This window comes from Cupressus sempervirens, chromosome 4 (genome assembly GCF_028749045.1).
Source record: "Cupressus sempervirens isolate cs-2001-9-10 chromosome 4, ASM2874904v1, whole genome shotgun sequence".
Taxonomy (NCBI): Eukaryota; Viridiplantae; Streptophyta; class Pinopsida; order Cupressales; family Cupressaceae; genus Cupressus; species Cupressus sempervirens.
The window spans coordinates 669843363-669915451 of record NC_143121.1 but is presented as its reverse complement, the minus strand read 5'-3'; positions in this window follow the sequence as shown (position 1 = coordinate 669915451).

Here is a 72089-nt window from a genome sequence, read left to right as displayed (position 1 = left end):
AGAGAAAAGGTATAAGGGAAAGTTTAATTCTAGAAGAGAGATAGAATTAAATTGTTTGTATACAAATGAAGATGAAGAGTCTAATGAGAAAGGTCAAAGAGAAAGTGATGATGAATTAGGATTTGCAGTTATCAAGTAAGATGTTCTTGATAGAGAAATTGGAGAAGTAAGATCTCTAGTTACCCAAGTAGAAAATGATTCTAATTGGATAATTGATAGTGATTGTTCACATCACATGACTGGTGATATGAATAAATTTGTTAAGTTCAAGAATCATGATGGAGGTATTGTTAGATTTGGTAACAATGCAATATGTCATATAAAAGGGATTAGATCCATTAGTCTTGATGTAAAAACTAACACTTATGATGCCTATTTTGTTGATGGATTCAACCATAACTTGCTGAGTGTTGGATAGTTGGTGGACAAGGGTTATTGATTGTAGTTCACTAAGAAGAACTGCACTATCAAAGACAAAGATGGTAAGATGGTTGGAACTAGCACTAGATCCATAGGTAATATATTTTAGTTGAATCCTACTAAGATGACATGTTTTGTATCAAAAGTGGGTAATAGTTATTTGTGGCATATAAGATTTGGTCACATAAACTTTGATAATATTGTGAAGGTTAGTAGCATTTTTGCAATTAGAGACTTGCCTAAGATTTGTTAAGCCTACTAATGTTGTGTGTAAGGAATGAATTGTGGTTAAGTAGAAGAAAGTATCATTCCCTAGCAATAAGTTCACTACAACAAAGAAGTTGTAGATCATTCACGCAGATTTGAGTGGTACTACTAGAATAAGCAGATTCTATGGTGAAAGGTATTTTATGATTTTAGTTGATGATTTCACTATAATGATGTTGGTAGCATTTCTTATAGAGAAATATTAAGCTTTTGAGAATTTTAAGATATTTAAGAACAGAGTTGAGAATGAATCTGGTGTTACGATAAAGTGTTTGCGATCTAACAGAGGAGGAGAATTCACCTCTAAAGAGTTTAACATATTCTATGAAGAAAATGGAATCAAAAGATAACTATCTACACCCAGAAAACATGAGAAAAATTGGATTGCTAAAAGAAGAAATAAGTCCATAGCAGAAGCAACAAGAGCAATGTTGCTTGAAAATAATGTTTCTAACACATTTTGGAGAGAAGCAATGTAATACAATAGTATATACTCTAAAAAAAGTATAGATCAAAAAATGTATGGTCAAAACACTCTATGTACTATGGTTTGGATATTCACCATCAGTCAAGTATTTCAAAAATTATGAGAGTAAATGTTATATTAAGCAAGACAATGACATTGGTAAGTTTGATCCAAGAAGGGATGAAGATATTTTTCTTGGCTATCCATTGAAAAGAAAGGCTTATAAATGCTAAACTATAGAAATAAGACATTAGTTGAATGCACAAATGTAAGGATTGATGAAAAGTTTGGAACTAAATTAAAAAGGGTAGATTATAATTTAGATGAAGAAGAGAATAACTCTCGAATTGTTAGATAAAATGCTGAAGTTTTTTTTCAGCCTAACAATGACTTGAAAAATGATTTGCTGACTTTTGAGAATAGAGGAAAACATAGCTATGAACCTAGTGAAAATATAAGTGTTGAGATATCAACTCCTACCTCTAATAGGAATCTAACAAAGAATCACCCTCATGACTAGAGAATTGGAAGTAAAGATAAACGTGTGATGAAAAGGAACAAAGTAAATGAGGAGATATGTCTCATATCTCAAGTTGAGCCTAAAAGCATAGATGAAGGAGCTAAATATAATCATTGGATCCAAGCAATGAAGGAAGAATTGGATCAGATAGTGAAGAATAGTACATGGGTGTTCGTTCCTAGACCAAAAGACAAGAATGGGATAGAAACAAAGTAGGTATTTAGAAATAAGATGAATTGGCAAGGTGAATTTGTGAGGAATAAAGGGAAGTTGTAAATATATTGATACATATATAATAACTAGTTACAAGTTATCCAAAAAAGATGAGACACTTATGGTTGAGTAGAAGAAGTATAGATCCATGATTGGAGATTTGTAGTATCTAACTCACAATAGACCAGATAGAGAAAATGTAGTTGGGATTATAGCTATATTTCAAGTTGATTATAAGGAATATCATGTTGTAGTAGTTAAGAGAATATTTAGACATCTGAAAATGACATCTGACTATGGAATTTGGTATGAAAGGTTGAGTGATTTCACTCTATGTGCATGTATAAATTTGGATTGGGTAGGCTGTATGGATGATCAAAAGACCACTGGTGTTGGAGCATTCTTTCTTATATGAATATTGGTTTCATGGTTAAGCAAGAAGCAAGATTTTATTTTGTAGAGTGATACTGAGGTAGAGTATGTTACAACAAGAAATAATCGTAATCAAGTTATGTGGATGAAGTAGATATTAAAGGATGTTAGAATTGAGATTGAAGAACCTATTATCATTTACTATGATAACACAAGTACAGTAAGTATGTCTAAGAATCTTGCATTACATTCTAACACTAAGCATATATAGATATTAAGTATCATGTCGTGAGAGAGAAGGAAACAAAAAAAAAGATCAGATTGGAGTATGTAAGTACTAAAGATCAAATTGCATATATCTTTACAAAGTCTTTTCCTAAAGATACATTTGAGTACTTTAGAGGTATGCTTGGGGTCATGCCCCGGCCTACCTTTGAGTAGATGATGCATATAGTGCATCAATACAGTGGTACAGAGCACTATTGTTTGACTAGATTGAATGCTAATTCTTCTCATATGGAGGAGCATCTATTATGGACTGAGTCATTGAGGAATATTTATTTGGTTTTGAATAGTATCTTTGGATACTCAAGCTAATTGAAGAGTTTGTGCAACATATTAGCAATTGGTATTCTAACAATTGGCACATTGAGATTGAGGTCTTTGACATTGATGTCAATGGGGGAGAATATACATGAAAAACATCTCCTAAGGCATGGGGAGAGTATGTACGAGAAGAAGTCCTAAGTTATGTGGGAGTGATATCTCTTTAGAGGAACAAAAATAAGTAGCAACAAAGTAGTACTTGGTATTCTTGGAACTTAGATGTTTTCCATATATGTTTTCATAAATGCCAAAGGGGGAGATTTTTAGCATAATGTTGATGATACTAATTTGGGGAGTATCCTAAGGATTAGAGAGTATTGATATGTTGTATTAATGACTATCTTTGTAATTGATGTCAACATAGAATGGTTTTTGTAAAGATTAGTTGAGTAGCAAAGAAAGATCTTGATGGTATGGAGAATAGTTTGATTGTCTGGTCATGCACAATTATGGACATGTTTAATACAATGTCTTGATGATGTGGTCATGTGCATAGAGTCTAAGTCAAAGGTGTAAGATAATTGTAGCTAATTTACAGAGAGCAGTTTAGAGATAGAGTATTGGGAAAGCATTTCTTAGTGATTGGTGGTTATCTTACATCTAGGATGTGATGAAGAGATGTCCAGTCAACCACTGACAAAGGACAATCTACTGATGATGTTAGCAAGTGCACAAGCCTTAATATCACACGTGTGAAGTTTTTTATAGATTGTGAGCTGAAAATGCTATTATAATTTTAATTAATTAATTATCTTATTTTAATTAATTGTAAAAGACTCAAGGTCGACTCAAGGAATTATTGTGAAGATATGGTATAAAGGAAAGATTTTTTCCTTTATTGTAAAGTGTATGATGTATATTGAGATAGTTTTTGAAGTGCAAAGTGTGAAAAAGAGTAGAGTGCTTACTAAATTCATGCAAGTGATTTAAGGGATTATTGGATGTGAGATTTATTATCTAGTTACAAGATCAAAAGTAGTAGAGGTCTGGTTGTGAGGATAGAGAAAGTGGAAAGAAAAATACTGTACCATTCTATTATTATTCAAAGAACAATATAGAGATAATTTAGACAAAAAGTTCATTAGTATTTCCCTCGAAGCTATTTGAGTAGTGGGTCCAACTATCTTCCATAACTCCTAGTAGTGGTGACACAACTCTTAATAGGGTTGGAATCTACTAATAGGGGTTCAAAGTCTCCTAATAGGGACTCATATAAATTGAATGTTGTGAAAGACTCCTAATAGGGTCTTTCCTCTTACAAGGAATATTTGTATTAGTACATTATCTTGTGGGTACAATCCCCACCAAGGTTTTCCCTTTGATCAAGGGTTTCCCTAGTTAATATATCTGGTGTTATTATGTATAAGTATTGTGTTGTGGTTTTAATTTATATTACTCATATGGTTAAGATTGTTTAAGGTTGTTAATTGTGATATTGGCTAGATAAGTGATTCAGCCCCCAACTATCCCTCTCAATTATATCAGTGGACTATATATTCATACACCTTCTATTAGAAATGCAATATGTTTGGGAACCTAGTTATTGACTATAAACCTTCCCTCATTAATTAAAAGTGAAAGGAAAAATTATCCTCTTCTCGAGTGGTTGAAGTTGGCTGCTCAATAGAGACTATGATAAGGTGTCAAGATAATTTTGACTCACCTATGACCATTGGGAAGGTTTTACATATGGGTTTGAATTTCACTCAACCTATAGTAGCCTAGAAAGAGAGTTCGTAGAAATAGGAGGATGTGAAGGCTAAGGAAACTAAACTATATATGTTCGTTGATGCTTGAGTAAAGAACCACATTGATGATAAGGATAAATACTTAGATGTATCAGCTTTTATAGTCTTAAAGAACATTGAAACATGTGGAATAGGTCTTGAGGAAGGGGAGATTCCCTCAATGTAGACTAATATGGTTACATCTCAAGTCATGTGGGTATAAAATAGTTTCATGGGACTGTGGAAAAAGGTTGAGAAGACTCATCTGAATTTGGATCCTTTTTGAAACCCCTCTAGAATAGAAAACAATACACCTCAGTTGAATGGTACACTAGTGGTGTCCATCTTAGATATTGTTGAGGTTTACACACTATACCCTACCCCCCTATTCTCATAATAGGTGGTGTATACCTTGGATAGTTACACTGGATGGGCCATACCCAAGAGTAAATTGAGAGGTTTTATTAAGGTATGTGTTGGTCTAATTGTGAAAGCTAGGAGATCCTTGGCCAAAACCCTTCACCAGAAGGAGGAAGTGCTCAAAATATAGCATAGGGCAACAAGAAGACCCTAGGGGAGATACAAAATTAGAAAAAAAAAATTTATGGGAATGTAAGGGGGTTTAATAGCCCCAAGAAGCAATATGAAGTCAAACAAAAGATCTTAGAATTTAAAGTTGATTGGAGACCTTGAGGACTTCTCTGAAATCATGTATGATTTGGCAAATTTCTTGGGGAAAAATGACTTGCTTGATATTGATCTCCAGGGAATCCCCTTTACTTGGTAGCACAATAGGATGGGGAATAATCTTATCTAGGTTAGGTTAGACTGCACTATGATCTTTGCTAATTGGGAAATTCTCCTAGTTAGCCCCCTAATAGCTTATCCTAGGAGTTTCTTTGATCATTTTATGCTTCTTTTTTATTGGCATGTGACTCTAAAGCTCAAAAAAAAAGAAATAGATATGAAATAATGTGGTTGTCACATCTCGAGTTCAAAGATTGTATCTCCCAATGGTGGAATATCCCAGTTCATGGTTCAATAATGTTCCAAATTGATAGGAAGTTAGAAAGAAATGAGGTTAGAGAGTGGAGTAAATCATCTTTTGCTAACATTTTTAGGGAAAAGAAGGATACTGAAAGAAAACTAGAGAACCTATAAAGTTATATGGTTAGTGGAAATTTATATTATGAAGCTCAATAGGAAGATCTAGCCTATCATGCCTAATGGAAGATGATATTAGGGGAGCAAGAAATTTTTTAAAAATAATGCCAAGGGTTTAGTGGCTTGCTGAGGGTGATAGAAATACTTCTTTTTTCCATAGGATGACTTTAGAAAGATAAAGAGGAATACCATAAGAAAACTAGTCAATGACACTAGCCATGAGATGTTGAATAGGGAAGAGATGGAGGAATAAGTGTCAAGCTAATTTCATGAACTTATAGTCCTCCCCTATCCAACATAGATATCAATACTTAGGATTGACTATTATGACTTGTGAACTTAGTCATTGATGAAAAAAGGAACAAGAACCTAACTGGGAAGGCTATAGAGGAGGAAGTTAGAAAAGTTTTTTTGGTATGGGCTTGTATAAAGCTCTAAGACCAGATGGTTTTACCCCATCATTCTTCTAGGAGTTTTGGTAAATGATCATGCCCAAAAATTTTCGGTGTGTTTTTACCCTAAACTTTGGGCATAACACACTGGACCAAGGTTGGTGCTTCATGCCTTGAATTTGTTCTTCATTTTATTCTTGAAATGATTGTGTTGCAATTATGATCATGCAATAATGTGACTACAAATTTTATTTATTGTATTGTGTTTTAAATGAGTGTGACGATCTATTGTATTTTGTTTCCTTCTTGATTCTCTTTGGTTTTGGATATGAGTGTTATTTTTGGGTGTGAAGGTTTCACTCACCCTTAGGAGGGAGGAGATGCCTTGAGTAAGGGGGTTAGTTGGGCTTAACAATGTAGTTGAGAGCCTCTTCTATTCGAGAGAAGGGAGATTTCATTGAGTATGGGATTCATTGAAGCCATATCATTGATATTATGTTTTGGGGGTGATAAGAGAAGTTTTGTGGAAAGTAGAATATATTGTGAAAAAGAGAGATTTCATGAAGGGCTCCATTGAAGCCATAACATTGATACTATGTTTTAGGGGTAAAAAGGTAAGTTTTGTGGAGAGAAGAATGTATCATCAAAGCCTTGTAAAGAGATGGTAATATTCATGTTATGATATTTGTAATTTGTGGCATTTATCCTCTTGGAGTGTCCACCTTCAACCTATGTATATGGTCCCATTTGTGAATCAAATTGAAGCCATAGTTGGGAAAGTTTAATGTTGTATTTAATGTTGTCCATGTATTGTGGGTTTGCGTGGTTGTGACCCATTTGATTCTTGGTTCTCCTAGCTTGGTGGGTGGTCTCAATGAGGCCTAGGATGGGAGGGGATCCTCTATGGTTCTTTTTTTAAATGTAGTTGTAGATTCCTATTCTCAAGGGATCAATGGGATTAGCTTGGATTTGGTTATAATGTGAATGTAGCATGAAGGAGAAAACTTATTATTGTGCAATTATACTAGTAATGGAGAACTCTCCATTTGATTCATGTTGTTGTGATGCATGAATACATGGTAGAAATGAAGGGATTGCAAAAGAATCATAAGTAATTGCATTATTGTTTTAGTAATGTATATTCATATATAGTGAAGTAAAGATTTGAATATCATTGAAGATGCAGTTGAAATGTAGAAAATAATTATGCTAAATAGATAATCTATTATATTTTATGTTTATGAAAGTAATTAAGTAAATTATGTCCATTTTTTGGTAAAAGATTTCAAGAAAACACGCACGCACGCGTGCGCACGCGCGCGCCCACACACACACACACACACACACCCAAACCCACACACACATACACACACCTATAACTCATTCAATAATTAAAAGAAATTTATAAATTTATATTTAATAATATTGGGGTTGTGCATATCCAACCATAGTCCCTACCCTTCCTCACCTCAGCCTTCCAAACCACACAGAAAAAGAAGGGGTGAGATACATGCTAAGTAAGAAAACAAATTAATAAACAAGAATGATGTGGGGATGTAGGTCCCTTGGTGTCGGTGGCCCACTCCCAATCCACACCTCCACCTGCCTATCATGTTTGTACAAGTCATGAAAAGGAAAGGGAGACCACAGGTCTTTGCTTCATTCTATTGTCCATTCTTTTTCTATTTCTATCACCCTCCACACACGTACCCATAGTCATGAAACTAATGCTTATTTGTAAATATAAAATTAGAATTAGAATTCGTCTATCCTCATTTGACCCCAAAATGAGCATAGAGGAATTCATTAGAAAAGCTAGAATAAGAATAGCTTATTCTCATTCTAGTTTTTAATAAATCCAATTTTTTGGGTTGTTTGGTCCATGAATTTGGCACCTGATTGCATTTTATTGTCTGAATACAATTTTTCACTATTTCCTCTATTCATCATAAGAAAAAACTAGGTAAACATTACTTAAAGATTAGTATGTGTTTTTTTAAAAAAAATAACAAAAAACACTAATTTCATATTCGAAATATCTTTAGAAATTATATTTACAAATGAATCTTGTATTTGATCTTATGACTAAAACTATGTTGAAAGATCATTTAAATATTATATTAATGACCTCAAAGTTTATTTGTATTCTTAATTTTCTTTATATATTTTTAAATAGTTTTGATCTCATACTTAAATTTATACTTATATTTCAATGTTTAAATTTTTAGAAAATGCTATCAAATATTTATAATTAAAAATATTGACTTTTTCAATTTTTAAATAATAAACATAAATATTTAAAAATCTCACTTAGAATTTAAGTAGCTATAAAAAATATTGAATATGATCTTTAAATAATTTCATTTAGTTTACAATTAAAATTATAATTTACAATATAATATGTCCTTTGAATTTCAAAGAATATCAAATGTTGTGGCATAAATTTTAGTGATAAAAGGAAAACATAGTCTACTTGAAACAAATTAGCTTTTTAAAAAATTAATTAAATTTTTTTTTTTAATAAATAAAAAATCTTGTTTATTTAATGTATTGAAAAATTAAAATATTAATTATTAAAATGAAAGTTTATTATTAGCTTCACTACAATAATGAATAAATGAATTGTAACACCCCAAAATTGGCGCATTGCCATCTTAACCAATTCTGGTCTATTTCTAATCAATCCTAAGGTCTATTCTAATAGGCAATTCTCATTCTGCTACTCGCTACTTGACTGAATTGTCAAATGCAGAAAACCTAAATCTGCATTCATCATGCTTATTATTTAACTCCTATAGTATTTACTCATATTAGTCACATTAAACCTATTGATTAATATTTAACTTAATTACTAAGTATTTATACTTCAATTAAATTAAATTTTATCTTAAGGCTAATGTACTATAGAATTAAATTTATTTAATTTAATAAATACGCCTATCTTGATTAATTAAATAAAGTTATTTAATTAAATAAGAAGTGTCTCTAATTAATTAAAAGATTATTTAATTAAATAGAAAAGGTAATTATGAGAGCATATCTCATTTTATTAAATCAAATATTTCACCAAAATCTCTCTTCAGCTCAAAAAAAGAAATTTTCAATTCACTATTGATCAAAAATGAGTTAAATTAGTTAACTGATTTTTCTACTCAAATTGAATCAGTTAACTCCTTATTTTACTCAAATTAAATCAGTTAACTCCCTTTAATTTGGGAATCTTCTTTTATGACTGAACTTCACCTGTAATCCTGACCGTTGATTGAAATCGATCTCAACTGTTGATGGATTCTAGGAAAGTCTATTTAAGAGACCCTCATCTCTTCATTTTAAAGGAGGTTGAATGAGAATTTGCATCGAATTGCTGCTAGATTGTGCATTCATTTGAGCTCCCTACTTTCAAATTCATTTTCTAGTTTAATTCTCATCTAGATTTAATATGCATACATTTAGTATAATTTCTTTTACATGTTCTTAGATTAAACATGCATACTCCATTCTAGATTAATCTGCATAATCATATAGATTAATTTTATTTCAAATCCTTTGTTCTTAAAGGGTCTGGTAGCTTAAACACCTCGGATCTGAGGATATCTGATAAGCAATTCCCTTTAGATAGAAGGCAATAGGTCACTTTGCAGGCTGATTTTTAGATGAATAATCTAATGTTCATTCTGGTATGAATCCGCATACAATGACCGTGTTGAAGTGTGTGTGCTAGCAGAGGCCGCATATTCACGCATACATTTTTGGCGCCCACCGTGGAGCGTGAACCAAGTTTCTAGCTCCATCTTCTTTTCTTGCATTTTATCTTTAGTCTATTTTTTGACTTATTTTTTTTGCAGCAATTTACTGGTTCTAATCAAGTGGTTTTTTAGGTTCTTATTTTAGCTTTTAAGGCTAACCCTTGTGCAGGTTGAGTTGCAGGCAAAAAAAAAAAACCTTGAAGTTCTTGAAAGATTTGATCATATCCTTCAAACAGTTCATTATTTCAATAAAAAATTTTAATTGCATATTTACCATACAATTTATAGTTTACAGTCAAAATTTTGGATTTATTTGATCAAAACTGAATTTTTAATAATTTTTTAATGTATTTTCATAAACAAATTATTTCGCAATGAAAATCATTGAATTTAAATCTGAAAATTTTATTGTATATTTGGGACATGCTGCGCAGTTTACAGCAAAAATTTCTGATTTATTTGATCAAAAATAAATTTTGAGTAAGTTTTTTATGTATTTCCATAAACAAAATATTTTGCAACACCAATCACTGAATTCAAATCTGAAAATTTTATTGTAGATTTGAGAAATGTTTCGCATTTTACAGTAAAAATTTTGAATTTTTTTGAAAAAAAAATATATTTTAATAATTTTTTTATATAGTTTTATTAAAAAAGTAATTCTTGACATAAATCAAAGAATTTCAATCCAAAAATTTTAATGAATGTTTGGGAGGCTTTCTATAGACTACAGTAAAAATTTTAGATTTTTTGGATCATAATTCTATTTTTAATAGTTTTTTAATGTGTTTTCATAAAAAAAATTTATTAACTCGTGATGCAAATCTTGGAATTTTAATCCATAATTTTTATTGCAGGTTTTTTTTTGGGAAAATAGCAAGAAAGAAAGAAAGGCCATCCAAATATGACAAAAGAAAGCAAAAAATAGAAATAAAAATGCATCTCGCTTTTGCTAGCTTCAAAAACAACACAAGAATTGTTAAAAATTAGGTAAAATCTACTAAGCGCATTGCAAGGATCACCAGTTAACCTTCATCAGCTGATAACAATTCATTTGGAGCTAAAATGAACATCTCTTGTGTCAAGCTTGTGTGTATTTCCTTCCATGTTCTCATTTTACAACACACGCACAATTTGATACTAGGTTGTGATCTCTATTAGTTTTATCTAGCAGGCTTAGTTACTAGTGATAGATCTAATTAGCTATCTTGGGTTATTGGACTCACTAATCTGTCGGCCTCTCGTTCCACCCTATGGTTGCAAGATCAACACCATGTTAAAGGGGAGGGGTCTACAGGAAATAAACATTAAATGCTCCACAAGGCAACCCTTTTGTGCTTTCTAGAACTCACTAGTTTCTGAGTTGTGGACTCATTTTGGCTTGTGTGAGGGGTTAAATATTCCACATCTTTGGACTCACCTCACAATGGTTAAAGTGTTAAGTGTACCACATTGTGCTCTTTGATTGCTTTTGGATAGATTTTCTTTCGGAAATTGACATCTGTACACACATAGTAATTAGGCCCCCATGAACACTATTCGTGAATCTTGAGGGAGTGGGTTCCTAGTAAAATCCTCTCTAAGATGGATTCCTTGTAGGTGGGGAGGATACTTTGAGCTTCTCTCAGATAGATGAATCTTCAACTTTTTGATTTAGGCATCCTTTCTCTGGAGAGGTTGATAGATGACTGGGAGTTGATATCATAGATCTTTAAGAGATACTCTTAGTTTAGCGTGTTGAATTAATTTGTCTACTTTGATTGGGCTAAAAGTGAAAAGGTGTCAAGACCTTGAATCTGGAAGCTAAGTCCCCTTGTGGTACACTATTGTGATTTGGTCACCTTTATAGAGGGTTAACCGTAGCAAAAACTCCCTCTATAGGGAAAATTGCGTTGATGGAACCTCAAGTGGTAATAGCCATTTTTGACATGGTAGTGACAACCGCTATATAAATGTCCTTGTGGAAGAAATATCCATGGGTGTGGTTCATTGTGGGTTGTTAGATCTCCCCAGCAGCTCTTGAAGATTAAGTTCTCAGACTATGTTGAAACCTTGGTGCGCCGGGATTGGAGGTCACCCCTGTGAGTCATAAAAGTTGCAGAGTCAAAAAATTACTAAAAACCTTAGAGAGGCCAAACTTTTCACTTTTTAGGAATTTGTGCAATGATTACAAAACTTTTTGAAAACATACAAATAGCTCTCCTAGGGATTAGCACAAACTAAGTCACTTGATTGTTCATGCGCAAGGTTGCTTTTGCCCTTGCTCATTATTTTCAGACGTTCTTGAAATCACCTAATTGTTGTTCTACATGCCTGTTTATCTACCTGGTTACTGAAATAAATCAACAGTATCTCCAAAATTGTCTAAAATCTTCAAAGTGTTTTCAAAATATAGTTCAGTTGTCAGTCTGATTTCCATATTTGCATACAGTTTGAAAACTTTTGCGTGAATACTTGTTGTCCTACTACTTCTTCACGTAGCTTTGTCCAAGTTCATGTGCAAACACTTGCACATCTCCATGCGAGATCTTTATACTATCCAAGTTACGTTTGCACTACTTTGCGTGGCCTATAGCACATCCTTGTGTGAAATCTTTATGCTATCCTGAATCTTTGCATGGCCCTGTGTACTTTCTCATGCGCCTTTCGGAGGATCTTCACGTGAGATCTTGAGTCTGAACTATCAAGTTAGTTTCTTAGAGCTATCTGTGATCTGTACCAAGTTTGTTTCCTACATTGGTTTACTATTTCTCTGTCTAAAAATAGTCCTAAATAGTGGCATCCTACTTAGCTAATGACTTGCAATCCATACTTTAACTAGTCTTGTCTCTCAGTTATCTTGCTCTTGTCCTTTATGGCTTGTTGTACTATGTGTCATGATAGTCATAATCTTTTGCTGTTCTAGCCTTCAAATTAGACTATTCATACCTTAGTGTACTGCACTCTTATCTTGCTTTTCTGAGACTATGTTCTAGTGTGGTCCTTGTCTAAGCTTTTACTTTTTGTCATTGTCTATGACTGTGGCAACTTGACTTATGTTCTAAAACTTGGCTGTCACTACTTGAAACATAGTACATCAAAATGGCTAACAAAAAATGTGCTAAATCCAATATTCCTAGTGAGGAAGAAAAGGTACTTATTCCAAACATGACACAACAAATCCAATCAATGAGCGCTCAACTTCACAGACTAAAAGAAGAGGAAAATACATCATCAAAAAAATTCTCCTTGTGAGAAATTTTCCCTTCCTCTTATGATAACCAAAAATCAAATTTTTCTGATCATGAATCCAAGATATCTGAGAACACTTCACAAACACCTAAGAAATCTTGAAATATCTTTGAAAACAAACCTTGGGAACCTAAACCAAAGTGTGATTTCACCCCTTTGGGAAGATCTTATGAATCAGATTTGGAAGAACTTCTTGAAGAAAAACTTATTACTTTACCTACGCTCACTTTGGCAGGGGTTTCCTTTATGAGTAACTATTGTGTCTATCATAGACATAATTTACATAAAACTTCCCATTGTAAGGAGCTGAAATGCTATAATTCAAAAATCTAAGCTCTCAATTACTAAATATTCTACTCTCAAGAAGGATCAACCTCATGAAACCATGTCTAGTAATGGTTGAAACACAACTTTTGCTTCCTCCAACATACATCCACCTTCTAAATTGTCCAATCTTTCCAACACATATTCACCAAAAGAACTCACTGCTCCCCTAGTTGACTATGTGTACCCTCAAGGACTACCTTTAAAGGAAACTCAAGCTAATATTGACTTAGCTGCAAACCTCTCCCATACTACACAAAGAAAAGATCCAAAACCTCCATGTGTTGCTCCTCCTATTATTCCCAATCCAACTGTTCCTCCATTGTCCCTTCAAGAGCCTGTTATGGAGACTCTAGAAATATATCCGAATACAAATTTAGATACTCCCTCATCCTTGGATTTGGTTTCATGTCAAGAGGACCACTTAAATGATGAAGAAACAAGTGTTGATCAAGACCAAGATTCCTTCATCCCCTTTCAAGTCTTCCAAGATCTTGTGCCTCCATCTCAAGAGCCACATAGTCCTCCATCTCCCATGTCATGCACCTTTACTAAGCAAGATCAAGATATTCCTTCCACCATCCTTAAGGAGATTACAAAAGATCAAGAGAAGGATACTTTTCCTATGTTATCCAAATTTCCTTTTGAAGAGTGTTCCCTCGCTCTCTTATTCTACCTCGCTACATTCACTTTCAAACTATGCTCAAGCTTTAAATACTCTTGTCAAAGGTATTTCTCCTATAACAGTTCCTCATAAATCTATTGATGATTGGTCATTTTGCTCACTCTAAAGATGATGATATCCATACTCATGGTCTGTTCACATCTTCTAAATCTATTCTTGATCCTTATCCATCTAAGCTAAAACCTTCAAGTCTTCCATCCATATTGGGACCTTATGTTCCTCTACCTCCTACTTCCATGCTCAACTCATTACATGTTCCTCCTACCCTACCCCAAGATGAACAAAGATACACATACTTGAACTCTTCACGTTCACCTTTCCATCTAAACCAGTCATATTTGCCTCATTCATCCACAAGTCCTAAGTCCTTTGGAAGCAATTTGGATGATCAACTCAAACATAGGTGCATGAATCCATCCTCAAAAGTTCACTATGTCTCCCCTAATCGACATGTGAATGTCAAGAAGGAAAATATGCAAAAAAGACCTCAAAGGTCCACTATTCAAAGAGCTCAACCATATAAAGTATGGATTCTTAAATCTATTATTGAAGAAATATGTTCCAAAGCATCTAATGAAAAATCAAAAGCTATATGGATTCCCAAGTCTCTTTTGAAGGACATGAATATTGAAAACAAATCAAAGTTGACATTCAAGCTTCCAAAGCCTTCCACTCCATCTCCTTCCCAACATCTTCCTAAAAAGATTTCAAAACCTTCTACTCCACCTCTCTCCACAATGGCTCTGCCACCTCATATATCTAAGCTTGAAGTTGTTTCATCCATATCTCCTCCATCATCCCACTACCCTTCAAGCTGTGTGTCAATGTTGATCTTGCCTAATATCTCATCCACCCTCATGAGATTGTCTAAATCTTATGCCTACTTTCCATCCTTTCTTGTAGTCTTTCAAAATCAACAACCTTATCATCCATCTACCTCTCATTTTCCTATCATTTCCCTTACATTGCCTTATCAACATCTTTGAGTGTACCTTGTTATGGCCTTGGCTTATTATAACTTATCTTTCTTATAGGCATGCTATATAACTTGAGAAAGGCTTGAATTCTTTCCAAAAACTCTAAAAATCCAAAAAAAACAAAAAAACAAAAAGTGCCTTCGTGAAAACCTGGAAACAGGCACCTTGGTAGCAAAAGTAAAGAAAAATAAATCCTTCCTATCCTGAAAACCACTTCTTGTGGCACCTTGGACAAGTACCGTGATGAAAACCTAGCAAATAGGCATCATGCATAATTCTTCCATCCATGACATCCTATCATGATCTTGCTTATCCTTCAGATGTCCTCATTCCTGAAGTCATTCACTCATAACCTCCATAACAAACTTTTATGTCCTATTCAGTTAACCCTTTGGTCTTGATCAAAGAAAGAAAGAAGAAAACTCAGTTCTTAGCAATCGCTTGACATGGTCATTTTCGTTGATTACTTACATGATGCCCTTCATTACACCATGAGCTTATATCCTTTTCCCTAGCTTGGGTAATCTTGTGAAGGCTTTCCTTGAGGGTAACATTCACCACTTCATACTCTTTGCCTATACATCTCTTCTTATCCACTCGCTTGCTACTACATCTTGTCCTACACATTGCTAGACACTGAGAAAAAATCAAGGTGATCCTTCTTGAGAGCTAGTAATCTCTGAAAAAATCTAAAAATTAAAAAAAAGTCCTGAAAAAAATTGTTACCCTAGTGAAAACCTAGCAATAGGCACCTTGGTAACAAAAAAAAAAAAAAAATCAAAGAGAGGAAAATACAAAAAAATTGAAAAAACAAACAAAGTGCCATTGGTGAAAACCTGGAAATAGGCATCATGGTAGCAAAAAAAGAGAATCTTGCCAAGAAGGTGAATACTTGGTAAACAAGTGCGTCTTGTTCCCAATGCTCCATCCTACAACACATCTTCTGGCTATTCTATATAGTGACTTTCATGCTTTTGCTTTCTTGCTTTTCCTACTTTCTGCTCATGTATCCATGGATTGACTCTTCTTACAGCTTGGGGGCGTTCCCCCTTAGTGTCACTCTTTTTGAGATCCTCTTCATAAAATCTCCTTTGCGACAGTCACTAGTGGTCCTCACTGCATTGCTCACTATCGCAAGTGTCACTCTTTTCGAGATTCTCTTCATAGAATCTCCTTCGCGATAGTCACCAGTGGTCCTCACTGCGTTGCTTATTGTCACAAGTGTCACTCTTTTCGAGATTCTTCTCATAGAATCTCCTACACGATAGTCACCAGTGGTCCTCACTGTGTCTGGCTACTGTCGCTAGTGTTACACTTTTTGAGATTCTCCTCATAGAATCTCCTTTGTGATAGTCACCAGTGGTCATCATTGCGTCTGCCTACTGTCACCAGTGTCACTCTCTTTTCGAGATTCTTATAGAATCTCCTTCGTGATAGTCACTAGTCATTCTAACTGCATCTACCTACTGTTGCTAGTGTCACTCTTTTCGAGATTCTCCTCATAGAATCTCCTTCACGACAGTCACCAGTGGTCCTCACTGCATCTACCTACTATTGCTAGTGTCACTCTATTTAAGATTCTCCTCATAGAATCTCTTTTGCAACAGTCACCAGTTGTTTCAGCTATGTATGCCTACTGTTGCTAAGGTCATATCTCCAGACTCCTTTATGGAAGATCTCTCTCTTGCGTCAGTCGCCAGTCATCCTGGCTGTCTATCTACTATTGCTCAATCCTTCTTAGGTTCTTCATCATAAAGATTCCTCTTTGATCTCAGTCACCAATCGTTCTGATTGCGTCTACCTATTGTTATCACCCTATTGAAGAGATTTGTTTCAAATGTATTCTGGACATTGACACTTGAGATCAATCCCAAAACATTGAACTCAAAAATGATATACTTGTTTGGATATGCTGAGAATTTTCTTTGCTTGCTTTTTTTTTGCTTTATCATATCTCCCTGAGCAACTCAATGATGTCATCTTCGACTAGAGAAGTAATGACTAGGGGCACAATCTTTTCTATGCTTTCTATTTAGGTTTAGTTCCAATAAGTTGATCTATTCCTATAAGAGGGGTGTCCACTATAAGAGCTTCTATCTCGTATTGGATGGTTGTGCATACCTCGACTCCTGTTATACAGATATGTCAATGACATTGGTTCTTCTCCTTGTTTTTTGGAGTAAACTCTTCATGCTATAGTAAATACAGATACTCCTCCTACTAAGTGAATGTATGGCTCACTACGAGTATATCTAGCACACTTCTGTCTCAGGTTACGAATGCAAGGGACATTGTAGATAAAATGAATACTGAATACTTAACATAAGAAGGATCTCACATGTGTTTGGTATGCCTGCCATGCAAGCAACATTCAGGTCATCCTAGCATTTATGCTATGATGCTTATGTTAACTTGCTACATTAAAAGGGACAAATGTTCTGGTCATTTTGGCTTCTTGTACCTCGAATGCTTACATTTAATCCTGAAAAACCAATAACGTATGTTATATTCATATTTCCATGATTGTAATGTCAGTGGGAATTGTATAATACACCAACTTTATTTTATATCCGGTGATGATTAAATATTGAGGCTCGGTAACCAGACCTAGGGTTTCATTTAACATTGTCTTGAATTGCATACTTCACTTGCATATAAGCATGTGATAAAACTGCAAATCTACTTTCACCTTCTTCTATGAGGGATTGCTGATCTCTTCAAAGTATCATGTTCTTTCACAAATTGCACAAATGATTGATTAATCACCCTTTTCGCTACTTTGGTTGCGCTAAACTCATTTTTGGGGATCGAATTCAAAATCTGACACACTTAAGTGGCTCAAAATGCATTTAAAATTTTTTTGTGCAATCCAAATTTTTCTAATACTTTGCGATTCTTGGAATCTTTTCAACACAAACTTGGTCTTTTGGACCTCGAGATCATTATGATCTCTTCATATTTCTTCAGATCGTTCTGATCTCTTCATATTTTTTAAGATCATTCTAATCTCTCCAAATTTATTTAGATCATTTTGATATTTTTATATTTCTTCTGATCATTCTGATCTCTTCATATTTCTTTAGATCATTCTGATCTCTTCATATTTCTTCAGATCGTTCTGATCTCTTCATATTTCTTCTGATCATTCTGATCTCTTCATATTTTTTTAGATCATTCTGATCTCTTCATATTTCTTCAAATCATTGTGATCTCTCCAAATTTCTTCAAATCATTCTAATATCTTCAAATTTTTTTAGATCATTCTAATCTCTTCATATTTCTTTAGATCATTTTGATCTCTTTATATTTCTTATGATCATTCTGATCTCTTCATATTTCTTCTAATCATTCTAATCTCTTCTTTATTGTTTAGATCATTCTGATCTCTTCTACATTCTGTTGAATCTCAGATTTCTTCTATATCTCATGATATACTGCTTCAAATCATATTTTTGGTGTGTCATCTTTCGATTTTGCTCCTAAGGGGGTAGGATGATTACATCATTACATACTTATTTCTCGGGGCATCTGGTTCTCATCTTATGTCCTTATCACTTGGGGCATCTCATCACTCGGGGCATTTTGTTCCCTTCTATCTGGCATCTTTGCTATCAATCTTATCTTTTCATCAATTGATCAACCTTATAACAACTCTTCTTAGAGTTCGATGGACAGGTATTGGGATTGTCTAAACCCCTTTTCCTGAGGATCAAGCCTCATTCTAAGGATGATTCTACGACTCATGATTGGATCTTGTTGTCTTTATTTTATCAATCTTAGGTATCTAGGTGTTCTATCTGGATCCTTTAAGGTTAAGCTCCATTCTAGAGATAGTCTTCTAAATGCTTTCAATCTCAGGTATCTAGGTGTTCTATCTGGATCCTTGAAGATTACGCTCTATTCTGGAGATAGTCTTCTAAATGCTATTATTCTCGAGTATCTAGATGTTTAGTCTGGATCCTTAAAGGTTAAACTTTGTTCTGAAGAAACCTTTTAAATACTTATCAATTTTAGGTATCTAGACGTTCTATCTGGATCCTTAAAGATTACGCTTCCTTTTGGAGATAGTCTTTTAAATGCTACCAATCTTAGGTATCTAGGTATTCTACTTGGATTCCTTGGGATTAAGCTCTGTTCTAGAGATATTCCTTAAAAGCTTATTAATTGGTCTCCGTGTAATCAACTTCGGAACCAATCTCATGTTCACATCATGATTTTTTATTATCTTTGAATTAAATGTGTTGCTCGCACATTCATTCAAAGAGGGGCAAAATGTAATATCCCAAAATTGGCTCATTACCATCTTAACCAATTCTAGTCTATTTCTGATCAATCCTAAGACCTATTTGAATAGCCAATTCTCATTTTGCTACTCGCTACTTGACTTAATTGTCAAATGCAGAAAATCTAAATCTGCATTCATCATACTTATTATTTAATTCCTATACTATTTACTCATATTAGTCACATTAAACCTATTGATTAATATTTAATTTAATTACTAGGTATTTATACTTGAATTAAATTAAATTATATCTTAAGGCTAATGTACTATGGAATTAAATTTATTTAATTTAATAAATACGCCTATCTTGATTAATTAAATGTAATTATTTAATTAAATTGGAAAGGCATTTCTAACCATTTAAAGAAAAATATTTAATTAAATGAAGTACTTACTTCTAATTAATTTAACAAAGTTATTTAATTAAATGGGAAGCCCTTCCTAATTAATTAAATGATGTTATTTAATTAAATAAGAAGTGTCTCTAATTAATTAAAGGATTATTTAATTAAATAGAAAAGGTAATTATGAGAGCATATCTCATTTTATTAAATTAAATATTTCACCAAAATCTCTCTTCAGTTCAAAAAAGGAAATTTCCAGTTCACTATTGATAAAAAATGAGTTAAATGAGTTAACTCCTTTTTCTACTCAAATTGAATCAGTTAACTCCTTATTTTACTCAAATTAAATCAGTTAACTCCTTATTTTACTCAAATTAAATCAGTTAGCTCCCTTTAATTTGAGAATCCCCCTTTATGACTAAACTTCACCTTTAATCCTGACCGTTGATTTAAATCGATCTCAACCGTTGATGGATTCTAGGACAGTCTATTTAAGAGACCCTCATCTCTTCATTTTAAAGGAGGTTGAATGAGAATTTTCATCAAACTGCTCCTGGATTGTGCATTCATTTGAGCTCCCTACTTTCATATTCATTTTCTAGTTTAATTCTCATCTAGATTTAATATGCATACATTTAGTATAATTTCTTTTACATGTTCTTAGATTAAACGTGCATACTCCATTCTAGATTAATCTGCATAATCATATAGATTAATTTCATTTCAAATCCGTCATTCTTATAGGGTCTGGTTGCTTAAACACCTTGGATCTAAGGATATCTGACAAGCAATTCCCTTTAGATAGAAGGCAACGGGTCACTTTGCAGGCTAATTTTCGGATGAACAATCCAATGTTCATTCCAGGATGAATCCGCATACAATTATCGTGTTGAAGTGTGTGTGTGTGTTAGTAGAGGCCGCATATTCGTGCATACATGAACAAGTTTAGTTTATGAAGGTTCATGTCTTAACACAAGATTAATTTGTCCTATTGTGAAAAATTTAGAATAAATCAAATGAGTATAGTACGACTCAATAAGTATTCGAATTAATGTATTTATTAAACTACACTATAGGAAAGTTGATCCTAATTTGTGCTCAAAGTATTTAAAATCAACCTCATGATCCTAATACAACAATTAGTGGAAAATAAATTAAGTTGAAGGTATTGCATAAACACTCATGAGAAAACAAATGTGGAGGTGTGTATTTAATTCTCTTGATTTTTGTATGGGGGATGAGAAAATACCCCTCTCTCAACAACATAGTTCAATGAAATAATCAAAGGGAATATTCTTTGGAATCCCCCATATAGAAAAACAATAAAATAACCTAACAACTAGCCTAAGGCCATCAAAAAACCATTGAAATCATGTCAACTAGCATTGATATTTTCTGTGTTCCTTATAACAACACAAAACACACATACACACACCCACACACTCACCCACCCACCCACCCACCCACACACCCCTAGAACTCATTTCATCATTAAAAAAAGTTTATATTTAATAATATTGGTGTTGGGCATATCCAACCATAGTCCCTATCTTTCATCTTCTTAGCCTTACATCTCACATGCAAAAATGGGTGCAATACATGCTAAGTCAAAAAAGAAAAAACAAGAATGATGTAGGGAAGTAGGCCCCTTGGTGTCAGTGGCCCAATCCATATCCACACCTAGGTCAACATTATTTAAATTTCAATATGTGATTTTTTAAAAAATAATAACAAAAAAGACTAATATCATATTTGAAATCTTTTTAGAGATTATATTTCCAAATGAATCTTGTATTTGGTCTTGTGATTAAAACCATGTTGAAAGATCATTTAAATATCATATTAATGACCTCCAAGTTTATTTGTATTTTTAATTTTCTTTAGTATATTTTTAAATATTTTTGATCTTATACTCAAATATCTACTTCTATTTGAACATTTAAAATTTTAGAAAATTCTATCAAATATTTATAATTTGAAATATTGAATTTTTCATTTTTTAAATAATAAATATAAATATTTAAAAATCTCACTTACAGTTTAAGTAGCTATAAACAATATTGAAAATGTTTTTAAAATAATTTGATTTAATTTAGAATTAAGATTATAATTTACAATGTAATATGTCCTTAGAATTTCAAACAATTTCAAAGGTTGTGGTATACCTTTCAGTGATAGGAATAAAAAATAGCCTACATAAAATAATTTAGCTTTCAAAAAATTAATTAAAAATTAATTTTTAATAAATATAAAAATATTTTTTATTTAAAGTATTAACAAACTAAAAGATATTAATTATTAAAATTTAAAAAAAAATTATTCAAATTCCTATTTCAATTCTTACAACCAAACACATAATATGCATTTTCGAATCCTCTTCCAGGACAAGCAAACATATCCAAATGATATCCCATAACTTATTTTCAAAATGCATGGATACCATAAGAGAACTTATTCCAAGATAGACGAGTGTTGCATTCGACAATTCTTGTAACCAAATGAGACCTTAGGCATGCGTGGTAAAGGGAATTTGAATAGGGAGTAGTTAAGGATTAAGGAATTTTTGTAATTATTGGGTGTATGTTAGTAAGTAGGTTAGTATAATAGTTATGATAGAATATTTAAATTAGTTAGTGGTTAATATTAATTTAGTTAGTAGATAAGTTAATGAACTTAGTTAATAGATAGTAATTTTATTAATTAGTAGATAGTCATTAGTGTATAGATTTTACTTGTTTAGTGGGTAATAAAAAGGTTAGTGGTAAGTAGCATTAGTGATTAGTGAAATTGTAGTTACTTAATGGATTGAAGATTGGTTGAGTAGTAGATTAGATAATATTAAATTTATTTACATGAACTATCTAGTTAATAGGGGTTAGCATATTGATTAATATCTTGGAGTAGAGTAGAATAAATTAAATATTCGATTGTCATATATGTTTTGAGATTAATTGTAGAATAGGTTAATTATTTTAATTATGATAAATATATAAGATTTGATTTATTATATACTTTAATATAGATACAATATGTAATGATTAAAAGTTTCCAGATGATATATTTATATATTTATAACATGCATGTGTATGTGTTTGTGTGTGTGTGTAAGTATAGATATATATGTATGTTATCTAATACAAGAGGTGAAGCAAACATGCATTAGTAGAAGAGTAGTAACAAAGTACAATACATTTTATATATAAACTAGCTTAGTTAAATTAAAATCAACCATTAATGTATGTGTAGATCAAATGTTACTCAATTATATATGGGTGAACCCACAATAGTGGGTTATACCTTTTCGAAGGAACCAAATCCTCCAAAATCTCACAACCACAAAAAATTTATAACAAAGTTTTGATAGAAAATTATTAGTTTCTTTCAAAATTAAAAAAAACACATAGTTTCTATCGAAACTATTAACATTTTTTAGCTTCGATAGAAACCATCTTATGAGTTTCAATCAAAACTTATATGATAGTTTCTATCAAAACTAAGAAACTTGAACATGGTTTATTAAAACTGCAGTATGGCAGTATAGTTTTGATTCAAACTATTTAACATACTTTCGACCAAAACTACTTAATATAGTTTCAATCAAAACTATTAAAATGTGGAAGGCTTGTTAAAGTGCCATATGGGACCCCACATTGTCATTTTCTTTGACAATGGAAAATTTTGATCAAAAGCGATTATAGGGCATCCAAAATTTGACCATCGAAAAAGGTATGGGTATAGTTTTATACCTTTTTTTGTTCTTTTTACGGTTTTAGTTACATTTTATATGTTTTTTTCTTTAATTTATATATGTTTTTTTGTATATGTGTACATATATATCATGTATATACATATATATCATCCACATATATATATATATATATACATATATACATATATATATATATATATACATATATACATATATATATACATATATACATAGATATATACATATATACATATATACATATATATATATATACATATATACATATATATATATATACATATATATATATATATACATATATATATATATATATGTCATGTATATACATTTACATACATACATACATACATATACACACAGTATTTAAATTTTTAATGTACACATGTTCAAACAATGTAATATGTTAAAATTTAAGTTCATATACATGTACATGTATGTGTGTATGTGTGTGTTTGTATTTTCAAATGTTCACCATGTTACCTCCAATAATTTAGTTTCAATGAATTAGCCCTTTAACATTAGTTGTACAATGTATACCCATCACACACACACACACATGGACCCTAATTTATAAACTTCACCTTGAATTCCTCACCCTAATCTTGAAAGTCTAATTATTGACTAGATTTAACCTAATCTGATTGTAATGAATATAATTGTACAATCCCAACCCTATAAATGTCACATAACATAATGCTAACACTCATGTAAATTTAATCCTAATCTCAACTCTAATGAACTCATGTTATATATTTACTCTAGAATGAAGACTAGTTGATAGAATAACCATGTAAGTTCCATAAAATCTAAGTTACCCTAGAAACATAAACCTTTAAACATAAAGTTATATCAATTTAACTCAAAATTTATCACTAATCCTAAGAATGAATATTCATTTTCCAACTTTAAATTTTTATACCATGGTCCTCACTTCTTAACCCTAAAAAATAGGCTAATATATGAATTTCCTAACTAAAAACTTTAATCTAGAGACTTGTACACTAACCCTAAACATTTAATCCTAAAGATCCATAAACATTATGTATTAACTTTCTAGGTAACATTTCAATCATGATTCTAATGATATAACTATACATAACCATGTACAACTATAGTGAATGATAGCATACCTACCTTTTAATCCTAGGTAATACTAAACCAAGTAACAAGCTAGTTATATTAACTTACTCAACATCTAATGTTACTAAATTAGGTATTTACCTAGAATCATAATTCTACCCATAATGCTAATGATCTTAATATATAAGTTATGTACAATTTTATAACACTAGTTAACCCTAGGTAACTCTAACCATAATAGCTTGTACTCTGCATCAACATAAAATACTATTCTGAACACACACTCCTTTAACCCTAGGAGCCAGGTAAATATTTTCCTCAAGAATGTTGAAACCCTAATCAAATTAATTTAACCTAACCAGGTAACATTTTAACTTTAAGCATGACCCTAAATTAACTCTAAGTTTTTAATTCTAATTTCAGGCTTACACATTATATAGATGTAGGCATACTACATACATTGACCTTCACATGTCAGATCAATAGCTTCATATCCCCTTGAGTAGTAGCCTCATATCCTCCTCGAGTAGCCTGCTATCCCTCCTGACTAGCACCTTGCTATACCCCTCGAGCAGCAGTAGCTTCCTATCCCCCCAAGGAACAGCCTGTCCCCCTCCCCTAGCAGTGTGTTATTCCCTTAGCTCAGTAGCCTATACCACCCAACATGCTCTATGATCACACTAACAAAAAGATTCATAGACTTCATGAAACCTTTTCTAGTGGTACATTCTCTAGCATGTATAGTAATACATGTCAAAGCATCTTACAGAGTCTCACATATACTAGAGATGAGATTCATGGTGCTACTCCATATTTTTCACATACTATATAGATTATCCTTGATAGTAAGAGACAAGAGGTCTCTTCAAGGCTCTTACTCTAGTAGGTACAGGGCTTAGTGTCCAAAGAGACATTGAAGAAGGAATGTTTCCCTCATTATCTTCCACTTAAGTATGTGAATGGGTATTCTACCCTTAAGTGTATAGATCCATAGATGTCTTCACTTACATACCCACACTTCCTTGCTGCTCATGGTCACTATCCAAATAATGACTAGATTCCACTCTATTTTGCATCACAACTTTATGTTGAGGCTCACTTATGTAGGGCAATGAACTACATTGATTTAACATCACATTTAGGATAGAGGTGTGGTAGACTACTTGATAGGAAGTCAACTTATCCACCAATGACACATAGGTCAATTGTTAGAGAAAGGGCACCTACTATTTCCCCTATATTAGGTCTATTAGTTGATGAGGCCATGCATAGCAAAAAGTTGTTGGGGGTGATTTATGGAGTTGGAGACATTGCTACTACTATCAGATCAATTTCTAGTGATGAGGTTGGCCAATATTTGATGTCACATCAATGTTCTAGATCATCACCTGGTGCTTCATCTTCAAAAGACTTGTATTGTGCAATAGGCATCCCTTCACTAAGTAGCTTAGAGGGTCTCACTAGAGTGTTGCCACATTGAGACACTATGAGTACTCTTGTTGATGATCTATTACATTCATATAGATTTATATCAAAGAATCTTAGCATACCCATATCAGATGTTTGACATTATGTCCATGGATATTGGGTCACATCCTTAGCCACATTCCTCTTCTCGATCAGGTAGTGGTCATGTTAGCAGTACACATCATGATCCACCTAATGGCCACTCTTTTGCTTTAAAGGGACATATATGTAGTAGTATAGAACCTTCAGCCAATGCAGGGCATCATCCGAGTTTAGATGCGGGCCTTGATGATGTTGACTTCATCTTGTCAACCACAAGATGGATGGACTTGTTGGCACATGATGATTCTATTTCTATGCCATCTCATATAATCAATCCACTTGGATCACCATTATTAGGATGTGTGCCAAGCATCACTCATGCTAGGGTAGATGTAGCGATGCAGCTAGATGAGGCCCAACAAAATCTAGATAAATTGGTGCACACGATCGATGCTAGGGAGTCTGAGTATTATTAGATGCTAGCATCTACAAAGCTAAATCTATGATTTTTTTACATTTATCTTAAAATTTCAATTTCAAACATTTGTACAATTAATAATTTATACATGTACATATTTTAATATGTTTTTTTGCACACATGTATGTATGTATTGTAGGGGGAGATTCCTATTTTTACGCCATCTTTGATGCCTGATCAGGTACATCATCGAGACTCATTTGATGATGTTAGTAGAGGACAGGTGAGTTTTTTTTTTTGAATTAGATACATGTGAGTTTTAAATTTACTATTTAAATTGCATGTAGTTAAATTAATTTTTTTTTTTAAAAAATTAATTAAATATTAAATTATGTACACTAATTTCACTTTCTCCCTACTATATATAGGGGTCAACACATCCTAGTGAGCATCCTGATAGTTAGTCTTCAGGCTACACTATGAGGAGACATCATGATGATAGTCTTGCATCTAACAATCCATAGGTTTTTTATATTATAGATTATTTGATCTAGAATTTCATCCAAATTTTACATGTTTTATGATTGACATGTGCATATATAGTTATGTTCTTATATGTTACATTATGCTAGATTATGCTAGACTATGTTATTTTACATGTTAGATTATGTTGGATAATGTTCTATTGAGTTGGATATTATGTTAGATTAAATAAATTGGATTATGTTGGATTATGTTATCTGCTACATGTTCTTTTACATGTTAGGTTTTGTTAGATAATGTTATATTATTTTGGCTAATTTTCTAGTTATCTTGGAAATTATGTTAGATTAGAAGGATTATGTTTGATTATGTTCTTTGACATGTTATATTATGTCAAGGATAATGTTGTGTTATCTTGGAAATTATGTTAGATTATGATAGATTGTGTTGGATTATGTTAGATTATGATTATGTTAGGGTTATAGTTAGGTAATTAGCTTTACATAATTAATTGCATACAAGTACCTAATTGAATGATAATTAATTACAAATCACAATTTAAACTGAACATAAGTGAAATGAAAGAGTAAAAGTAATATATATTTAGTTACAAATCCTAATTTCATCCTCTTAAGACACAAGTCCTAACTTGATCCCCTTAAGACAATTGTTTGAATTTCTTCCACTCAAGGCACATGTCTGAATTAGTTGCATCCAAGTACTTTATTGAACTTTAATTATTTATGAATCATAATTTAAACTAAACACAAGTTAAATGAAAGACTAAAAGTAATATATAATTAGTTACAGGTCGTACTTTGATCCCTTTAAGACACAAGTCCTACTTTGATCCCCTTAAGACAATTGTTTGAATTTCTTCAACTCGAGGCACATGTCCTAATTAGTTGTATACAAGTACCTAATTGAACTATATTAAGTTATGAATCATAATTTAAACTAAACACAAGTTAAATGAAAGAGTACAAGTAATATATAATTAGTTACAAGTCCTAATTTGATCCCCTTAAGACAATTGTTTGAATTTCTTCCCCTTGAGGCACATGTCCTAATTAGTTGCATACAAGTACCTAATTGAACTATAATTAATTATGAGTCATAATTTAAACTAAACACAACTTAAATGAAAGAGTAAAAGTAATATATAATTAGTTAGAAGTCCTAATTTCATACCCTTGAGAAACAATTCCTAATTTAAACCAAATTTCAAATTGTTGAACCAAAGTTCATATTTCAAATACTCCAGCCAAATTTCAGATTTCAAATAGTTCAACCAAATTTTAGATTTCAAATAGTTCAAAAAGTTGTTTCTATCTTGTATCAAGTGGTTCAATTCATTGCTGGATAACATTTAATATTTTCTCATAATCATAAATAACGGACCTCCACTTATGTATTCTAGGTCCTTTGACTAGATGAAGAGTTTCACTACTGGTAATAACATGATTACTATATTGATATACCTTATTGTTAGGTTGATAATCAATGAAATGAATCCCATTCTTAAGTACTTTATTTTACTTGAAATATGTTCCTTGTACAACAACATAACTGACATACATGTCAATCAAATAAGTCAATAATTTTTAATTCATAAGAAAACAATTATGTATATACACATACATGATTCAACTATATACTAACCTATGGGAAACATAATTCCATCACTTATTTTAGTCTTCTTTAGCTTATCTTTTTGTATGGTGGAACACAATAAATAATAGCTAATACCTTCTACATTTTTAGATTTTTCCATGATTTTAAAAACATTACCTACACAAAGTATATGTATATAAATTCCATGTGTCATGTACATATATATATATATATATATATATATATAATGAATTGACAAAAACTATGAAATACATACCAAGTTTGATCAATCTTGAAATATGGTCAGAATCATTGGAAGTCAATGGAATATCATCATAGTTTTCATCCTCAAACTCATTCATATTGATAACATCTAGTGGCACCAAAGTACATTTACCCACTTATCCATGTTCTTGATTAATGCAACCATCATAGTTTTCATCAATGCAATTAGGACAAAAACGTGAGTATTCTCTTGTGTATAATGACCATACATTAGTATCTATATACTCATAACTTAATGCAACAATCATGTCTTCTCTACCTTCTTGCATGCATGCATGATCTATACTTTCCACACCATCCAAATCAATTTGTGCATGTCGATATGACAATTGAACCATAATAGTAACCTGCTCTATATAGTAGTATTCTTCTTCAAGTTGTTTTTAAGAAATGAATGAGTTATTCTCTGCAAAGTCAACAACAAATAAAATTTCCTCAAGTGGGAATATTTCTCTTAGTTTTTGAAATTGTTCTGCTTTGCCACTTAGCAAAGAAAGCATGATGTATATATGGTTAAATAAATTTATGAAAATTTGACATAAATTCTCTAGCAAGTATGTCATCCTCTACATATTCTAACCTTGTTGATTATTTTTCAAATTTTTTTCTAACTTTATGTACTTATACCTTTTACATTTTACTATCCTCATCATATCAATATCTTCATCTCTCAAAGGAAATTTGGTCAAGTTTCCACATGTTTCAAAAGTTCCTCTTATGCAATCTATTTCACCTATTTCACCAGTGTTTTGTGTGTTGAAGATACTCCTTAGGCCCAATCCTCTACTTGATGGTATCTCTTCTATCTAGTGAAGGATGAGTATTATCAATCCAAAATTGAATGACTAAGTTCTTAATTGTTTCAACAATCCTATCAACTCGAGGAACTCTACACATTAGTGCCCAGTTTCCTTCTAATGTACTATCATCCAAATTGTTTCTCCTTTTCAGATAATGTAATATAATCTTTGGACTATACCTAATATGAGATGGAAGTGAAGATATGTGTATTTTTTTCCCATAATTTCTTAATTAAAATAGATGTTAGTATCACTCTTCATGCAATGGATTTATCTATAAATCTAGATTTTTCCCAATGGAGTGTAACCCTTCCTTAACACTTTCAACAATAACTTTTTGTAGTTTAGAAGTCTTCCTCTTTTAACACTTGTATCTTTACCCAATAGTTTCAATTACTCTTTTAATTCATCTTTAAGAAGTGAAATTGTTAATAGTTAAGTTTTCTCCACTATATCAAGATTCTCAAATTGTGCAATTATTTCTTTAGACTTTGTATTCAATTTCCTCTGTGTAGTATGTGTAGGTTGACTAGCATATTTTATAAATTTTTCCACATCCATTTCAATTAAATGATAAATGTTTCTATGATTACTTTTTCTCTTCAAACTTTTAACTAGATTAACATTTTTATTTTTTGTTTGATCATAGGTTGAAAGAAAAATTAAAATAAAGACTTTAGACACAACTTTTCTTTAGTGTCCACATATGTTTATGTTTACATAAAAAATGAATTATTAAATACAATTTTATCTAACCTTCATATGGTCCTTCTCCAATATCCATTGCTTCATCTTCAATTTTCTCTGATTGAAAAGGTCATTGTTGAAGAAGAAAGAGGGAGATTGTTGTAAAGAAGGAAGTTGGTTGATAAAGAATATTTTCAATAATTTTTTTTCATTGATGTCAAAATTTCTATTTGTAGGAATGACAATTGCTTATAAGATCCAAGTATTGTCACTTAGTTGATTGATGAAGAGGATTTAATCAGCAAGATGTAACAAGAACACCTAAGAAAAAGGTTGAGTTATGATATTGTAATGAAGTGCAAGGATTAGCTAAGACAATGGTTAAATGATGTATTGATAACATACTAAAAGATATAGAGGTTAGTTACACTTAGGAACATTAGAGATATAAGTTGTAACAAGGTTGATTATAAAGCTTAACTAAGTTCATCAGTGGGTGTCGAGTAAGCTAGTTCAAGCTGAGCAAATTTTTAGTTGAAGCCAAGTGACGTTCAAGTGCTAAGTGATATAGAAGGAACCGAGCATTAGAAAAATCTTAGTAGGTCATGAGTGAACTTCAAGTGCTGACCATCAAAAACATCTTAGTTGATACTGAGTAACATAGTATATGCCGAGCACTAGTAATTCAATAGTGCCAAGCTGCTACATTCTTAGAAATGTCAAAGATTTGCCAGATCTAAGTCAATAGAGTTGTTATCTTGAATTTTATGAACAAGTTGGAGGATAAGGATGATGAGTTGGTGGTACAAAATATTGTGTAAACTATTTTTGTGTGAATTCAAAAGGATTATTCAAGAAGTTTCTAGAAGGAACAAAATATGTGTTAGATTCAATGAATCCTAGCTAACCCATATGAACTGAAATTAAAGGATGGAAGGATTGAGTAAGAAAAGTGAATTCCAGACTTCTATTTAAGGAGTTAGATACCAAGAAGCAAGAGTTCTTGGTGTGTCATATTGCAAAGTGGTTGAAGGGTGTCAAGGAGAAGACATCTAGGAGAAGGAAGAATAGAGCACAAAGACTCTGCTTCAATAAATGGTCAAGAATATATGATCACACTAGTACATTGAGAAAGGAGACTTAACAGGACTAAGCTTGAAAGGAGGGCAAGCTGTTAGAATTATAGAGACTAAAAGTCAAACAATGTAAAGAGCTAAAGAGTGATCTGAGATCTTCAAGATAAGTTGTATACCATATCAGGTCAAAACCCTTTATTGTTACTCTCTAGCAATTGTATCAGTTTGGATAAAGGAAAATCCTATGGACTTAAGTTGGTCTAATAGCCATTTGTAAATCCTTTAACAGGGTGGCATTCCAAGTGAAAGTTCTAAAGTCTTGTAACCAAGCCCACTTCTAACAGGGTTGTTAAATCCTTTAACTAGGTTACATTTAACAGTGTGTTGTAAGCCTTTAACAAGGTAGGCCTTTCATGAGGCATCACCTCAGAAGAGTGAGAATTGAGTAGCATGTTACTAGTGGTTTTTTCAAAATTGGGTTTTCACGTAAATCATTGTGTTATGTGTTGATCCTTTTATGTGTTATGCTTGCATGTTGATTATAGCAACTTGCTGAATAGGAAAGTGAAAGCTTGGATGAATGAACAAGTTTGATGGGCACACTTTACTTGATGAAAAGTTTGAATAGGAAATTTGGACCTTGAATAACTGATTCATCCTTGGCCCCCTCTCAATTATTCTAAAGAATTTCTAACAATTGGTATCAAAGCCAAATACTGATTTAGTTTCAAGGTACTAGAAATAGGAAGATCAAGATGTCCAAGAGAGAAGGTCCCAAGCTCAACAAAGATAACGTTGTTGCATGGTAGAGTTTGATGAAGCTACACCTTGGATCAATACGTGACTATGACCAAACCTTAATTCAAATTGAACATGTAGATCTAGCTCAACCCCTATCTATAGATGATTTGAACAAAAGGAAGGAGCACAATTAGGAAATGCTAGGGATTGCCTCTACACTCAGTTATGTTGAATTTAATGAAATCAAAGGATGTGACACTACATTCAAAATATGGAAAGCCTTGTCAGATGTCTATGGAGGAGATGAGAATGGTCATAGAGAAAAAAAAGAAAGCCTCAAAGGAAATTTTGATGATATGAAAATGTAGGAAGGAAAAATTGTTTCTTAATATGGCTCAAGAATGAAAGAAGTAGTAAGTGCAATAAGAAGTTTGGGTGGTCAATCAAAAGAAGATACTATCAATAGCTAATACTTAAGGACCCTACTCCCCAACTATGCTATTAGAGTTCTATAAATCCAAGAGCTAAGGTGTGTGCAAGGAAACACACTGATCTTTGAAGGTATAGTGGGAAGACTCGTTGCATTTGAATTGTCCAACTTTGACAACTATAGACCTGAGCACCTTGAATCTTCTTTCAAGGCCAAACTAACATTGAAAGACACTAAGGAGGTGAAATCAAGGAAGAAGAGTAGAAAATGAAAACATACATCTAGTGATAGTAGCATAGATGAGGAAAATGTGGAATAGATGGAAGCACTACTGGCTAGAGGATTCCATAGAGGCAAAGGTAAATTCAAAGATAAACTCCCTATTATTTGTTTCAATTGTAATGAAGTAGGTCATATTTCTACAAGGTGTACACAGAAGAAGAACTACAAAGAAGGAAAAAAGTAAAAGAATAAGAGAGAAGATTATAGTGGAGACTACCAGGACAAAGGCAAAAGATGTTATATTGTTGAAGAAGATTCTGATGAGAATGATGATGAAGTAGTCTATGTGGCCATGAAGAATGAATCAGATGAAGATGAAGCAACAACATTGGTAACCTGTGTGAGCAAGAATGACAAGTGGATCATAGATAGTGGGTGCTCACATCACATGACAGGAGACAAAAGAAAGTTCATTACCTTTACTCAATATGATGGAAATAGTGTTAGATTTGGGAATGATGCTCCATGTCAAATCAAAGGGAAAGGTTCCATTAAACTTAATGAGAAAATTTCATGTGATAATGCATACTATGTTGAAGGATTAAATTTACAACATGTTGGGGTAAAAGAATAGATCTATGTCACCATTTGTGATACCAAAACCTGTTTTGGTCAAATCTCATTTCTCTATCAAAACTCTTTTTTTTTCAAAAACTAAAAATACCCTTTTATAGATCTAAGATTCAATATCATCATTATATAAATTTTTGAGTGTTTTGATTAGTTATAATATGTTATAATCTCAACGTATTATAAGTCAATATTTCAAGATTTTAGAAGATGCTCCCTCAAAAAAGGAAAAAAAATAGTAAATCATATCAAAAAAATTTAAAAATTATATTTATCTCTAGAGGAGAGAATCCTCTTGACGAATATGTAATTTTTTTCAAGGAGGTATAGATTTGATAGGAAAGTTTTGATGGGAGGAAAAAACTATTGGATTTTGATAAGGTCGAATTTGAGTACTTATAAAAAAGAAAATATACATAAAAAATAATTATTATTTTTTTTTTGTGCTAGCTATACATGTCATCTATAAGATATTTTGAAATCAGAACAAAAAAAGATGATTTGCATATACTTGTTTGACGGGAACTACACCTTATATTTTTTACAGTTAAAAAAGGGACTTCAAAATAAAATAAAATGAATAAATTCCTACTCAAAAAAAATTATAAAAATTATAGTCATAAAATTCATCCAATTCTACACATTTCTTTAGTTTACATCATCTTCATATTTTAAACACAAATACCATTTTTTTTGTCACTAATGTTGAACTGTCACATTCTGATATCACGTTTCTTTATAAAAGGTGACACGGGTTTGTGCTTTTACCCATTGAGTGTATCATAGTTAGGTAATGTGTTAGATTTTAGTGACTGATCAGGAAAGTACTATACATAGTTTATAATTAGTGGGGTTCGGGCCAGTCATTTTGGTACTATTCACCATTCGTAGATTCGCCACTAAAGTTATGGCTAATTATGGCTGACATGTTATAACCCTAAAGCAGTTTAATACTTGTATAAAAGTGTTTAGGGTTGGGTATTTTTCATTATGTTGTGATGCAAAATTGGTTCTTGCAGCAGTATTGAGCTATAAGAGATTATGGATTGTAATCAGGTTGTAATCACTGGATTGTAATAAGATCAGACTTGATGTTTGGTGGACATAGCCCAGGGATTGGGTGAACCATGTTAAATCTCGGTGCCTTGTGTTCATTTCTGTGTGATCTATTATTTTCTATTATTGGTTATATTTGAATGTAGTTTTTATTTCTGTCCGTGATTTATCCTAACAAGTGTTATCAGAGCTATGGTTTTATTATTGTAACCCTAGATTGAATCCATGGGAATGCATGAGAGGATAAAAGGAAAGGGCAAGATATATGAATGTTTTAATGCAGATCTAAGGGTTTTGGATTTTCTGTTATGATGAGATGTTAAAAGATTTGGGCATGTGAAATTGTTGGAGAAAAGGATTTTTTGGATGTTTCATTTAAAATGAGGATTTTGGGAGGTAGCTTGCATAAATGACCTCTTAGGTAAAAAAAGACCTCACCATTGGATCCGAGTCGACATTTTCATAAAATTTGATATATAATATGCCCTAGTTTGGCCATGTTCAGAGGAAATGAAAGAGTTTTTTGGTTTTATCCCATGATGGCCATCAAATTTAATCCCATCAGAATTTTTGTCACAAAAAAAAAAAAAGATTGCAGGGAAAATGGTAAAAAGAATATCTTAGTAAAACGACCATAACTTTCTCTCAGAATATCAGATTTAGGAGTTCTTATAGGCATTGGAAAGCTAATTTAGAGCACTACAACATGGTATAGGTTTGTTTCTATGATTTTGAGATTTTGTCAGGTTTTAAAAACTCTAAAGTTAGATGTTTTTTATTTTGAGCACGGATTAGGGCATAACTTGGACATACAAAGTCAGATTTTGGACTTCAAGTAGCCAATGGAAAGCTCTTCGAGAGATCTACACATTGGTTAAGATTTGGTATAGGTTTGGCATGACATGATTGGATATACAGGTACATTCTTGATGTTCATTAGCTTGGATTTCTGATTTGGTTATGGTGGTATATCTTCTTGGTTGAGGATCATGGTTATTTGGTTTCTTTTGAGGAGCTCATGATGTGCACATTGAGTTCTTTAATGGTTTCATGCCTTGGTTGATTATCATGGTTTTGGATATTAGGATGGTTTTTCATCATTATGTCATGGATAGCTTGGATACATGGTTTAGTGGGAGCTTGTGACAGTGATGGGGTGATAGTGTAGGATTAGTTCCTAGTTTGGTTTGGATATTCATGTAGGAGATGGATTTTATGATGTCACAGGTGACTTGGTACAACATTTGAGTGGGAGCTGTTGGCATTGATATATTTATTGAGTGTTTGCAGATGTTGGAGGTTTGTCTTAGATCCTGTTGCTGCAGGAGCATCTTTGACATTTGCATGGTGCACTTGTTATCTTCATGGTGTGTGGAGATGGTTCTTCATGGTATGTGAAGATGGTTTTCTTCATGGTGTGTGGAGATGGTTGCATCTTGAGGACTCACAAGGTTCTTGGTAAAAGTGTGGTTTATGCTTTTATTTGGCATGTTATCCTTGGTGTGAGGATGGTTTTATTATTATGTTATGGTATACTCTTGATACACGTTTAGAGTTGTGACATGTTATAGTATGTTCATATGGAGCATGTTGTCATGTTTATGTTCTTCAGGCCATGGTTGGAACTTTGACATTGATCTTGGTTTAGTTTCTTGGTATTGAGTACATTGATCATAAGCTGGATACTTCATGATATTTCTATGTTGCACTTGGAGTAGGCATAGATTGATTGGTTATAGGTGCTCATGGATACTTAGAGACGGTGGTGATGCTGATTTCTCTTGGATTAGAGAAGTACTTTTCGGGATGGTTGATGGTTTCAGCACGAAGTCTGAGGGACAATCACCTGATATGGATTTGAGAGGAGATTGTTCTTAGATGAGTCTTGGTTGGAGACTTGGGTATCTTGATGAGCATTCTCATTCCCCACTCTTGGTCTACTCGAAAGTTTGCTACTTGAGAGGTATAGCCCATTGTTTCATTAAGTTGCATTATATTTATGCTTGTCTTTCATGGATATGGATTTTGAGCTATGGTACATGAGTTAGTTCTGAAGGGTTCATTTGAGAGATGGTTAAGCATTGGTTATCTCCATGTGCATATGTTGTTATGCTGGTTGAGTTTGGGAGATGGTTTTATATTGGGCATATTCCTTGGATTAGGAATAATTATTCCTTGGTTTAGGAGTGGTTTTATTGAGTTTGATCTTCTTGTGAGAGGCTTACATCCATGACTAGTTATATGGTATGGTTTGGGTGTTGTTGACACTTCTTGTTGGGGTTTTATGGATGAGATCATACTTGTACAATTTACATCTAGAGGTGTGTGTAGAAGGACATGATACTGGTTATGATTTGCATGGTTTCTCTGGTCTTGGTTATCTTCCTGGATGTTCAGTTTTGCTTACATTGGATTTGAGATTGGTTGGAGATTGTGATCACTAGCTTGTGTTCATATATGTCATGTGAGAGATGACATGGTTATTCCTTTATCTCTTTCCTCTATTGCTTGTGGAGAACTTGGGAGAGCATTGGAGACTTGTTATGAGAGTTGTTCTTGTAGAATATTACTTTATGTATTGTGGATGTCCTTGTTACTACATGGACTCACTTCTTTGAGATGTTGTGAGTGGATTAGTTATAGATTTGACATTATCTTTTGCAGTGGGAGCTTCTTGGTACATATGTGGTAGGTATTTCTCTTAAAGCTTGTGATTGCAGGTTATAGATTGGATATGTCGGTGATATGAAATTCACTCATTATACCTTTGAGGTATGGATAGTTGGATGAGTTTGGCACTTGTTGTGGGTGCTATTTCAACTATGGATATTTTTTGACAACTATGGATACATGTGATTACCTTTGGATTGGGTTTTTTTTTTGTGCTTGGCATTTTAGTTGGTACAAGATTTTATGATCTTCTAATGCGACAAGTTGGGTGGCTTTCTCTTTGGATGGCTTCTATGTATGTCCAGTGGCAATGGCATAATAGGAGGTGAGATCACTCATGTTTGAGATGTTGGATACTTTGATTTTGTTGTGAGTACCAAGATGGAGCACTTGGTGTATTTTGATCCATGATGGTGGATGTGTTGGGAGGGATTGTTCCCTTGTTCATTTGTGTGGCTACAGATTGACCCTATGCAATGTATACAACAAGTGGGAGATTGTTGAGATAATGGGTGTTGCACACATTGCATAATATTGTTACTTTATTATTTTATTTTATTATGTAATGTTGTGCCTAGATGGATGTGCAACATGTAAAGATTTCCATGGAATATTCTTGATGAGTTGTATTGGAACATTGTGATAATATTTCGTGTAATTATTTAATATTGGGGAAACGAATTAAATGCCCAATATTAAATGTGGGGTCAGTGGGTTAGGTAGCACATGGTTTTAGCACATGGTTTATGTAATACCACTTAGTGGTTTTGAGTGACTTTCTACTATATAAGTAGCCACAAGGGTAGTTGTTGTAGAAAGTAAGAGTGAAAAAGGCAAGAGTCGAGTAGGACAAGGCTTGACAGGTTAGCCAAGGGAGTATTTGTAAAGGTTGGAAGCATGGCATGGGATGTGTGGATTCATGCTTGTTCACATAGTTTGCTAGGTTGTGGCTATGGCCATGAAGGCTTCCATGGTTGTATGGAAATGGTATTTTTTCTGAATAATACATGGTGATGGATGCTTTTGGAGGTTGGGTTTTTTTCCTCAATGAGGGTTTCCTAGGGTATATCTTGTGTCACAATTTTTGTGGGTATGTTGTTTATTCTCTTGATTTTGGATTTTAATTCCATGTTTAGTTGGGCCCACTTACCATTGCACCAAAAGCCATGATTGTTAGTGAACATGGAACACCACATAATTAACCACCTGTGGGTAGGGGAATGCGTCGCATCACCCAAGAATCTCCCCCTCAATGCACATACCAAGTTCTTACACAGGTTAGGAACGTATTGGGGAGATTTGAACCCATGACCAGGCCAAAACCAGGCTCTGATTTCAATTGTTGGGCCCATTTGCCATTGCACCAAAAGCCATGATTGTTAGTGAACATGGAACACCACATAATTAACCACCTGTGGGCAGGGGAGTGCATCGCATCAGCCAACACAATGTAGGTTGCAAAGTAGAATTTGGGAACAAAACTACCAAAATCTATGACATTGATGGAAATTTGATAGTAAAAGGTGAACAAACTAGAAATAACTTGTTTTACCTAGATATGGAAGATGTAACTTGTCTTATTGTTAGAATTGATGATGTATGGTTATGGCATAAATGATTGTGTCATGTCAACTTTGACAATCTGATTAGCATTAGAAAAAAGATGAAAGTCAAAGGTCTACCTAAACTAAAGAAACCTAAAAACACAATGTGCAAACAATGTCAACTAGGAAAGATGTCTAAGTCTAGTTTCAAAAGTAAAACATACACTTCCAACGAAGTACAAGAGCTAGTCTATACTAACTTATGTGATCCAATAGAAGTATGAAGCTACCTAGGAGACAAATACATCATGTTATTTGTATATTACTATATAAGGATGATGATTACCATGTTTTTGAAGCAAGAATTTGATTCATTTCAAATGTTTAAGTAGTATTTAGCTAGAGTTTCGAAGGAAATAGGAAAGAGTCTAAAGTGCTTAAGGTTAGATAGAGGAGGTGAGTTTACATCTAAAGAATTTGAGATATTTTGTAGTGACAAAGGTATCAAAAGACAAACATCAACTCTAAGAATTCCACCACAGAATGGGATTTCTAAAAGAAGGAATAGATCAATGATAGACTGTGCTAGAACCTTGATGATGGAGAAAAATGTTGCTCTAAAGTACTAGAGAGAAGCTATAAGCATTGCAATCTACACACTTAATAGATTCCAAGTCAAGAAAGGTAAAAATGCAACACCTTTTGAATTATGGTATGGTCACTCACCTAATGTAAAACATTTCAAAGTCTTTGGATGTAAATGCCACATTCTTAAAGATACTAGGAATGGAAAGTTTGATACAAAGAGTGATGAAAGCATATTCCATGGATACTCCACTAGAAGCAAAGCATATAAGTGTTTGAATACTAACACTAACAAGATAATGGAAAGTGAAAATATAATTTTTGATGAGCATGTAGAAGTCCAATTTGATGAATCTAACAAACTAGAGGATTATAGATCAGTAACAAATTTCAATATCAGCAGAGTCACAGTCAGTGAATGTTGAGATGCACTAAGAAGCTAAGTTGTAGAATGAGGGAAATGCACATTCTGATTCTAAAATTAGTGCACATGAAAGAGATGGTGAAATACAAGTTGGAAAAGAGGAAAATGACTCTATATATGAAGGAACAAGCATGGAAAGAAGGAAAGAATTAAGACTAGCTAAGTATGTGAGGAGACATCACCCTGTAGATCAAATCATTGGTGACAAGGATGGTAGACCAATGACAAGGAAAAAACTAAGGAATGAATCATGTATGTTGAGCAAGGTTGAACCTAAAATAGTAAAATATGCAATACAAGATGATGAATAGTATAAAGCCATGGAAGAGGAGATAGATCAAATTGAGAAGTATAAAGCCATGGAAGAGGCGATAGTACAAATTATGGTTGTGTTTTTCCTTGGAGTTTTGGGCATGACATAAATTGTCAAGTATGATGACTAGTATAAAGCCATGGAAGAGGAGATAGTACAAATTATGGTTATGTTTTTCCTTGGAGTTTTGGGCATGACATAAATTGTCAAGTATGATGTTATCGAGACTACTTGGGATTTTTTTAGAATAGGAAAATTGTTGAAAGAACTCAACCAATCTTTTATTGTCCCAATACCAAAAACTGATGATCTAAAGCAATTGGGGAAATTTAGACCTATAAATATATGCAACACAATTTATAAGATTATATCTAAGGTGATGGTTAACTACATTAAAATCCCTATTAAAAAAATTCATTAGCCCTTATCACAATGTGTCTATCCTAGGTAGATGAAATTTTGGATGTGATGATTACCATCCATGAGGTGATTCACTCCATGAAGAAATGTGAGAACCTAGGTATGGATCTAAAAATTGATATTTTTAACACTTATGATAGTATGTGGAGGGAATTTTAATTTGAAATTATCATCAAGATTAGGTTTTAAATTTTTTTAATAAGAATACTTTTGGAAGTGATCAATCGGGTCAAGTTTTATGTTGTATTGAATGACACCCTAGGAAGATTTTTCATGTTTTTGAAGGTCTTTAACAATGCGACCCTTTATCACCTTATTTATTAATCATTTTTCTAGAGGTGTTACAAATAAAATGAATGGCTTTAGCCCATCAGGATAAAATCAAAGGCATCAGACCTGCCTCCTCTCTCCAATCGTAGGTACTACAAAAATTTGTTGATGACACTTTCCTTTATGGTATCTCTTCAATTAATGAAGCCAAGGTGTGGAAAAAATTACTTGATCAATAGGAGGAGGTTCCAGGGAAGTGAATAAACTACCAGAAAAGAAAGGTGTACTTCTTCAACATGTAAATGGATGTTAGGAAAAAAGTGATTAGAATACTAGAGTATTCTAATCAAAGATGATATAAGGACACTATTGAGAAAGTTCAAAGGAATTTTCGTCAGACTAGGGTAAAGGAAAAGAAAATGTTAAGTCATGTTAGTTGGAATAAAGTCTAAAAGCCCAAGCTCATGGGCTATTTTAACATTAGAAGGATCAATAATTTGAATAGAGCCCTATTATCTAAGTTGGGATGGAGATTGACAAACATCTCAAGTAACTAGTGCTCTATTATTTGTGCTAAATATTTAAGCGAAGAATTGTTCCAACATCATCTCTATAGTAGTAGTCTTCCCCTAGGGTCTAGAATTTGGAATAAAATATTAAATACCAGAAAAAAGCTTAAGAAGGGAATAAAATGGGTGCTAGGGGATGGAGCCAACATTGACTTCTTGGAGGACCACTATGTTAATGAAGGCCTCCTTACCTACTTTAGATTCTAGCCTACTAGGGTTTATTTCTTCAACCATTGTGGAGGTCTAGTACATAACTCTATAACCCTTGATAACCAATGAAAGATATTATACACTCTTGAAAATCCTATGGAAATGATATTGCTCAAAGAACTACATGAAACCATTGATAAATTTCGTATCACTACATCCCCTGTGGAAGAGTTCTTAGTCTAGAAGTTGGCCCCCTTAAGATAACTCCCTATTAAATATGCTTATACTTTCTATATTGAGGGATTTGATGTACCGAAGGATTGGAAGCATGTTTGGTATCCATTGATCTTTCCTAGAATTAACTTTTTCTAGTGGACGACTATGCATGAGAGTATCCTCACCATTGATAATCTCCAAAATAGAGGCTTCCAAATGGAAAATTGAACTATTCTTTGCAATAATACTAAAGAATTGATTCCCCACCTTCTCATTCATTTCCCCTATGTGAAGGCTATTTGTAGTGAGATTCTCTCTAAATGTGAAGTTCAGTAGTTCTTTAACAACAAACTACATCAGGTTCTTTATTGGAAAGCCCCATCCCACCAACTATTTTTATGATCCTTATGGAAGATCACACCCTCTTTTCTGTGTTGGAAAATTTTGAAGGAATGAAAAAACCACATCTTTTGGGACAAGTCGGCCCCCCATCGATGGTTGATATAGATGATTAATATTAATATAGTGATATATGACATTACAAACCTCCACCGAACCCATTGAATGACTATGATACTAAATGGGACAACTCATGGGACATTAGCCAGAGGGTAGAAAAAATTAATAATTCCAAACGCCCCTCAGTTTATGGATGAGACTAAACTTTAATGGCTCTACCATTGAAGGAAGGACTACGACTGCTGGAATTGTGCATGACAAAATCAGAAGGCTTTTTGTTGCCTTTGTGGTAAGATGTGGAAGGGTATCAAATAATGGAGTGGAAGCCTTGGCCCTTTTGTGGAGCGTGATGATAGAGGAAGAAAGAAAAATGGAAAGGTTAGTTATGAAATGATATTATATTTTATTTATTAAAGATGTGAAAGGTAATGGAAACTCACAATGGGTGTGAACTCTAACTGTAAAGAGCTGGACAAGATTGAGGACTACATCATGATCAATGAGGGAATGTGGGTTAATTTGAGGGAAGGAGGGCTTTCTGCCTTCATGGGATGCATTAAAGGGTTTGAAAAATATGTGTCTATGCAATTTTTTGGATTCATGGGCTAACAGAAAGATGCCTATCCATGGGATTTCTTTTCAAATTATGAAGGAACTCATTGCACATGTGGGTGGCCTATCTCTCAAAGGCAAGAGTCGATGAAAGAAACCCAAAGTTTTGGACAAGGTGAGCTTGCAATAATTCTTCCACTCTAAGGAGGAACAAATGTGCAATCATAGTGGCTTTTCTAATAAGGATCTTCTTCAACCCTGTGATGTCATTTTCTATGCTATCATGTGATACATCATGCTTAAAGATTGCTTCCAAGTGTTTTCTAGTTACCACTTTTCCATTTAAAATTATTTTGAAAAAAATAATTTGATCTCCTCCTCACATCTCATTCTATATTCTATGGAAAATAGCATTTTTAACTTCTGGAAGAAGAGGGAATAACGGAGACCTTTTTACATTCTTCACTAGGCCTTGATTCCTTGTCTTCAGATAACAACTAGTTGAGATCAACTTAATTATGTGTAGAAGAAAAATACTACAATAACCACTAAGCTATGTGGCTCCCCATGGGATGGAATATACATTACAAAAACATATATTTATAGTAACAATAATATTTTAATCATGATTGAACTAATTCATTAACAACTCCCAATTTATAAATTTGTAGAAGAACTGAATGTACAAGCCAAAAGGGAATGATGAAATATATATAATTAATAGTATAGCCAGTGTAAAAATGATCTCTCAATTTAATCTAATTAATATTCTATGTTATTTTTACTATCTCTATAATTATAATTCAGCATAAAAGAACCTTGATTGGAAATGTTAAAATCAACTAAAAATTAGTAAAGTCAATCGTAATTCTACTAAATTAAAATTTATTTTTTCTAAATTAATTCTAGTATTAGTAAAAAAAAAATCATTTTGTCTCATAGTAATCACATTATAATAAAACATTTAATTGTATTATAAATATCTATTTGTACTTTGATTAAAATCTTAAATAAATATAATAATACAAAATTTGAGTGTATTATATATTAATTTTTATCTATATTGTAAACACCATTTTTGGGTTTATATAATATATTATTAGTATATTTTAAGTATTAATAATTCTTAATAAATATTTCATAATTAATTCTTAGTGTATTAAAGGTTCCATTTTAATAAATTGCTTAAACAATTGAAATATGTAGGAACTATAAATTTTAATTACTAAAGTAGAGATTAAAAACTATATTAAGAATTTCAATTCCACTATTAAAATGAAAATGGTACAATTCAATTATTCTACATGCATAAAAAGATATAATTTTTTTTATTGCAATCACTTATTATGTCTTCATTAACTTGTACACACTTTCACTTTGGATAATAAAATGTTCATATTTATTATTTTTCATCTATTGGACCTTTGTAAATAAATAATTTACTTATTTTCACTATTAATTTATTAATATAAACTATTTTTTAAACCAAGAATTTTTTAGTATTCTATGAGTTGGCCAGATGCTAAGTTAAGTGTTAATAATAAGCAATATCATTTTTAAAGTATTGTATAGAATGTGTACAATCACAGTAAATATTGTATAACATATAAATTTTTTATTTTTTATTTTTAAAACATAACGTGTAAAGAATAATACATAAAATTTGTAAATCTACAATCTGAATATAGCTTTGAAATAAAATCTCAATTGCTAAAATATTCACTCTAAATGTCAAACTTTATCATTTAAGAAATGTTTTACAAATGCAATATTTTGTAATTCACAAGCCAGATCTTATAGACCTATCAAGATAAGACCCACATTCATTAAAATTGAAAATTCAATCTAATGAATTAAAACATAGATTTATACAAACTAAACGCTTTAATATAACCTATCAAAAAATACCCAACAAACTATTAGAATTAAACCAGTGACACTACCTAAAATGATAAAATACACCAAGCCTCTCAAACACTACCCGCCAAGCAATAACTTTTGAGTGATAAAATAATGAATGAAAGGAACCCAAATAATTTTTTTAATAGTCAATATAACTCATCAAATGCTCAATTTTAAAAAAATGGAGAAAGGAAATAGTGTGGCATGGAAAATTTCCTTAATCTATCATGGAAAGGTATTGACTCACTTCATTATAATTTCAGACCTATTAATGTCTAAGGGTCACCTACTTCACGTATTACCCTTTTCCTTGATGTACTAAATTTTTCAAAGGCGTCACATGGGAACAAAAATATCTGTAATTGGAATCTTTAATTAATTATGTTTCAATATTATTAATGACAAATTCTAAGAAACAACTAAATATCTATGATATTTAGCCAATATCATACCTTGACTGCAATAACTAAAACAATGTTCCATTTATCGTGGGGAATCTCTAGTTTGTCGCTATGTGTTAAATGTGTTAGAGATAATGAAATCCATCGTGTCAAAAACCTAACCCGACTGTCGAACCCAATTACACTTCAAAGTTCATAAGTACCAAATCAAGTAAAATCTAATAAACAAAGAAGATTGACCTTCTCTACATTAACATATCAGAAATTGTGATATTGCTATCAAGATTTAATTGTGTGATTTTGAGTCATACTCATTGACCCATGTTTCATGAGTAGTGATTCAACATGAATCCATCTCTCATGAGAATAAATGGAACACTGAGCACTCATTGGATCTAGGTTTAACAATGGAGGAAACTCTGTAGCTAAGCGTGCTTAGGTTGGAGTAGTCCTAGGATGGGTGACCTCCCGAAAAGTCCTAGTGCTTGAGCCCTAAGAGCATCACCTAGATCCAATGAGTGCTAAGTGTTCCATTTATTCTCATGAGAGATGGATTATTTTTGAATAACTACTCATGAAAAATGGGTCAATGAGTCTGACTCAAAATCACACAGTTAAATCTTGATAGCAATATCACAATTTGAATTAATGTGGAAATTATCTCCTACTTATCAATTGATGAGCTTAAGTGGATTTCTAATGAGTGGTTCATAAGGCACAACACTTGGTGAAGGTTTTTCAAATGGGATTGCAAGCTTTGGGTTTAACCAGGGAGGAAACTTCGTAGTTAAGGGTGCTCAAGCAGGAGTAGTATTGGGATGGGCGACCACCTGGGAAGTCCTGGTGCTTCACCCTTGTGAGCATCACCTAGATCCAATGAGTGCTAAGTGTTCCATTTATTCTCATGAGAGATGGATTAATTTTGAATGGCCACTCATGAAACATGGGTCAATGATTTTGACGCAAAATCACACAGTTAAATCCTGATAGCAATATCACAATTTGACTTATTGTGGAAATTATCTCCTACTCATCAATTGATGAGCTTAAGGGGCTTTCCAATGAATGGTTCATAAGGAACAACACTTGGTGAAGGTTTTGAAAATGGGGTTGCAAGATTTGGGTTTAACCATGGAGGAAACTCTATAGTTAAGCGCACTCAGGCTGGAGTAGTACAGGGATGGGTGACCTCCCGGGAAGTTCCGGTGCTTCACCCCTGTGAACATCACCTAGATCCAATGACTTCTAAGTGTTCCATTTATTCTCATGAGATATGGATTCATGTTGAATCACTACTTGTGAAACATGGGTCAATGTGTTTCACTCAAAATCACATAGTTAAATCCTGATAGTAATATAACAATTTGACTTGTTGTGGAAATTATCTCCTACTTATCAATTGATGAGCTTATGGGGATTTCTAATGAATGTTTTGTAAGGCACAACACTTGGTGAAGGTTTTGCAAATGTGCTTGCAAGCTTTGGGTTTAATCATGGAGGAAACTCTGTAGTTAAGCACACTCAAGCTGGAGTAGTACTCGAATGGGTGACCTCCCGGGAAGTCCTGATGCTTCACCCCTATGAGCATCACCTAGATCCAGTGAGTGCTAAGTGTTCCATTTATTCTCATGAGGTATGGATTTATGTTGAATCACTATTGATGAAACATGGGTCAATGAGTTTGAGTCAAAATCACGTAGTTAAATCCTGATAGCAATATCACAATTTGACTTACTATGGAAATTATCTCCTACTTATCAATTGATGACCTTAAGGGGCTTTCTAATGAATGGTTCATAAGGTAGAAAATTTGGTGAAGGTTTTACAAATGGGATTTCAAGCTTTGGGCTTAACCATGGAGGAAACTCTGTAGATAAGTACACTTGGGCTAGAGTAGTACTGGGATGGGTGACCTCTTGGGAAGTCTCGGTGCTTCACCCCTGTTAGCATCACCTAGATCCAATGAGTGCTAAGTGTTCCATTTATTCTCATGAGACATGGATTCATGTTGAATCACTACTCATGAAACATGGGTCAATGAGTTCGACTCAAAATCACATATTTAAATCCTAATAGCAATATCACAATTTGACTTACTGTGGAAATTATCTCCTACTTATCAAGATCGAAAAATCCTGAAAAGTAATCTATTTAGTGACTAACTTCATAATTTAGTGACTAGATTAGAAGGATCAATAATTTTAATAGAGCCCTATTATCTAAATGTGAGATGGAGATTGACGAACACCTCAAGTAACTAGTGCTCTATTATTTGTGCGAAATATTTAAGGGAAGAATTGTTCCACCATCATCTCTATAGTAGTAGTCTTCCCCTAGGGTCTAGAATTTGGAATAAAATATTAAACACTACAAAAAATCTTAAGAAGGGAATAAAATGGGTGTTAGGGGATGGAGCCAACATTGACTTCTTGGAGGACCACTATGTTAATGAAGGGCCCCTTACCTACCTAAGATTCTAGCCTACTAGGATTTATTTCTTCAACCACTGTGGAGGTCTAGTACAGAACTCTATCACCCATGATAACCAATGAAAGATATTATACACTCTTGAAAATCCTATGGAAACGAGATTGCTTAAAGAACTACATGAAACCATTAATAAATTTCATATCACTACATCCCCTGTGGAAGAGTTCTTAGTCTAGAAGTTGGCCCCCTTAGGATAACTCCCTATTAAATATGCTTATACTTTCTATATTGAGGGATGTGATGTATTGAAGGATTGGAAGCATGTTTGGCATCCATTGATCTTGCCTAGAATTAACTTTTTCTAGTGGACGACTATGCACGAGAGTATCCTCACCATTGATAATCTCCAAAATAGAGGCTTCCAAATGGAAAATTGAACTATTCTTTGCAATAATACTAAAGAATCAATTCACTGCCTTCTCATTCATTTCCCCTATGTGAAGGCTATTTGTAGTGAGATTCTCTCTAAATGTGAAGTTCAGTAGTTCTTTAACAACGAACTATGTCAGGTTCTTTATTGGAAAGACCCATCCCACCAACTATTTTTATGATCCTGATGGAAGATCACGCCCTCTTTTATGTATTGGAAAATTTTGAAGGAATGAAACAACCACATCTTTTGGGACAAGTTCGCCCCCCATCAATGGTTGTGATCTAGATGATTCATATTAATATAGTGATACATGACATTGGAAACCTCCATCGAACCCATTGAGTGACTATGATACTAAATGGGCCTACTCATGGGACATTAGAAAAAGGGTAGAAAAATATAATAATTCCAAACCCCTCTTAGTTTATGGATGAAACTAAACTTTAATGGCTTTGCCATTGAAGGAAGGACTATGACTAGTGGAATTGTGCATGAAAAAATCAGAAGGCTTGTTGTTGCCTTTGTGGTAAGATGTGGAAGGGGATCAAATAATGGAGTGGAAGACCTGGCCCTTTTGTGGAGCGTGATGATAGAGGAAGAAAGAAGAATGGAAAGGTTAGTTATGAAAGAATATTATATGTTATTTATTAAAGCTATGAAAGGTGATGAAAAGTAGCCATGGGTGTGAACTCTAACTACATTGAGCCGGACAAGATTGAGGACTGCATCATGATCAATGAAGCAATCTCGGTTAATTTGAGAAAAGGAGGGCTTTCTCCCATCATGGGATGCATTAAAGGGTTTGAGAAATATGTCTCTATGCAATTTTTTGTATTCATGGGCTAACAGAAAGGTGCCTATCAATAGGATTTCTTTTGAAATTATGGAGGAACTCATTGCACTTGTGGGTGGCCTATCTCTCAAAGGAAAGAGTTGATGAAAGAAACCCAAAGTTTTGGTCAAGGTGAGCTTGCAATAATTCTTCCACTCTAAGGAGGAACCAATTTGCAATCATAGTGGCTTTTCTAATGAGGATCTTCTTCAACCCTGTGATGCCATTTTCTACACTATCATGTGATACATCATGCTTAAAGATTACTTCCAAGTGTTTTCTAGTTACCACTTTTCCATTTTAAATTATTTCAAAAAGCATAATTTGATATCCTTCTCACATCTCATTCTTTATTCTATGGAAGATAGCATTTTTAAATTCTAGAAGAAGAGGGAAGAAGGGAGACCTTTTTACATTCTTCACTAGGCCTTGATTCCTCTTCTTCTGATAACAACTAGTTGAGATCAACTTAATTATGTGTAGAAGAAAAATACTACAATAACCACTGAGCCATGTGGCTCCCCATGGGATGGAATATACATTACAAAAACATATATTTATAGTTTCAATAATATTTTAATCATGACTGAACTAATTCATTAACAACTCCCAATTTTTAAATTTCTAGAAGAACTAAATGTACAAGCCAAAAGGGAATGATGAAATATATATAATTAATAGTTTAGCAAGTGTAAAAATGATCTTTCAATTTAATCTAATTAATATTCTATATTATTTTTCTTATCTCTATATTTATAATTCAGCACAAAAGAACCTTGATTGGAAATGTTAAAATCAACTAAAAATTAGTAAAGTCAATCATAATTATATTAAATTAAAATTTATTTCTTCCAAATTAATTCTAGTATTAGTAAAAAATAAATCCTTTTGTCTCATAGTAATGGCATTATAATAAAACATTTAATTGTATTATAAATATCTATTTGTACTTTGATTAAAATCTTAAATAAATATAATTATAGAAAATTTGAGTGTATTATAAATTAATTTTTATCTATATTGTGAACACCATTTTTAGGGTTAGTATATTTTAAGTATTAATAATTTTTAATAAATATTTCATAATTAATTCTTAGTGTATTAAAGGCTCCATTTTAATTAATTGCTTAAACTATTGAAATATGTAGGAACTATAAATTTTAATTATTAAAGTAGAGATTAAAATCTATATTAAGAATTTCAATTCCATTATTAAAATGAAAGTGGTACAATTCAATTCTTCTACATGCATAGAAAGATATAAATTTTTTTATTGCAATCACTTATTATGTCTTCATTAACTTGTACACACTTTCACTTTGGCTAATAAAATGTTCAAATTTATTATTTGTGATCTATTGGACCTTTGTAATTAAATAATTTACTTATTTTCACTATTAATTTTTTAATATAAAATATTATTTTAAACAAACAACTTTTTAGTATTCTGTGAGTTGGCCAGATGCTAAGTTAAGTGCTAATAACAAGCAATATCATTTTTTTAAGTATTGTATAGAATATGTACAATCATAGTAAATATTGTATAACATTTTAATTTTTTAATTTATTGTTTTAAAACATAACGTGGAAAGAATAATACATAAAATTTGTAGATCTACAATGTCAATATCACTTTGAAATAAAATCTCAATTGCTAAAATATTCACTCTAAATGTCAAACTTTATTATTTAAGAAATGTTTTACAGACGCAATATTTTGTAATTCACAAGCCAAATCTTATAAACCTATCAAGATAAGACCCACAATTATTAAAATTGAAAATTCAATCTAATGAATTAAAACATAGATTTATATGAACTAAATGCTTTAATATAACCTATCAAACAATACCCAAAAAACTATCAGAATTAAACCAGTGACACTACCTGAAATGATAAAGTGCACCAAGCCTCTCAAACAATGCATGTCAAACAACACCCACAAAACTATCAGAATTAAACTAGTGACACTACCTAAAATGATAAAATGCACCAAGCCTCTCAAACAATGCCTGTCAATCAATAATTTTTGAGTTATAAAATAATGAATGAAAGGAACCCAAATAATTTTTTGAATAGTCAATATAACTAATCAAATGCTCAATTTTTAAAAAATGGAGAAAGGAAATAGTGTGGCATGGAAAATGTCCTTAATCTATCATGCAAAGGCACTGACTCACTTCATTATAATTTTAGACCTATTAATGTCAGAGGGTCACCTGCTTCCCTTATTAGCCTTTACCTTGATTTGCTACATTTTTCAAAGGCATCACATGGTAAAAAAAATATTTGTAATTGGAATCTTTAATTAATTATGTTTCAGCATCATTAATAAAAAATTCTAAGCAACAACTAAATATCTATGATATTTAGCTAATATCATACCTTGACTAGAATAACCAAAGCAATGTTCCCATTATCTTGGGGAATCTCTAGTTTGTTGTTGTGTGTTAAATGTATTAAAGATAATGACATCTATCGTGTCAAAAACCTAAACCAACCATCAAACCCAATTACACTTCAAAATTCATAAGTATAAAATCAAGGAAAAGCTAATAAACAAAGAAGTTTGACCTTCTCTACATTAACAGATCAGAAATTGTGATATTGCTATCAAGATTTAACTGTGTGATTTTGAGTCATACTCATTGACCCATGTTTCATGAGTAGTGATTCAACATGAACCCATCTCTCATGAGAATAAATGGAGCACTCAGCACTCACTGGATCTAGGTTTAACCATGGAGGAAACTCCATAATTAAGTGCACTCAAGCTGGAGTAGTACTAGGATTAGTGTCCTCTAGGGAAGTCTCAATGCTTCACCCCTGTCAGCATCACCTAGATCAAACAAGTGCTATTCCATTTATTCTCATGAGAGACGGATTCATGTTGAATCACTACTCATGAAACATGGGTCAATGAGTTTGACTAAAAATCACACAGTTAAATCCTGATAGCAATATCACAATTTGACTTACTATGGAAATTATCTCCTACTTATCAATTAATGAGCTTAAAGGGATTTCTAACGAGTGGTTCATAAGGCACAACACTTGGTGAAGGTTTTACAAATGGGGTTTCAAGCTTTGGGTTTAACAATGGAGGAAACTGTTAGAGTAAATAATTAATATCTAATTATTTATTCTATTGCTTAAGCTTACTTAGGTCATGCATTTATTTAATATTTCATATTTAATGCGTGTTATGGTTAGTTGGTGACAACACGGGAGTTTGTTCCCTTCTAGTTATCACACTTATCTTCCAGCTTGTTCTACAAGCTTCCATGAGCTCTTTATATTTGGGCTCTCTCTCATTGTATTTGAACAATAACAACATCACATTATTGAAAATACATTTCTTCTTGTGTTTGCATTCATGGTGTCTCTCATGTCCGTTTAGGGTTTTTCCCATGCTCCATGCTCCTCCCCTTCTATGGCTTCTCTTTGACAGGTTCGCATGTAGGTGATCTTGGCGTCTTCGGAGTTGGCTTTCCTCAACTCCAACATGGTATCAGAGCCTTCTTGCTGCAGCTTCGTTGAAGAATTTTGAAGCCATGATTTGAAGTCACAAACCCTAGTTTGTTTGTGTATTTTTTCTTCAAATCAGGGGATCAGCAATTTTTTGGAGCACTTTGGGACCAAACGGACATCACCATTGGATCCGGAAGGCCGTTTGCAGTCAGGATTCATATAAAACTTGTCATTTTTGGAGACAAGGCAATTTTGGCAATTTTTTGAGGCCTCCAGGAGTCTGCCGTACGGTCGTACGGACGCAGCGACGGATTTTTTTAAAAAAATATATATATATTTTTGGCAGCACCACCGCCGGGCCACCACCGCGCCACCTACGCGCAGCTCGCAGCAGCCGCAGTAGGCAGCGCCGCCCGCGCTCCGCCGCGGCCCGGCCTCCTCTCGGTCGCCGCCCGTCCGCCGCCCTCCGCCGGTGGCTCCTCCATCTTCACCGCCCTGTGACCACCTCCTCCCGGTTCCGTCGCCCCTGCGGCCGCCTCCGCTCGCCTCTGCTCAGCCCGACAACACTGCAACACTGTCAGCCGAATCAGCCACTGCGGGGGTGACACGTGGCATGGGCGCCATGTGGCACCTTGCCACGTGGACCTTGCTGCGACGGCCACCAAACCATCAATTTTAAGCTTCGATTATGCTGACATCAGCATGATGTCATCCCTATGTCATCATCCTTGCTTGCACTCTCCTTCAAGTTCTCTTTTGGACCTACTTGTGGTTTTTTGGCCATAACTCTTGCATACGGAGGTATTTTTCCGATCCAAAAGAAGTGTTGGAAAGCTGGTTCCGAGATGGAGATTTTGGTGTAGGTATTTTTAGGTTTTGATGCCTTTTTATTGCTCATTTTTTCTTTTGAAGTCTGAAGTCCTAGTTTTGACTCCGGCATGCATATCTTTTGCGTCCCATGTCAGTTTTTTGAAAACTTTATATTTCTGGAAAGCTGGTTTTGTGTACTCTTCAGAAAAGTAGTCCTTTTTCTTCATTTTTGGCCTCTTCTCTTTCTATCATAGTTTTGGCATTTTTTGCTCTATGGTGGATATTTTGAGCGTTTTAGGCCCGAGGGTCATTTTCCTGGCATGGTTTGCTTTCTTTTCGGCTGTACTTTCTTTTGGTTTAGCTCTTTTTCAGTTATGATCATTGTAGCTATCTTTTTGAAGCACTTTTTATTCTTGCACTCAGATAAATTGTCACTTTTGCATTCTGGGAGTCATGAACGTTGTTTTGAGTCAGTTGTGCATGCACTATTTCATAAAGCACCATGAGGGGGATTATTTGTTTGTTGTTTTAGGCATTATCCCTTTGTTAAGTGAGTGTCCCTTCCACGACATTAGCCCCATGCAGAGTCAGTTAGACCGTGTCTTTATCAGTGTCTGTACCTCTTTTCCTCTTTCCTCGTTCTTGGTTCGTTTGCAGGAGATTTTGGCTCACCTTCTCAGATGCCTATCATCACACCTCGTCTGCACTAAGGGGGGGTTATGCTTTGTTCTAATGCATCCATGGTTCAATGGTTCGATAGTATGAACTATGTATTCAGTGGTTGATCCTATGTACAAGGCGATTGCAGTGGCTGGCTACCTATGCATTTCGGTGAGATGGATCATCTACCATATAGACATGCTCAGTTCGTGCCTTCTTCTTCCATGGAGGTTTCTTCAGATCAGCAGTTTGGCAGATTTGCAACTTCTTCATGCTTCAGTGATGCTGCTTCTTCATGATCACTCTTTGTTCCTATTTTAGGGGACAATTTCCCTAGTTGGAGACTTCTTTAGCTCTTCACTGGGTTCTTACCTCTTTTTGGGGGAGGGTTTTTCCCATGTGGTTTTCTCTCTTTCCTCGCTTACAGAGGTTGCATTCTTCTTGCATTGTACATGGGTACCTAACATGGCCTCGTTGCCGGGACCCATTATGCATTCATCTTAGTTTTGTGAGCTTAAGGCATTTCCCTAAGTTGCACTTAAGGGGGGGTGTTAGAGTAAATAATTAATATCTAATTATTTATTCTATTGCTTAAGCTTACTTAGGTCATGCATTTATTTAATATTTCATATTTAATGCGTGTTGTGGTTAGTTGGTGACAACACGGGAGTTTGTTCCCTTCTAGTTGTCACACTTATCTTCCAGCTTGTTCTACAAGCTTCCATGAGCTCTTTATATTCGAGCTCTCTCTCATTGTATTTGAACAATAACAACATCACATTATTGTAAATACATTTCTTCTTGTGTTTGCATTCATGGTGTCTCTCATGTCCGTTTAGGGTTTTTCCCGTGCTCCATGCTCCTCCCCTTCTATGGCTTCTCTTTGACAGGTTCGCATGCAGGAGATCTTGGCGTCTTCGGAGTTGGCTTTCCTCAACTCCAACAGAAACTTCGTAGTTAAACGTGCTCAGGTCGGAGTAGTATTGGGATGGGTGACCTCTTGAGAAGTCTCGATGCTTCACCCTTGTGAGCATCACCTAGATCCAATGAGTGCTAAGTGTTCCATTTATTCTCAAGAGAGATGGATTCATGTTGAATCACTACTCATGAAACATGGGTCAATGAGTTTGACTCAAAATCACACAGTTAAATCCTGATAGCAATATCACAATTTGACTTATTGTGGAAATTATCTCCTACTCATCAATTGATGAGCTTTAGGGGCTTTCTAATGAATGGTTCAAAAGACACAACACTTGGTGAAGGTTTTTCAAATGGGGTTGCAAGCTTTGGGTTTAACCATGGAGGAAACTCTGTAGTTAAGTGCCCTTAGGCTGGAGTAGTACTAGGATGGGTGACCTCCCGGGAAGTCCCAGTGCTTCACCCATGTCAGAATCACCTAGATCCAATGAGTGCTAAGTGTTCCATTTATTCTCATGAGAGATGGATTCAATTTGAATCACTACTCATGAAACATGGGTCAACGAGTTTGACTCAAAATCACATAGTTAAATCCTGATAGTAATATCAAAATTTGACTTATTGTGGAAATTATCTCCTACTTATCAATTGATGAGCTTAAGGGGCTTTTTAATGAATATTTCATAATACACAACACTTGGTGAAGGTTTTGCAAATGGGGTTGCAAGATTTGGGTTTAACCATGGAGGAAACTCTATAGCTAAGCACACTCAGGCTTTAGTAGTACTGGGATGGGTGACCTCGTGGGAAGTCTCGATGGTTCACCCCTTTGAGCATCACCTAGATCCAATGAGTGCTAATTGTTTGATTTATTCTCATGAGATATGGATTCATGTTGAATCACTACTCATGAAATATGGGTCAATGAGTTTGACTCAAAATCACATAGATAAATCCTGATAGCAATATCACAATTTGACTTACTGTGGAAATTATGTCCTACTTATCAATTGACGAGCTTAAGGGGCTTTCTAATGAATGCTTCATAAGGCACAACACTTGGTGAAGGTTTTTCAAAAGGGGATTGCAAACTTTGGTCTTAACCATGGAGGAAACTTTGTATTTAAGCATGCTCGAGCTGGAGTAGTACTGGGATGGGTGACCTCTTGGGAAGTCTCGGTGCTTCACCCCTATAAACGTCTCCTAGATCCAATGAGTGCTAAGTGTTCCATTTATTCTCATGAGACATGGATTCATGTTTGGTCACTACTTATGAAACATGGGTCAATGGGTTTGACTCAAAATCACACAGTTAAATCCTAATAGCAATATCACAATTTGACTAACTGTGGAAATTATCTCCTACTTATCAAGACTAGAAATTCTCCAAAAGTAATCAGTTTAGAGACTAACTTCATAATTTGATATCCAAGATAAAAACAAAAATGACTGAAAATAACTTTTCAAATGTTTGTCAGATTCCTCTTTTGTTGTGGAATGGGTATGTCATAGAAGTATGGTACATCATTTAAAAATTTGTTCCTTTATCTATTTGTCCCTCTCATTCTTTCAATATTTCTTTTTATGCCGATATCTATTTCTCTATCTATTTGTCTCACATCCCCTCTTTCTCTCTCTGAAATCTTTTACCAATTCCAGGTTTCTAGAAAATTTCTCTAGAAGCTACATTCAAAAAACATCACATAGTTATTTATGTCTTCATATCTCATTATGTTGTCTTAGAAATAGGATCTACATACATATTTGAATATCTCCTTAGGTGTACCCAACTACCAATATACCAAACATATTTTCCTCTAAAACTTTGGTAATCTTCATAGAATAATGTATATATTGACATCTATAAGAAATGATAAGATAGAGAAAAAAAAGAAAACAATCAAGTAAGTTAAGTGTGAAATAATATTACCATGGGATAACCAAGATCCAAGAGCATACACCAAGATATTTCAACAATGGAGACAAATATTTGAAATGGGAAAGCAAAGAATACCCCTTGTAAGTAGTATGAATGAAGGCAAATGCCTAGAGAAGAGAGAGAGAGACATAGAGAGACAGGTGGAGCAAAATAGCTCAATAGGATAACATTAAGGTGATGTGTGTTGAAGAAAGAGAAAGAAGCATCTCTTATAAATAGATGAGAAAGCAATTGCATGTGTTCACATGTGTAACTCCCATTTCTATGAATACCACATTCATAATAAGTGTGTGCAAACTATCAAGATCCTCTTAAGGAGGAAAAAGTAAATTTCTTAATAAAGGAATTTTAAAAAATGAGTTGTCATCACATGTGAACTAAAGGAAAAGTAAAAGATATGTCATCCATATGTGTACAATCGGACAAACTACATTTAGGGATCCTTGGAATATCCCAAATTATATATATCCAAGGAAAGATTTTTATTTCTAACATCTCCCCTTAATCTTTACTTGGGGAGTTTACATCAAAGGGAGTAAAACCCAATTTACAATAGTACAACTTGATTTTTTGAAATATCTTCAATTGTGCTAGAGGTCATGTATTAGCATGGGTACATCATTGTAGAACCAAGAGAAGTGGATAGTCCTTGAAGTGTGATACATTTTCAAGAGGTCTTACATGTGCCACGATGTGTTACTTGAAACATAGAAACAAGAAATAAGGGAACTATCCATGAGGAGAATTTTATCTTATATTTAAGTTAGAACATTTGTAAGTTAAAGTAAACATGCATAGAGTAAGAATTTGTAAGTTAAAGTAAACACGCATAGAGTAAATTGGAATAGAGTGATAAGTATAAATGTAAAGTAATCAAGATAAATCATACTCTTTAAAGAACAAATATGTTATCAAAGCTCTCAAGAAAGGAATATACAAAGCACAAATGACCATAGAGAAGGCCAAATAATGAGCCCAAAATCAAAAATGCATCAATCATGTGGATATAGATAGTCCACTAATAAGTCATTTCACTACAAGTTAATGGGTGATCAATCCATAACTTGTATGACTCACGATTTAAGCAATAAAGTATGAGAAACATTATACATCATGATTTCAAAGATACCAAAGGGAATAAGTATGAGTATTAACAATTGATTGCCTTCAAATAAGAGTGAAATTGGAGGAAAACTCCAAGAATAAATGGTATAAACCATAAAGTACCAATATGGATATAGAATATGTTAGAAAGACATAAACTGCACCTATGTGCCAATTAGTAGAACAAAAGAAATGTTGAAGGCAATAGTGTATAATAACTCATAATCCCAAGGACTAAGAAAGAGCAAAAAAAATTAGATATGTGAAATATATAAGAATGCACTCATAATTTATAAGTCACAAAAGAGACAATAATTTGTATATTTATTGGGATATATATGTGGACCCCCATATATATAGACGAATAAATATACCTAAAATCTCATAGTATGAAATCATGCAAGTACAATTAAGATCATATCAAAGTCACAAAAATTCAATAGTTAATAGAACATAATTTATAGGCAACATACGAAATAAAAATGGCAAAGACGATGAATAAGGATCATTAACATCTAACCATATATGCAGTAATTAATCCTCCTAGGTTGAAGTCCACCCATTCTAGAAATTGATCTCTTTTACTAAGTAATTTTTGAAACCATTTAGTTATTCTCTTAATAGATTTATCACTAGAGGAAGACTAGTGATGTATGAATGTACCATTAGCATCATGACCATTATTAATATTAGCATTATAACCATGCTCTATAAATGCATCACTACCATTACCACCAAAAGTAAGAATAGGAGGAATAAAGGTAGATATATGAGTAGGGTTTAGAGAAGGAGGTTGGTCCTCCACTAAATTAATCATTTAGAGCATTAGAAGAATCATGCACATCATTTTTTGCATGAAAAACATTTTCTACCATGGGCACATTGTTAGGAATATGATGAGTCTTAGATGGAGCAATAGGAGGTAAAAATAATTCAAGAATATTAGATGATATGTGATTAGTATTCAAATGATCAAGTCTTTCATGCTCCATATTAAAATAGTATTTTTGTGCAAAGAGTGTCTTAAAGAAGTAAACCCAGAAAATTTAATTGAGTTATCATGACCTAACTTAACATTAGCAACAACTTCATTAGGGTCAGGATCAATAACAGAGCACATGTCCCTATGAAATTCAACTTTTTAATTTCTTGACATAATTTAACAATAGAAAGAAGACTGGATTTCAACTCAGGAAGATAAAGGACATCATGTATTTTTCCATTTGGAATAATAACATTACCAAATCCCTCAACTTCAAAACTATGATTATTAGCTAATTCAATTGGAATATTAGAAGGATTGGGTTTTAAAGAATCAAAAACTTCTTTATGAAAAGTAACATGTTGAGACACACCAGTATCAATAATCCATTCTAAATGTTTAGGAACATTGTAAATAATAGTAAAATGATGACGAGATGGATTAGAGTTTTGATTATTGTTATTGACAGGTTTCTTATCTTTTTTCTTTTTAAAACAATTATTAACAACATGACCATATTTTCCACAATAAGTACAATGAGGTTTGGAATTTGAATGATTCCTTTGGTTATTATTATTATAGTTGGAATTATTATGATTGTTATTATGATTATTTTTATTATTGTTATGTTTGACATTAGATTTATTATTTGAATAATTAGAGTTATTATTATTATGATTATGATTATAATGATGATGATTGTTATTATTTGAATTCCTAGATATAAATACATGCTCACTTGATTTAAGAGTACCAAACTGAATTAACTCAGCTTCTTTTTGTCTTAATAAGTTTTGAAAAATAACATAAGTCAATTAAGCAGTTAAAGTAGGAATTGCAAGATGAGCATGTATATTAACTGCTGAAACTATCTAGGTAGACAGTATTTAATAATAATATGAATCAAATGAATGTTAGCTAACTGAACACCTGAATCAACTAAATGACTTTTAATAGCATCAAATTTTAACAATACCTGAGGTCTTCAAGTTAATCTTGCAATAGTATTTTGTGGGATTCATCGACACTGTCATAAGTGGTTTGTAGAATCGTTTAGGCTCAGTTTGCAATTTAAACATATAAATCCAGAATGATTGAAATACCAATTAAACTTAAAGCTTCTTCATTCTTAATTTTCTAGGCATCATTTTTATGTTGGGTAGCAGTTGTACTAGACTCAACAGTAGTATCAATTGGAATATCCAACACATGTTTAAAATAATAAATGAATGAAATGTAAGTTTTCTATGACTGATAGTTTGAACTACTAGGCTTAATTTCTGGAATTAGAGTTGACATGATTATTTATTAAGAAAAAAATCTTCTTAATTAAAAAAATTAAAAAATAAATGAACTCCCGTTTTAGTAATATGTATAAAAAAATTATATTAAAAAAATACTTTATTGCTACTTAAAAGTTTATTAATTTTTTTTTTTTTTTAAAGATTTATATTGAATATGAAAAAAAACTTTAGTGCTATTTAACAAAGCTTATAATATTAAAAAAGTTAAAAAAAAACTCTTGATCAAATAAGCAAAATGAAATTGAAAGCACCCAAAAGGAAAATTATAAGTATTATTTTTATAATGTTAGAATAAATTTAATGTTTGAAGGAAAGATAGGGGTAAATAGTTTAAAGCAATTACATAAGCCTTACAAAAAATTACATTTAAAGACTTTGAATAGAGAAAAAAATAAAAATAAAATTATATGAAATGTAGATTTTTCTTATAGAACTAAAACAACAATATGAACAATAATAATTATGGAAACCTTAAAAAAAATGCCAACTTGACAATAAGACAGTAATAGAAGGAGATTAAACTGCAAGGAAATTGAAGCAGAACACCAATTAACAATAGAGAGAAGTAAGCATATATATATATATATATATATATATATATATATATATATATATATATATATATCATCTAACTAATAAATAAAAGTGCTTAGACAATATCTCACATTAAAATTAGAATGAATGCCTTGGAAGAGAGTTGATAGAGCTAACCAACCACAAGGATTTAAACACCTCTTTCAAAGATTAGAGAAACATAATGGCTCTAACAGTGATTAGGGTGATAGGATGTGGAAGATCATGGGAGGGCTCACAAAGTGCAATCAAACCTTGTGAGAGAGAGGCACACAAATTAGGAGGGTGGTGAGGTCTATGAGGAGCAAGCAGGCCACAAGGAGGAGGATAGCTAAGGTGCCAAGGTTCCAACAAAAGAAGTATGAATAGAAAATAGAAGGATGGTAGGTGAGATAGTTGTTGAATATGAACAATACTAGGAATCAATCACACAAGGACATTGCAAGATAGGGAGAGAAGAGGCCGATAGCAAGAAAGGGCATGATAAACTTGCAACAACAATAAGGTAGGAAGGCAATCACTTCAAGCAAGAGTGGACAGTACAAGTAGTCAGAGCTAGGAGGGAGACAACTTCAAGCAAGGGCATGACTCACACAACATAAATAGCTCATGAGGGCTGACACAAAAAAATGGGAGCAAGGAGAGAGCAATATGACACCAAGCAGGATTCCAAGAGGAAGTTTCTAAGAAAGGTATTAGGAAAGAGAAGTGTAAATTAGGAAATCACATAGACACTAAAAGATATTTTAAAAGAATATATAAAAATACCCTAAAAGATGTATATTACAATAAATTCAAAATTTCAAGAAATATTTGAATTGGTATTTAACCAATTAATGTAAGATTAATAAATATATAATCACAAATATGACGATTGAAGTGTTCCTTGCAATGAGAATGTTAAGGAAATAATAATTTTTTTATTTTAAAATATTTAATCAAAAAAATTACACATAATATAATAAAGAAAAGCTATGATAATATGAATAATAAACTCTTCTTTTTTTGGCAGCATGCCTTCCAAAAAAAGAGCAAAATTTTTTATCATTATTTTTTAATAGAAATACCCTTTGGCGGAAAGCCTTCCAAAGAGGTTCATTAAAAAAATGATAAAACCTACATATGCAAGATGTTAGAGTGAGCTAAAAACCACAACAAAAAATTCTTCTCTCAATAATGTCTCCAAATAAGGTGTGCTGCAATGATTGGCAACCTTCAACACAAAATATTAAAACAAGGATTAGTAACCAAGCTCTGATACATGTAAGTAATAATAACATAGAGCAAGGAAAGAAAAAAATCCAAGTAAGTTAAGTGTAAAATAATATTACCATGAGATAAGCAAGATCCAAGAGCATACACCAACATAGTTCAATAATGGAGGCAATGATTTGAAAGGGGAAAGAAATGAAAACCCCTTGTAAGTATTATGGATGAAGGAAAATGCCTAGAGGAGAGAGAGAGAGAGAGAGAGAGAGAGAGAGAGAGAGAGAGAGAGAGAGAGAGAGAGAGAGAGAGAGAGAGCTCAATACAATAACAGCAAGGTGATTTGTGTTGAACAAAGAGAAAGAAGATTCTCTTATAAAGAGATGAGAAATGAGTTGCATGTGTTTGCATGTGTAACTCTCATTTCTATGAATACCACATTCATAATAAGCATGCACAAACTATCAAGATCCTCTTAAGGAGGATAAACTAAATTCCTCAATAAAGGAATTTAAAAAATGTGTTTTCCTCACATGTGGACTAAAGGATAAGGAAATGGCATGTCCTCCACATGTGTACAATAGGAAAAACTACATTCAGGGATCCCTAGAATAACCCAAATTAAATACATCCAAGGAAATATTAATATTTTGAACAACATTATTGACAAATACTATCACGAATTGAAAAGATAAGCACTCAATCATGTCTCCAACAATGCTAACATCCTTCCCCATAGGAATACCATCAATATTCATTTTAATAATCTTCCCTTTTGGTATTGATATCAACGTAGATGGAGGACATCTAATTACTATGAATACCAAATATATTTCTCACACATTTGCCTTTACTCCCCAAGTCATGCTGCCCATGAATGAAAACATGCATCTCTATCTCAAAGAGGTTGTAAAGAGTTTTTCATGATCAAATCACAACCGTACAATACATGAAATAATCATACATATTGACTACTGACTATTTGAATTACATCTCTCCCCCAAAGGAATATATCACAATAATGTTTTCATGTACTAATCTCTCCACCATTGAGATCAATGGAAAAGGTATCATTATGGAAATTCTTGAATCTCAATCATCTCTAATCCAATATAGAAAAGATTAAGTGTCCAAATATATTATTAAATAAAAATACCAAGGGTCCTTATTGACTCAACTCAAACACAAAGAAACCCCCATTAGAGAAGCATCAAGCATCCAATCTAGACAAAAGAAATGGTTCTCTCCTACATATTGGATCAATGTAATATTTGCATGACCCCAAGCATACCTTCCTATTAATAAAATGTGTCCTTAGCCAAAGATATTGTAAATATGTCTGATATCTACTCCTTTGTGCTAACATATTCCAATTTCATATCTTTCTCTTCTACCTTCTCCCTCAAAAAGCGATACTTAATAGATATATGCTTTGTCTTTGAATGTAAAACTAGATTCTTTGACATGCCCACTATACTTCCATCACCATAGTTTATGATAATAGAAAAACTCAATTCCAATATCCTTTAGCATTTACTTCATTGAAATAATATGATTACAACTATTTGTTGCTGCTACATACTCTACACCAATTATGCTTTGTGAAATTCAATCTTCTTTCTTTCTTTGCTAGGAAACCAATATTCCTCCTAAAGAGAACTCCCCACTATTGGTGTTCTTTTTATCATCTAAACATCCTACCTAATCAATATTAGAATATGCACATAATATAAACTCATGTTATTTGTCATACCATAAACCATAACTTAATCTTAACTTTTCCCTTTCCAACAATCTAATAGGGCTTGCAAATAAACAAGCCCAAAATCCCCTTGGACATAATCAATAAAATGTCCTTTATGAGGTATAGAATAAAATGAAGCACTAGAATCTAAAACCCATGAATCTTCAACACTTTCTAAAGAAAGAAGAAAAGCATCCTCTTCAAATTTATTACTTAACATATTTTCCTCCTTGTTCCCTTATGGTTTATCTCTTTTATTTTTATTTTGAGTTCATCAATCTTTCTTCTTATCTCCTAGTTTTCCACAATACTAGCAATCTCTTGGTCCTCTAGATTGAGACCTATTTCCCTTTGACTTTCCTATTGATTTCCCATGATTTCCAAAATAATTTCCTCTCTTAGCTATTCTACCTCTACTTTGTACGTTCAAATCCCTTCCTGATGTAGATCCACCTAAGGTTTTACTATGAATTCTCTCACACAGAGTAAAAGCAATCACATCACCAATCACAACCATTACCATGTCATTCCAGCTTTCAGGCAAAGAACACAAAATCAAGAGAGACCTTATTTCATCATCAAAACTAAAATTCATAGAAGATAACTAAATAGAAGAGGTATTAAACTCATTTCAATGATTTGCAACAAATCTACCTTCTTCTATATTCATATTAAATAAATTCCTCATGAGAAATATCTTGTTTGACGAAGATGTCTTTTCATATAGTTTCACTAGGTTTTGCATCAACTCTTCCATTGTCTTCACTTTTTTAATGTTAAATATCACTGATGGTTCCAAGCATTATTGAATACTTCCAAGTTCCTTCCTATATAAAATCTCCTGGTCCTCATCTATCACAGTTCCAATGTTTCTTTATTTTTCTTTCCAATGGCTCCCAATAAATACTTCTGATAAATATAGTGCTCCGTTTACATCTTCCATAATTGAAAGTTCTCCTAATTAAACTTCTCAACCTTCAGCTAACCCTTGTCTACCATCACTCCCACTCAACAAAGAGAACTTCTTATAGAGCATAACTAAAAGAAAAATAAAATGATGATGGTCTAGCTCAAAAGAAAATGATGACAATCTAGCTTTGATACCACTTTTTAGGATTAACCAAAGACAAAAATAAAAATGACATGCAAATATAACCAATATTAGAAAATAATAAATCACATAGATGAGAGCACAAGACACAAATTTAACATGGTTCACCCAATCCTTGAACTACGTCCATGAACAAAAAGTACAATATTATTATTATCTAGATATTACAATCCATAATCCCTGCCACAAGAAGCTAGCAATATCACCATATATTACAAAATCACAAATTCTAAGACATTTTATGCAAATTTTTTTTGCTTGCAAAATTAGGGCTGGAAAAAGTCATCCTATAGAAAAATAGTAGTCAACGCCATTTGACCCCAACTTGGGGGCACTACCCCCAAACCCCCATAGAAATCATTTGGGGGTAAATTGCACTAAATAAACCTTTGAGTCTAAATAGGCTACACATCATAGAAAGTGTTGCAATATTTTTATTCCAAATCACACTGCTATAGCCTCAACATAGTAATTATTTTATACTAACAACAACTTAGTAAGACAATGATAATGTTACCTTTCTAATCTCTAATTATACTTATTTCTCTAGTGACACCCAAATTGCCTTTAGAACATCCAATCATATTGTATTTTAGCCATCCCTTCTTTGGTAGATTTTAGTATCATTATTTTCTTTTCCAGATCTTTTGCCAATTAATATTAATTAAACATTTTCTTAAATTCCAATTTTTTTTATCCATAGGTCTAACAATCCTAGAAACTTGAGACTCTTGGGGAAACTAGGACAATGTATGGTTTCTCTAATGATTCTTTTAATAGTGTGGAAGGTAGTGATAGTCTTTGCCTTCTTTTTATGAAGATATTGTGGTTTCTTTCTTTCCAAACACACCAACCCATAATAGGAAGAATTATTTCCCAAGTGTTAGCTGTGGTTTGGTGGGAGAAAGGAGAGAGAAGTCATTGTGCCATTAGTTCAATAACTACTTTGACAAATACCAAACAGAGGTGATATTCCTTGAGAACCATATTTTGAACCTCCATAGGGTAAGAGAAATGTAACAATACATGATTAATAGTTTCAAAATCTTTCTCACAAAGAACACATCTATTAGCTAACTTTAGTCCATGTTTAGAGATATTATCAAATGTAAGGATGCTTCCATGGGCCACTACCAATGAAATGTAGTTAATTTTGGGTGGCACATTAGAAATCCAAATCTTCTTCCATATTTTATCTCCCACCATGGATTCCTCTAGTGATTTGTAGGCCAAACTAACAAAGAAGATGTCATTGATGTTCTATCTCCAAATCTATTTGTTTTTTGGGAATTATTAAATAAACTAGGGCCAAGAAGCATATCCATTACATTAGTGACCACATCTATGCCTATATGCCTAGTTCTTTTGGCATCTCTTTGTTCTTTTCACAATTTAATTAAGTCCTTCAATCTTGCATTACCATTTTACTATTATATATAGTTTTCCACTTTCTCTCCCACAATCATCTTTAATTAGTCCATCAGAACCTAGTTATTGACCACCACATTTATGGGATCCCCATCCTTCTATATCTCTTCCTAGAACTAGGTTTTCTATAATTTCTAATTTTTATTCTACTACTTCTTATAATCATTCCTTTAGTTTTCAAGATGTTCTTCCATAGAAGAAAGTTTTCATTAGAGTTATTCATACTTATATATAAATAGGTAGGACCATAAGATAATTATTTGGCTCTTAACACATTTTTCCACTCCTTATCTCCTTCTAATATTAACCATCCCAATTTAAAGACCATATCTTTATTCATTATTTTAAAACTCCTAACTCTAAGGCCTTCATTCTTCTTTCATTTTCACACCTAATTCGAATTTAGAAGAGCCATCTTTCTCTTTTCCTCCACTCCATAGAAGAGAAATATTTTTTGATTCTCTCCAAGGCATCTATAACCTTCACTGTCATTAACCAGGACATAAAATACACATGGACACTTTGAAAACATGTTTTATGGAGTAGAAGTGTTAGAGTTTCAGGTGACACTACAACAACCCCAAGATCAAATGAAAGACCAAAATAACTTCCACAAGAGATTGGCAAAACAATTGCATGAAGATGCAAGAATGCTATTATTGATAATGGACTTGATTGAAATCCAATGAATTTCTTTAAAATGTACATAATAGGCCTCCTTATATAGGAGAGGTGATAAGAGACAATGATAAGGAGAAGATAAGCTATCACCCATATAGGATGGAATCACATGTCCACCAAAGGTGGATCACCCTCTATTATGTAATGAAGTGTATTCAATGATGAGGATGATAATGTGATAAGTGCACTAAAGGTGGAATGAGATAACAACTATGACCATCTAGAGTGAAATTCTCATACACCATGTGTTTAATTTGGTTGCAAACTCCTAAGTGTGTCAATTACAAACTACTATAAAATGCATTATCCTAAGTAAGATTAAGTAAGTGAAATTAATGAATATTTAATTACACCAAAACCCCTCCCTTAAGTGCAACTTAGGGGAATGCACTTAAACTCACAATGCAAGATGGGTCTTGGCTACTAGACCATTTTTTGTACCCATGCACAATATGCATTGCAATATATAAAATGTAATCTCTCATAAAGTGGAGAAAGAGAGAAAACCTCATGGGAAAAACCCTCCTCCAAAAAGAGAGATGAAAGCAACATGCATGGATGAATGGAGTACTGAAGACCTCCCAAAAATTACATACATCATGCATATACAAATAATGATCCCCCCATAGGAAGGAAATAACGAGACATGATATCCCTCCATAATGAAGAAGCTCCAATGTAGATGAAGAGTACCTGCAAGAAAAATATAATCCAATGCCTACAAGAAACATGTGTCCCCTTAGAAATAGATAAATACATCAAATGATGAAGAAGCCATTCCATGTAAAAAGTGAGGAAGGAGGAAGTAGACCTCCATGTATACATCTTTGAAGAATAAATAGGTGTCTCCAAGCTTAAAGATTTTGTCACACCATCAAGCTGACCTATGAGATGTGAAAAACCCAGACCACATGAAGAATTGGGAAATCAAATCTCCAAAGAAGGTGAAGAAGTATCTCCAAGAGAAAGCCCCTCAGATGTATTTAATCAAATATGAATTATGAGACTCATTTGAAAGAGCATCAAAGAATTCATCCCACGCTACAAGATCTGAAGCATAAAGATCATCCTATGTAATAGTAGAACTCATGTCTAAAGAAGTAGGAAGTCGAGGAGTAGGAAGTTCAACACTTGTCTCAAGAAAAACATCATTCAAGTGTCCAATGTTTTCCTCACATGAATTATTCACCCTTGATAAAGGGTTAGGTACATCATGAATATCATCATTGTTATCAAAAAAATGCACAAAAGAGTACAAGTGTGATGTATGATCAACAACTCCCATAGCTATGACATCTCTAGTCTTCATATCCCTAATATAGACATAACCAAGAGTGAACTCAACAATTTTAACTTGTGCCCATGATTAATTTGGTAAATGGAAAGGAGATTAGTGGTCAAAGATGGTACACAAAGAACATCATTAAATGTACCCTCTCCCATTAGAATAGAACCTTTCCCACAAACCTTTATGTATGTATTATTACCCATCAATATATGTGGAGAAGTACAAGGCTCAATAGAAGAAAACATATCCATAGAAGACACCATATTTTGTGATACACTTGAATCAAGAAGCCATTTACCTTGCTCGGGATGTGTGGAAGAAATCAGTGCTTATCCTTTAACTTTGGATGATGATGTAGATGCAGATGTAAAATCTTCTTGATGTGTAGAATAAGGAGAAGACTCTAATGAGGGTAGCTAGATATTGTTCTTTTGAAGAATGTGAGTAAGCTCATCAATCTTCTTATGGAAACATTTATGCTCATCATGTCCTAACTTTTTGCAATAAGCACATTTATCTCTCTTTCTTCTAGATGATTCCTCTCTTTAAGAGGACATGGATTCAATATTATGTTGTGAAGGAGATTCATCACCTTTTTCATGTTGCTTAGGATCCTTGTGTTGTTTGTTTCCCTTTCCTTCGGGAGCCTTTGGAGAGGAGTCATTTGCAACCAATGCTATATACTTGGAAGGCTTAAATTGACCCATGTGTGCTAATTTTGGTTGTTACCTTGTGAGATAATCTGCAAATTCATCAAGAGAAGGCATTTTTTATGCATGACCAAGAGCATCCATAGTAGCATATAATGTGGAAACAAAGATTTAATATTCAAGACCTAGCTTGGAAAGAATAGATACTATCAATTGATCATCATCTTTAGTAATGAAAAAATTAGAAAGCTCCAATATATTTAAATTGAACTTAGAGAAAAGGTGTTGAATATTGTCAAAATCACATGGACTTAGACCTATAAGCTCTTTCTTTGATTTGAATTTTCTCATTCTATCAGGTTTACCAAAGATTCTTCCAATGTTGTCAAGGCATCATGAGGATGTGTGCAGAATGCAATATGATATATCAAATCATTGGAGATGGTAGATCTAAGATCCCTTTGATCAAACCATTTCCTTCTTTCTGCAACACTTGTAGCTGGTTCTAGATCCCAACCAATAATCATTCTAAGAAATCCAATACTGGTCAACTGATTAGAAACTTCTTGTTTCCATTCATGATAATTATATGGAGTAAGTAATGGAACCTTTGAGAAATCCATCATGAATCATAGAATGACTAAAATCAACTGATAATTCCTTCAAATTATTGATTCAATTAAGAAAATTTAAATCCAAGTATTCACCAAGTGCAAACATAGCCAAAAGTAGAGGAAAAGTCATGTACTTTAAAAAAAACTACACCTGGAAATGTTACTAGATGTGACCAAACAAAACTTTGAAAATTGTAAAAAATGGGTTTGTGATTTTTTTGTAAAATTCAGAGATAGAGATCTGAAATCACCTACATGAGTGTGGAGATTGTGAAATTCTACCCCCAAAAAAAAAAAAAAATTGCTTGGAAAAATGAGTCTGTATGAGGGAGATATCGTTGTTTAAAAATTATCTCTAAATTATTTTTTTTTTGAATCACTGTTGCCACACCTTCAAAAATAAAATAGCTTTAGATTTTGCCTTAGATGTTGTATTTGGATGAAACAAAATTTTAGTTAGGGGTTTTTGGACCTCCTCTATATGATGCCAACCTTTGATTTACACCAACAAGCTCTAATTTTCACTTGTAATAAAAGGTCACAAAACATGAATCCTAAAGTCTCCTCCAAATTATGATGTCAAAATTGCCAAATGCTGCACCAATAATGAGTCAAGCCAAGATTGCACTTCTTTAGAAGATGTATTCACACCACGAGAGCTTTGATACCATGTTAGAGTTTTAGGTAACTCTACAACACCCCCAGGATCAAATGAAAGACCAAGATATCTTACACAAGATATTGGTAAGACAATTGCATCAAGATGCAAGAATTTTATTATTGATAATGGATTTGATTGACATCCAATGAATTTACTTTAAATGTACATAATAGGCCTCCTTATATAAGAGAGGTGATAATAGACAACGATAAGGAGAGGATAAGCTATCACCCACGCATGGCGGAATCACATTTCCACCAAAGCTTGATCATCCTCCATTATGCAATGATGAGGATGATAATGTGTTAAGTGCACTAAAGGTGGAATGACATAAAAACTATGACCACCTAAAGTAGAATTATCCTAGACCATGTGTTTAATTGAGGTGCAAACTCCTAAGTGTCTCAATCACAAACTACTATGCAATGCATTATCCTCAGTAAGCTTAAGTAACTATAATTAGTAAATATTTAATTACACCAACAAGAACATTGCCCCCCAAAATTAAAATTTTTCCTTTCTATCATACAAGATTCTTTTGGAATAGGGGACCCAAAACACCAATTATCTTATAGAAATAGAAAGAGCATTAAATCCTTAGATGTAATAGTATACTAACAAAATTGTACACCCATTACCATTACCAACTATACCTAGCTAAAGCTAGCACCAAAAACCATTAAAAAAAAAGGAGCAATCTCAGAAGCAACAAAAAGAAACCAAGACTGAAAGAGACCACAATAAGAAAAAGAAACTCTCAACTATGATTTTCCATTCCCTATTCTTGGATATGTTTATGATCTTATCTACAAAATCAAAATCCACCCCTCCTTCTTGAGGTAAGGCCACATCTCATATTAGACAATTTTGGGCTACCTGGCATTTTCAATGATCTGGCCTTCCTACCTCCCCTCCCTCAATCACTAGGTAATCATTTATGGATGTGACCTCCAAGGAAATCATAATCTTGAAGTCATATTTGAAAGGGGTTTCCATGGGTTCCAAAACATCTTTGAAACATGGGGAATTGCCAAAAATGGTTTCAGGATCGAAATGTCTTGAGATTTCACTATCAGACTCATTGGTTGTCTTGATATCCTCTAGGCTCTCTTTTAGACCAAATGTTGATATGGTTAGAAAATGGTTCTCAACTAGATATAGGCTGGTGGAATCTATGATTATTTTGGCAATATGAGGATCTCTATTTCCTTTTTTTCTTCATAGCTGAAGTTGACAGAAACACTATTATGGCGAGCTCCTGGGACTATGGTAGGCACCATTCGGTGCTAGGAAAATGGAAGCTGGGATTTAATCCAAGCCTAGACCTATAGATTATTTTTCTAGTATGGGTCTGATTCTAAGACACCTTTGGAATTCTAGGATGATAATGTTTTCAGATGGATTGGGGATTCTTTTAAGTACTTTACTAAAAATGACATCACCACCAACACCAAAGCTAGACTAGATTTTTCAAGATTCTATGTGAATGTAACTTAGTGAATAAACCTCTACCAATCCCAGTGGCTCTAAAATCAAAATGGGGTTTATGGTCTCAAGAAATCTAGTATGATAATGTTGCCCCCTTCTATTAGCATGAATGCTAATGATACTACTTTGGTTAGCGCCTTAAGCATTGGAGAGTATTGATATATTGTATTCATGACTATGTTTGTCATTCATGTCAATATAGAATGGAATTTATAAAGATTAGTTGAGTAGAAGATAGAGATTTTTATGGTATAGACAATGGTTTGATTGTCTATCCATGCCTAGTCAACACAGTGTCTTCATGATGTGGTAAAGTGCATAGAGTCTAAGTCAAAGATGTATGGAAGTTGTACTTGATTTAGAGAGAGAATTTTAGAGGAAAATTATTGTGAAAGTATTTCCTAATGATTTTTGGCTATCTTACATTTGGGATGTAATGAATGGATGCATAGATAGGTAGTTACAAAGGATAGTCTATTGATGACATTACTAAGTACACAAGCCTTACTATTGCATGTGTGAAGTTTTGCATAGATTGTGAGCCGATAGTTCTATTGTAATTGTAATCAATTAATTATCTTATTCTAATTATTTGGGAAAGGTTCAAGGCTCACTCAAGGAATTATTTTGAAACTATGGTATAAAGGAAAGATACTTTCCTCAATTGTAAAGTGTATGATGTGTATTGAGATCACTGTTAAATTGTGAAGTGCAAAAAATAGCAGAGTTCTTATTGAATGCATGTAAGAGATCAAAGGGGTTATTGGATGCTAGATTTATGATA